The sequence below is a fragment of the Pteropus medius genome, unplaced genomic scaffold, assembly GCF_902729225.1.
Source record: "Pteropus medius unplaced genomic scaffold, Ma_sr-lr_union100, whole genome shotgun sequence".
Classification (NCBI taxonomy): Eukaryota; Metazoa; Chordata; class Mammalia; order Chiroptera; family Pteropodidae; genus Pteropus; species Pteropus medius.
In genome coordinates, this window is record NW_024356336.1 from 930,247 (window position 1) to 1,001,790 (window position 71,544).

Genomic DNA, 71,544 nt, shown 5'->3' on the forward strand with positions numbered 1-71,544 from the left:
GTTTCTTGATGGATTGAAGAGGAAGAGAACAGAGCAGTGAGGAGGACTTGATATTTGTGTAGGTAGTGGTTCTCCAACTAGAGTCCCCAGGACCATTAGCAGCACCTGGGAGTTGTTGCAAATGCAAAATTTCCAGCCTCCCTGAAAATTTAGTGAATCAGAAATTCTGGAAGATGGGGCCTATGAGTCTGTTTTCTCAAGGGAATTCTCAAGCACTAATTTGAGAACCACTGGCCTAAGGTTCTCAACCCTAAAAACCCATACCCTTGTTACAAATAGTTTATAATAAATAGTTGCTTTACTCACTGGAAACAAATTTATAGATAATAAAGCTCACCTAGACATGTCATCTAAAAAACCAAAATCTGTAATGCTCTAACATAAAAGAAAAACAAGTCGTAACAAAACAACATACATTTCAATATGTAAAGGCTTGGCATAGCTCCCCTGGAGGACACAGGGAAGTCTCAGAAGCTTGTGTATGTTTTTAATGAATGTGTTTATATTTGAGAAGTATGATATCACTAGTCAATTGAATACTGTCCATGATTTTGTCTGATACTGGACATTTAAAAATAAGTGCTAAATAAGTATGGCAGTCTGTCCACCAGGAGCGTAGCTGTAAGTACAGGTACTTTGGGTGGACTGCTCTAAGATTAGGAGTCGTTGCCATCTATAAACTCCTTTTCCCAAATGGTGACCAACTCCTGACAAAGCTCCCAAACAGAACAAAGTATATTCTTCCCTTTAAACATAGTTGCATTTCTGAAAATTCAGTAAAAAATACATTGTGCTAATATATAAAACGGAGTTAGATTCTGGCTTCAGGTAATTAGGAATGGGGTTTTCACCCATACAGGTGTCTTGTGGGAATGGAACAATTTTCCTCTGGGGGGACCATCCAGTACATTTAGCATTCCTGGCTCCTGCCCTCTAAATGCCAGTAGTGCCAACAGCTCTATCTTCCCCGCTGGAGAGACAATCAAAAAATTTCCCCAAAAAACTGCTCCATAGGTGCTATAGTGCCCCTCATCGAGAATCACCTTTGAGATAAATGGTGCTGAGGGCCAGACTCCAGGAATATATAGGAGGTCCCAGCTCTTGGACTTGGGAGAGGCTGGGAGAGCCTGGGGGCAGCGGAGATCCAGAAGGCTGCCTGGGTTTCTGGTTAGACAGTAAAAGGGATGGTGGAGACAGTTTGCTATGATAAGGAGCAGGATTGGACCACTACATCAGGGGGTGCTTGTGCAATGTGGGCATGGAGACCGAAGTGAGGGAAGGGATTTGGGATGAAAGAGAAGTTTCTTATTACCAAGTCAAGCCAGTACCACCTTCTTGGTATCTTACTCCCTGTCCCTCTCCATTCCAATACCGGTCACCTCTCTTAAGATGACAACAGCGACCCTCTTGCTAATCTTCCTTCACTCCTTTGTCCCACAGTCCATTCTCCATGCAGCAGCTAGAGCTTTCTACAGTGACCCCTGACTCTTGACACTTTTTTCTCAGGAAAGCCTTCTCTGATATCCCCGCTCCCTGACACCCTCTCCCTGCCAAGAGTTGGCTGGTGAGGAATAGAGTGAAGAAATAAAATGGAGTCACTACCGTCAAGATGCCAAATTACTAAAATCAAGTAGGTTGAGGTATGAGGAAATTGTTCTATTCTTGTTTTAACTAGCCTGGGAACTTAAACTTTTGAACTTTCCAGTCCTGTATAAATGCCTGGTTATACATCAGGTTATACACCAGGTAAACCTCTGATTACCCCCAAAAGACTCATGTTTCCAGACTACCTGGCATCTATTATCCAGACTGCCTCTCATCTGACTGGTAATGGTCCTGGACCAATCCTAGGGCTAAGAATGCAGAACTGGTTATTCTCACGAATGCACTTTATAGTATAAGAACTCATCTTTCTTCTTTGCAATACTTCTGGGTTTTTGCTTAGCTGTGTTTCAAGTTTGCAATCCTGAAGACCCTTGAATAAATCTTTATCATTTACTTCTAGCCAAAGCCACTTGATACATTTATGCTCAGTCAACACTGGGTTTTTGGACACGGAGAAGGAATTAATATAGAAAGATTAGCAAAATAATTTTTAAAACATGCCTAGTACAGTAGCCCCCTGTCCTTTTATCTGCAGAGGATATGTTTCAAGACCCCAGTGGATTGTCTGAAACTGTGGATGGTACCGAACCCAATATGTACTATGTTTTTTCTTATACATATATACCTATGATAAAGTTTAACTTATAAATTAAGCACAGTAAGAGATTAACAATAATAACTAATAAAATAGAACAATTATAACAATTACGTAATAAATGTTATGTGGATGTGTTCTCTATGTCAAAACATCTTATTGTACTGTAATCACCTGTGTTATGTAAGATGATAAAATGTCAAATCTATCCCTGACCTGAATCCGTGTACCCATTTCTTACTTGCAGTAAATGGCTTAGTCATTTGTTTCAGGGCCTCTTGCTGAAGTCTTCCTATAGGCTCAGTGCTTTCTGGCACAACACATTGCTGTTAATTAGAACGTGTTTTCTGTTCCTATTTTTCCCCTCAAATTTAATGCCTTTTCCATCTTAACCAAGCACTTATCACGCACTGTGGCTGTAACTTTTGCAGTTTGACTGCAAAACCAGCACAAATATCTTTTTCCTTCCTCATATTTTCAGTAACACAAGTTCGTTCTTGCTATAGATCTTAGCAACCTCAGCATACAATTTTTTTCAGCATATAACTTTTTTCTTTCCTTACTGAGAACTTTCACCTTGTCACTTAAAGGAAACACTTTACAGCCTCTCCTTGGCATGTCTGAATTGTGATTTTCACTACTCTAGAACTTTGGGGCCATTAATTAGTAAAATAAGTGTTACTTAAACACTAGCATTGTGATCCTGAAAGAGTTGATCACAGTTGATCTGATAACTGATGACTAAGTGACTAACAGGCAGGGAGCCACTCTAGACAATGGGATAATTCAATTATTGGTGGGACCAAGCTGGATGACTTGAGATATCATCACATTAGTCAGACTCACGCACAATTTAAAGCTTACGAGTTGTTCATGTCTGAAATTTTTAGTGTTTTCAGAGCACAGGTAAGTGAAACCAGGAAAAGCGAAATTTCAGGTAAAGGGGGACCATTGTAATGTGTTTCACCTCTGTAAAACTTCCAGAAGGCAGGCCTAACTTATTTGCTCACTGTTCAATATTCCATGCCTGACAGTAGGTGCTGAATAAATATTTCATAAATGAATGAATGAATTTCTACAAAGATCCCGTCGCCAGTGCAGCTGGCCTCCGGAGGCAGGGTGGCGGACGTGCTGGCGACCGCGCGCCGCGGGGTTTGAAGCCGAGGGCCTGGCACGCAGGCGAGGGCGCGTGTGTGGGGCGCGCGGGAAACGTGACTGGTTCGCCGAGGCTTCCAGCGCCGCTGGGGCACCCGCGCCGCGCACGCGCGCCGCTCCACGCTCCGCCCCGGCCCTCGCCCCGGCGCTTCGGGCCCGGCGCGCGCCGGCGCGGGAGGCAGGGGGGGCGGGGGCGGCAGACGGCGAAGAGGAGGGGCGGCCCGGCCCGGCTCTGCCCGGCCCGGCTCTGCCCGGCCGCCCGCTCGCGGCTCCTGCAGCGCCCCGGGCCGGGCCCGGGCGACGGCGGCGGCTCTAGCCCGAGGCTTCGGCGGCACCGGCGCGCCGCGCCACAGTCATGGCCCTGGTGACCCTGCAGCGCTCGCCCACGCCCAGCGCCGCCTCCTCCTCGGCCAGTAACAGCGAGGTGAGCCCCGGGCCCGTGGTCTCGGCGGGGCAGGCCAGCCACCGCGCCAGGCCTGGGCGGCGAGCTCCGGACAGAGGGTGTCAGGGGCGCCGCTCTACGACCCAAACGGACTCGGTGACTGTGCGGGAAACTGACTGTGACCCCCGTCTGGGTGTGACTGTGCAGACACTGTGTGTGTGTGTGTGTGTGCGTGTGTGTGCGTGCGTGTGTGTGACAGTGACCCCCATCTGAGGCTGACTGTGCGGGAGACTGGATGTGCACCTGGGACTCCCGATTGGGTGACTGTGCGAGACTCCGGTTCTGAGATTTGTGACCCTGTGGCTGGTCTAGGCCCTTTTCCTGAGCGCCTGGCTGTGTGTATGTGAGATTGTGTGTGACTCCGGCCTGTGTACTGGGAACTGTGCTTATGATGCTGTGAGAGGCCACCAGGATGCCCCGGTGAATATGAGAGTGTTTCCCTGACTGCTCATCCTTGGAGTTCTAGCTCTTCGTGTCTGTGGCTGTGCCCCTCTGGGCCTGGGTCACTGTGTGACAGCAACTGAGCTCAGGGTGCTATGTGACTGTGTCATGTCTTTGTGTGCAGCTGAGTCTGAGTTTTCCCTTTTCGTAGTATCATTTCAGACTTCATGTTTACCGTGCATCTTGGCTGTGTGGTGGAGGCGGATTCTGGGGTTTCTATGGTTGCATGGGTACGTTTTGGAGCTACATGGCTGCTCTGTGCAGGTTCCTGTGGGTTTGCGTGTGACCAGGCTGCTTCTTGCTCTGAGGTCGATTGAGGTTGGACCTCTTAGTCAACAGTTGGGCTGGACTCTTCTAAGCTGGGGCCTCAGGCCTCTGAGCAGGTCACTCCTGCAGCTGCAGGGCGGACCCTCTCCTCCCCACTCCTGCCCACCTTTTCTTGGAGAACCGGTTAAGGCCTCTGGTCTAAACTCATATCCATAGCAAGGCCTGAATACAGAGCAGCTGGAGGACGAGACTGTGGACTGTTTAGAGAAGGGAGAGAAAGCTGGAGGAGGAGCCCTGCAGGCCCAGGAAGTGGCCCCGCCAGAGTCTGGGTGATTCAGGCCTCTTTGTGGAGGAATTTGACTGATAGCATGGAAAGGTTTCTGTGCGTCTATAGGGACAGAGATGAGGACCTGGATTTGGTTTAGCAGCCCTGTCTGTCCCACTGGCTCCTGGCAGCGTAGCTCTTTAGCCTGTTTTGCTGGGACTGGCAGGAACATTTTCAGAGAGGCTGCCCCCTCCTCTGGAGGAGAGGCCACCAATGAATTATCTTGTCTGCAGACAGAACATTCTGACAGTCCCTCCTCTGCACGCTGAGAAAGAACATTGGTGGCCAGTTGCCTGCAACTGAAAAGTCAGTCTTGCAGTAGCTTGTCTCCTTCCCACAGAGACATCTGTTCTTCTACATCATTCTTATTACTGCTGTCTTGCAGTTGACAAAGTACTTCCATGCACTTAATCTCATGTTCCCTCCTCAGAAACTATGTGAGATGAGTGAAGAGTTCAGCTTCAGAAAGGTTATACAGAGGGTCTCTTGGCTTGGGTCTCTGATTCTAAACTTTTGTGTTACACTTGATCTATTCCTGCCTGCGACACATTAAACATTTTTTATTTTATTTTTTAGCTGAGGTATCATTCACATACCATAAATTCACCATTTTAAAGTATACAATTCAGTGGTTTTTAGTATATTCACAAAGTTGTGCAACCATCACCACTAATTCCAGAACATTTTCCTCACTCCAAACAGAAACCCCACATCCCTTAATCATCATCACCCACAGCTTCTGTTCCACCCACCCCCACCCTACCCCGCTCTCACTAACTCTAGGCAACCACTAATGTACTTTCTGTCTCTATGAATTTGCCTATTTTGGGCATTTCATATGCATGGAATGATATATGTGGTCTTTTGTGTCTGGCTTCTTTCACTTAGCATCATGTTTTCAAGGCTTATCCATGCAGCATATGTCAGTACTGCATTCCTGTTTATTACCAACTAATATTCCCTTGTATGGATAGACCACATTTTGTTGGGCATTTGGTTGTTTCCACCAGACAAATTTTAAATTTTATAGAAAATATTATTTTCACAAGGTGCCAATGACCTGATAAATATAGAGTAAAACTTAGCCAGCTTTTATTTGACTTGAATAGATCGGCAGCATTAGTCACCCAGTGAGTGAGCAGAGACTGGGATGTCCCCTGGAAGGCAAGGCTTTCTTCCAGATGGGCTGGGGCATGAAGAAGCAAGACAGAATGGCAAGTGCACGCACATGGGCACAGAGTCAGGAGACGAGGGGCTGGGCAGCCCTGCCTCTAGCCTGACCTTCCTTGGGTTACTTCCCTTCTCTGGGCCTCATCTGAAAGGGCTGGCTTCCTTCTTGTGTGTGGTTCTTTGACGTATGTAGCTTGCTTCTCTGGAATCACTGACCTTATGTTGCCTTTCATCATGAGAATCACAAAGAGTGACCGAGAGTTAAATAGTCTTGAATTCAAACCCCCAGATCACTTCATCACTTATCAAAATCCTTCACCCAGTTAGAGACACTTAGGGCAGCTGTTTCCTGACCCAGGCTGTCCTGCTGCATGGTGTGGGGACAGAAGGAAATCACAGCCTGGTCAGCAAAACAATGCTCATCTCTTCATCGCCCCCCCCCCCGCTCCGCCCAATCTTAAATTATCTCATTTATGTCATTTTACTGTTAATCTTATCTCATTCCTTTGTGAGAACTGGAGAGAGCACAAGAATAGATAAATCAATAACTTTCAGAAATGGATTGTCACACTGTTATTTTTGACAAATGTTCAAGGTGACTAATTTCCCTGGGCAGATCTTCAGTCTCTCTTTTGTGGTTGGATTAAGGTCTCTCAACCTTTGCATTTCTGACATTGGGTACCCAAAATTTTCAGTTGTGGGGGGCCTTCTTGCGTTTTGTAGGATGTTTAGTAGCACTCTGTTCTTTACCCACTAGATGCCAGTAGCATACTCCAAAAACTGGCTCCAAACATTGCCCAGCGTCCCCTGCTGAGAAAAATTGTCCCAGGGCAAGAATCACTGGGTTAGACCCAACATTCTCTTCTAAGTTTGTGGTGGTTGTTGTGTGAGTGGTTTTGTGTGTGCTTCACTTTCAGGACTGAAGATCATGGCCCTGTGGTCAGCAAAGCACTCCCTGATTTTTTCACTTCTTCAGTGTGGGGTAGGGAGCGTGAGAACTAACTGGCCACCAGTGTATGCCTCTGCTTCATACTATACATACATTATCTTAATAAAATTTAGGGACTCCAGGACTCTCTGGTGTGAGTCTTGCTGCCCAGACCCCTCCTTGCATTAGCTCTGTACCCTTTTCCCATCCCTTTTGGCTTCTGTCTGGTTTCTGTCCTCGATCAGCCTTGCATCTCTCCCAGCCATCACTGCTTTCCAGGTTTCTCTTTCCCATTCAATAGGCTCCTCTGTGTAACATACAAAACATGCCAATTCCCAATGGTATAGTTGTTTGGGGATGTGTGTGTGTTTTCTTCTCATTTCAGTTTTCTCCATGAAAGAAAAAAAAAGAAAAATTGCAATTGGGGCTTAAGTCAAGGTTACTTCTAGAGCCTCCCCTCTTGGCCTTTTAACTTTTAGAAAATATTAAATGTCCTTTTCTTACATTTATATAAATAAACTAATTGCCTACAAAGTTTTATATTCAACATTTAAGCCTTTTTAAGAACCTAAGAGCTTTTGAGACCTACAGACAGATAGCCTGATCCTGGCCACTTTCCATTATGAAAGACTTGCCTGGAATGGTTTTTTTAAATTAAAAAAAAAATTTTTTTTTAAATTTTTTGCCAGTCTTTTGGGGCTTACAGTGGTGTTGATCACCTAGCTATGGCCTAGCTTGAAGAAGGAAATGGATTCTCTGAAAACACAGCCCCCTCCCCTTAAAAAAGAAAAGCAGGATAAGATCCAAAATAACCCTGGAAAGTTGAGAACTGAGGGCTGGACGATTGTGTTAAGCAACAGTGCCAGATAGTAATGTTCACTTACCAGCTATCGATCCATGATACTGTGGAAAAAATGTGGATAAACCTTGGGAAACCTCTAAATTCCTCCGTGGAAATGACTCCAAGGACCAGCAGAATGGGGTTGGTAAGGAAAGGGTGCGGTTGTTTAGAAATACCCAGGTTTCCTGGACATCCGTATCTTTTTCGGACTCCAGAGCAGAAAATGTGAGACTTGTGTCTGAGGCTTGTTGCTCATGGTGTCTATGGTGTGACAGTCTCTTTCTTTCTCTGTAGTTGGAGGTTGGCAGTGATGAAGATCGAAAGTTAAACCTCAGGTAAGCAGACTTTTAATTTTTTGTTCTTAAATCTTCCAAGCAGGTAAGAAATACTCTTGTTTCTTTCTGAAAGGGAGAACCCTCAAAAAAAAAAAAAAACCAACACCACCAATTTTTTAGTAGTTCTTTAAAAATTATGCATATGTTCTGCTATAAACAGCTTTAAAAACATCATATAACATTTAGAAAAGAAAGAAAACAATTGCCATTCTGCCACTCTTGCTTTAACTATTATGAACATCTTTATGTGTTTTTTTTTCCAGATTTTACCCTTTGCTTTAAAAAAATAATTATGTAATATGCTCTCACATTTCTGTCCTGCTTTTGATAAGGTCTTCCTTTTGAGGTAAGCACATTGCTGATTTGAAACAGACATTCAGGCCCCTAAGTTTATTAATTCAAGGTGGTTTTGTGTGTGTGAGCTTGTGAGAAATCTTTAGCTATGCTCATTTTAAAAGTTCCTGAAGCTGTAATCCTTAGTTGCTGTATTCACTAGTAAACACCAAAAGCATTTTTTGTTCTTCCTTGCCAAAAATTAAGGCTTTCCCTTTGGGTATTTTATTGTTTTACAGAAGATTTAGCGCTTCATTATATAACATATTCCTCTGCACCAAAGAGCCATTCTTAAACTCTGACTCTTAAGAGTTTAAAAAAGTAAACAGAGTTTCAGGGATATTGTTCTTTAAAAAAAAAAAAAAAGTCGATTTCATCTTGTGAGGAGGAGGAAAATTAATTAGAAAAGGAAATATGTGTTCAGAAACTAGGGTCAACCATTTGTTACTGAGAGCAGGATGTTCTCCTGGTTAAACTGAGAAGCAGAATGCAGAAGTGGTAGAAATATATTTGGCCTGTTTTCGAAGTTTCTGTGTGTTTGAGGGAGGGAAAATACTCACTTTTATTGTGGCACACATTATTTCCAAAGATTGTATTGAAAAGGAAATAACAGCCTGCAAAAATCAGATGTCTTATTTCAATTGCCAGGTCCTTATTTTAATGTTACATGCAAGGAATGATGAGCAACAGCGGCAAATTTACTCTTTCGCCTAGGATTTTCGGTTGCTCAGGGTCTTGGTCAGGGCTGGAAGGCTGGATTCAGCTGGATTCCCAAGTGGGGGCAGTAGTGGGCTATGCTGTAGATAACACTGGCCTTCAGCTCTCTGCTTGGAGGCAGAGAGGGGAAGAAGTTAAACTATGCTCCTAGGAGGCTATTCAGGGGGCAGACCTGGGAGAAGGGCTTGCTGACCATTGTGTAGGACCCTCAGAGCAGCTTCAGGCATTAGTCTTCCCGTCCCAGCCTCCCTCCAGCCCTTACCCGGAGTCAGAATCTCTTCCACCCTTTGACCCGCATCCCTTTCTTCAGGGCTGTTGCCCAGGAGTTAGATCGCTCACTTAGATTGTCTTTGGGGCAAAGAGCTATTTTTTTTTAATTGCCTTTATTTAGCTGACAGCATAGTGTTTTGAATTGTTTTCAGTTAATAAGAATTTACAAATAGCAGTGATATGAAAATGTGTATGTACCAATAAAAGGTCCCTTTCTCTGCACAGTTTGGAGCTGGAGAGGACTTACAAGGGGAAAGGAAGTAGTGTGTCAGCAGCCCTATGTATTTGCATATTTAATCCCACAACAACCCTAAGGGGATGGGGTGGGTATTTTCCCAGTTCACAGGTGAGGAGCCTCAGGCCCCCAGTTGCCTATGGAACATATTTGAAGTGAGGCCTCTGTGCTTCTAACACTTGAGTTTATTATACTGCTCTGCCTTCTGCGACCAGTTTAGTTGTTTGGTTAAATCAGCTGTCTTGGACGTGTAGGTGAGGGAACTTGCCTAATGTCACCCAGGTGGTTAGAGGCAGCGCCAAGCCCAGAACTGAGGACCACCACTAACTCGTGGCAGTGCCTCCCAGGATGTCAGATCAGTATGATGACCACTGTGAGTCCCTCCTCACTGCTTTCAGCATGTCCCCAATGGCTCTGTCAGCACTGGGAGACCCTACGCTGGAGTTGGGGACCTGGTTCTGAACTTATCCTCTCAGGTTCCCTTTTCAGTCCCTCTTCACTCACCTTGACATTTCAGTCCCCCTTGTTAGGCAGGGGACACCATCCTGCATTCTAACCCTTCTAGCCAAACAAGAATAGTTCTGATGTCCTGGTGTAAGCTTTGGCTGAAACTTATTCACATCTGTGTGTTAATTTGTATTTTCAGGCTTTTTTTTTTTTCAAAAGTCTGTCTTAGAGAAGAAAATGTATGGAAAAGTCAGTGGTTTTTGCTTGTCCGGCAGGAGGAGAGTTAGGGAGAGCAGATTTCTCTTTTCTTCAGATTGAATCTGGTGGTAAACTGACGTGATTTAGTTTCTAAGGGATGCTGGTAAGGGAGAAAAACTGGAGACAGCAGGATAGTCCTCTTCCTCATCTCCCCCCTCTGTCCGCCCTTAGTTGATAGTTTCATCTGTGGAGTCATCCAAGAAGTTGTCTTTGGCTCACTCATAGCTGCTAAATTGCCGAATCACAGGGATTGGATCTTGTCTCACCTGCCCTCTCGTTTCCCAGCCCCCCTGGTGACAGGTTCTTATACCTCCACCGTTCTACCCCGGGCCGCACATCAATCCATCCCTCCATCCAGACTTACATATCAACGCTAATCTCAAAGCATCCCTGCGCTTCTTCCAGTCCCCATAGTCTTTTCTGCATTCCGCTTTCACCCTCTCTTGCTGGCCTTTCCTCCCACCCCCTCTTACATGTGCTGTTTTTCAACCCAACAGGAGGTCGCCCTGCTCCTTGACTGTGCTCTTTCTCTAAGCCAGTTCCCTTTTCAGTGGGCTGCAGTCCTCACAGCCAGGTCAAAGTGCTCTCACCCCAATGTTTACAGCTCCCCTCTCTGCAGAGGATGCAAGTAGCTCTTGGCTCCTCCCTCTGTTTCAGGTACCACACCTGCCTGAGGTGGCAGGTACACATGCTTTTGTATCGTCCTTAACTTTTGGCGCTTCCTTTAGTGATAGCTCCTTAGTTTCCTGCCTGCACATAGCATCTTAACAGCGTAAATATATTAACTTAGTTTTGAGCCTGCAGTAAATTGTGTACATGTATGAGAAAGAGCAAGCTGGAGAGGAAAGACGTGGGGTTCGGGGTCAGGAGTAGTTTGTGTGGGGCTCCTCGCACAGTCAGGTCCATGATGGGTTTGGAGAACAGTTGCTGCCTTTGGTCTATATAAGATTTTGCTCAGATTGGTGTTAGTGCACAACATAGAATTAGAGGGGCTGACTCCCTGCAAATGCTGTGTCCACCGTGTTTCACTGGGCTGGCCCTGAGAGTGCCACCACTGTGGATGCTCTGTGACTCGGAGCTGCCTAAATCCTTTATCCAGCTACATCTCTGTAATATGCAAATAGGAATGCACACTTTGCAGAATCAATGTTGTACTTCAGACAGTTTCCCTGAAGGCCTTCTGGAAAATGTCTCAGGAACTCATCATCTCCTGCCCAGAATAGAACTGACTGACACAGAGCAGCTTAGACCCTGTTCTTTTGCTCCTCTCCCCTGCTCTCTGCGTGTGCAGACTGCTGCTGGCCTCCGGCAATACCCTTTTGGAAGCCGTGCTGTTCAGACTGTGGGAATTGGTGAGCAGATGGCCCTGCTGGCAGCAGCTCCTGGCTCCTTCGCCATCCTGGGAGCTGCCTCAGCCTGGCACGAGATGTGAGTGGTTGTGTGCCAGTCAGGGCCCCAGGAGAGAATATGGTTGTGTTGTCTCCAGAGTGTGGATCAGGAGTGAAGGTTTTTTTTTTTTTTTAAATCCAGTGTTTCTAAGTCAAGTGCATAAAAATGCTCATTAGAGTTTTTTCATTTTTTTCTTGCTTTCCCAAGCAAATGTTTGGGTCAGAGCAGGATTCTGTCTTCTCTGTTTTGTCTGGTTTTAGTGGTAAACTGTAAAGTCCCTTACAACTCTGCCTTTCCCTGTATGTTCCCTTCCCCTTTTGGTCTTGGCCTGGAATTCTCCAGAGGACCCAGTTCTCCTCATAACCTTGTGAAGTGTGGCTGTGCTTTCTTTCCCTCCCCTGTAGTGTCAGGGTAGGGCAGGATTTGGCTTCCTTGTCTCCATTCAGCATCTCTTCTCTTATGCCTGTCCATCCTTTGGGGTTCCTCTCTGCCTTTCTTGGTGATTTCTTAGCCTGGATTTTATTTTCTCTGCTGATAATCTATCTAGTTAAGGCCTGCCAGGTGGTCTTAGGCATCTGCTGCATCCAGGCTCTATGCAGCAGGTTGCTGTATCAGTTAGCTATTGCTATGTAACAAGTTACTACAAACTCTGGGGTCCAAAACAATATCTGGTCATTATCTCACAGTTTCCATTGAATCACAGAATCCTGACACGGTTTAGCTGAGTCCTCTGCTTGAGGTCTTACATGGCTGCAGTCAAGGTGTTGGCCAGGCCTGAAGCCTCATGTGAGGCTTAGGTCCTCTTCCAAGCTCACACTATTCTTGGTAGAATTCATTTTCTTGCTGCCTTAGAAGCCATGGCAGCTTGCTTCTTCAAGGCCGACAGGAGAAACTGCTGCTACAGGAGGGTCCTTTAATGGAATGCCATCACAGGAGTGACCATCACCTTTCCCATGCAGCATAACCCAATTCAGGAGGCAGCTGTGAGACCCTGTCCCCTGGTCCCACCACACTCAGGATAGGGGCTCACCTGGGGCCCCTGTAACATGGTCAGGATCTTGGGCCATCTTAAGAATTCTGCCCACCAGTCTCAGTCCACAGGAGTTCTTGAGATGCCCTCAGCTAAAGTAAACATTCATGTAAACGAGCAGGTTTCCATTCAGTGTTATGGAAGTAGCAGCAGTGTGTTATGTCAAGGTGATGCCAACCAGGAGACGCTCAGCCCTCGTGAGAATAGGCCAGGAGCACCAGGAGCCCACAGGGTTTGACCACCATGCCAGTGACCACGTGTTCTCTCCGCTTGGAACCCACATGCTTGTCCACAGTCAGAGGCATGGCATCTCTTGGATTCCTGCCCACTTTGAATATTTTAGCCTCTGAAATACCATTTTCATTGACCTTTAAACATTTTTTTCCTTGAATTTTGGTCTTACGGAGAAATAGGCCTAGTTTTGGCTCTGACCTCTGTCACCTCAGCTGCCTATTATATGACCTTGGGCAGGCCTCAGTTCCAATGGGCAAAATCATATGCAGCTTGTACCGTTTTGTCGGAATTAAATGTGAGAGTTACACGAATCCCTTTTCCCACAGTGGACACTCAACAAACACTCCTACCTGTGCCTCCTTCAGGGCCCGATTACTGTGGGTGATTCATGACCCTCCCTTTCTTCCCATAGCCTTTTTCTCTCCTTAGTGTTTCTTTAGGACTTGGTCCTCGCTTTGTAGTGTTAAGTACATAAGTGTTCCCCACTAGCAGAACTGGCTGTATGATTTGTGGAGCCCAGTACAACATGGAAATGTAGAGCCTCTTGTTAAAAAATTAAGAATTTCAAGATGGCAACAGCAGAGCATTAATCCCTCTTGGAGCCCTGAGCCTGGGACCTTGAGCGACTGCACAGGGCGCCTGCCCACCAGACCACGTACCCACGCTAAGGGACAGGGCTTTCCTGTCCTCTGCCCTCCTAATGCCCAGTATGCACTGGATGGGCCATCAAGGCCTTGTAAACGGAATCTTCTGTGTTGGTTTCCCGTTGAGGAACTGAAAGTGGTCATGGACGACATACAGGAAACAAAGGACAGACATTTTTCCTGCAATTTCACCCTGTAGTTTGGTACTGTTAGATAAGTCTCAATACCCCTCTGTCCTAATTTGTCTGCTTATGAGCCATTCATTCAACAAATATTTATTGAGCACCTACCATGTGCCAAGCACTGTTCTAGGAGCTGGGAATATAGCAGTGAACAAAACAAACAAAAAACCCTGCGTGTCCTTGTGGCTGACATTCTGTTGGGGCAGACGAGACAGTGAGGTAAACAAGTACATTAGTGTGTGCGTAGCTGTTAAGAACATAATGCAGGGATAGCAGACATGGAAGTGAATACTTCAAACGTGCCCTGCTCTGTGAGTCGCCTTATGTGCATTATTTTATTTCATCGATGCAAAAATCCTGTCTCAGGAAGATGCCATTTTTATTCTTATTCTCTGGATGAGAGGACAGAGCCTCAGAGGTAACTTGGCCTAATTTCATTTAGTAGGAAGTGGTAGTGCTGAGACCTTTCATGCTCCATGTCTCTTTGACTTCAAAACTTGTGCTATCGACCCCCTAATTCAAGAGCCATCTCTACTAACCCTCCTGCCAGTTTCATATCTCTCACCAGAGGGCAGAGTGGCATTCGTGAGTTTTTCTGAAAAAACTGTGGCTTTGCAGACAGTTCTTCCTACTTGAAACCTAGGGGTCCTACTGTGAGCTGTGTGCTTTAGGCAAGTCCTGCCACCTCCCTGAACTCCACTTAGAGCAAGAATTATCATATATTCCCCTTCCTATATGGTCACCTGGGCAGAATACCCGGGGAATAATGATACTAGTTCTGTTCATTGGGTGCCTGTAGGTGCAAACACTGGATTTGGAACTTTGTGCACTTGATCTTGGTTTGTTGTCACCACGAGCCTGCAAAGTGGGTGCCTGCCTCATCTGAAGAAACTGCAATTCAGAAAGGCCAGTGAGAGGCCAGAGCCAGAGTTTGAACATAGGTTGCTGTGTCTCAAAAATACATGTCCTTTCATTTCTTTTCTGGTCCCTCACAGGAGATATGCAAATTTGTATTCAGCGTGTCCCTTCCTGTCCCCAACCCCATGGCTTTATAGGCAGCAGCCTCCCATTGGCTCTCAATTTTAATTATTGGAATATACAAACTTTAAATTCTGAGGCCATTACACTATTTTGCTGTTTCAGTTTATCTCAGATATTATTCCAGGCAGTTTGTTGGAAAATTTGATTGTGAAATCAGAGTTTGCCTTCAGTATGTGTTAAATATTTTTGTTGTTAGAAAACTTATCCTAGAGTGGGGTCGAATGAGAATGGAGGCAGAGAATTAATTTGATTCTGTTAGAACTTAATTAAACTTATTATTAAGGTTAACTTAAAATGACTTTTGCTCAGTGTCTAGTAGGTTTTATTAAACTTTCCAAACACCAGTACTTAGACTTCAAAAGAATGCCGCGGGGCCCCTGTCTCATTCTTCCCGAGCACTTAGCGCTCCACGGAAGCATGTGCACACACTAGTAATGCCCGTAGGTGACGATGTTACCAGAGATCACCCTCTTTGTAAATGGAACAAAGCTGTGAGAGGGAGTCCCAAGATGTGTCACCTGCTGTGCAATCTTAGGCAAGTCACTAAATGTCTCTGGGCCCCCATTTCCCCCTTTGTAAAGTGAAGAGACAGATTAGGCGAGGGCTTCCAAATCCAAGAATGAGAGCCAGACCCGCCAGTCTGGTACTGTGCTGCACTGGGCTTCTAACCGTTTTTGGTAGATTTGTAACAGACTGTCAAGAGTTTCTACTTGATTGTCACAGTGAGAGCAAGGTCAGACATTTGTGGGGTGTCTAGCTGAGTTAGGGTTATGGTCTGCCCCTGAGGCAGAGAAAACTAGTGTGACCACTGAGAGGAAGTGGACCCTTTGCTTGGACCCACCTCCTCCTAAGCCACGCCTCGCCCTCAGCAGGACCACGTGCACAGCAGCAGCCATTCAAAAAGAGGGAACTCTCGTCTTTTGAGCTGGTCTTTGGCATTTGTTGTGCGTGGTTAGATCTCTGGATTTGGACTGCTTATTAGAAAATTCCTAAGGCTAGGAGAACATCCAAATGAGTCGTTCTGCTTCAAGGAAGGCTGCGATAAGAAAACAGGATTAATCAAAATAGGATTAATCAAAGTAAGGAGAAGCCATCTTCAAGGTGTGCTGAATGATTGGGCCAGGGTAGGGGCAAGACCATGAGCCTGGCCCGTGGGGCTCCCACTTTGAGGATGAGGGAAGTGTTTGCAGCAGTTACCACGGCAGAGGTGATAGGCTCGCTGCCTCGCTGGCAAGTATCTCAGTGAGATGCACGAGACTGCCGTGTAAATTACAGAGGTCACACAAGCAGGCCTGTGCCTGGACAGAGCAGGGCCTCTGGATGGGTACAGGCCCTACTACCTAACTACCTGCGTGACTGTGACCTTGGGCCAGCCACCTGCTCTCCCTGAAACTGAGGGCATTTGTGAGGCTGAGAGTCTTGTACCACGTGTAGTGCCTAGTCTGTGCCTGATACCACCTGACACAAAGTACCATGTGTTACTTTCATTGATGGTGGTAAATGAGGGCCCCTCCTTCCATCCTTCCTGACCATCTGCCCTTCCACTGATGAACTCAAGGCAGTTTCACTGCAAAGACCAAAAGGTCAACCAGGTAGAAGCTAAGAGAAAAAGCAACTGATGCTTGTCCTATTTTCCTCCAAGTTTTGTTGAACCTTGTACCAGACTTTCATCATGTCTTGTACACCTTTATTTTTACAGAATTCTTTCTCTCTTTCTCTCTTTCTCTTTCTCTCTTTCTCTTTCTCTCTTTCTCTTTCTTTCTTTCTTTCTTTCTTTCTTTCTTTCTTTCTTTCTTTCTTTCTTTCTTTCTTTCTTTTTCTTTTCTCTCTCTCTGTCTCTCTTTCTTTCTTCCTCTCTCTTTCTCTCTCTTTTCTTGAATGACTACTTTTGAAGCTATTTTTAAAAAGATTGTTTCAGAGAAGGCAGTTGAAGGTCCCGTGTTAGGAAATGTCTGGTACTCCCTCCTGGGGGCCACCCTGTGTTGGCAGAAGGAATTCCCAGTCAGGACTTGGCGCAGACTTGCCAAGAGTTCTCAAGGCGTTTCCCCAAATCTGGGCCCAGTCAGAAGGGAGGGGACCATCGGTGTGGTTTGGAGAGAGCCAGGCCAGCTGCCGCCTCTGGAAATCACTTGTTACTTCCCAGATGTCCAGACCCACCTACCTGTTCTTTGCTGGGCCTGTTGCAGGTGAAGTTTAGGAGTGGCTCTTTAGGGTTGAGGTTGAGGCCACTGAGGCAAGAGGGCTCCTTAGGAAATCTGCTTTCCCAGCCCTGGGCACCCCTGTACAGGCTCCACCACGTGCCGTAGGAGGGAGAAGTGTCTCTTGTGAAGCAACCTGGTATTGGAGGCAGTTTTCATTTAGTTATTTGCTTTATTTATCAATTCAGCCAATGTACATTTGGTTCCTGTATATGTAATGGGTTCTGTGCTGAATGCTGAGGATTCCATGTTAATTTAAAAACCTCCGGAGGTAGCATGTGTGTGTGCTGTGTCTACCATAGCTCTGTCCAGAGAGATTTGAAACAACTTTTAAAATTCTTAGAAAACAATATAATTTAAAATGAGAAAAGTGGGACGTGGAGAAAGTTGGGGAAAATAAGATGAAGACATGGGAAGGTTTGTATATGAATACATGGAATAATGTTAGTATAGTTAACAGATTTTGGCCCCAAATCTGACTTTGAGCTTCCTAGGAGTCAAAGTAAAGAGAGAAACAAGATCAGTTGCTTGATTTCTGGTGTCCTTAAAATACCTCAGGTCAGTTCCTCTGAAGAACTCTTCCTGATAGAAACCCTGATAGATAATCTTGATAAATAGTGGGTGTTCATAAGGAAACACAGTGTGATGGGCCGACACTCAGGTTGTGGGCTGAGGCCCAAAAGAGAGCTGATGCTGTGTGCCCATCCCACCAATTAGCCTGGGTATTTGTGGTCTTGAGAGGTGAAGTCAGCAGCAATGCTTGGTGCCAAAGCTGCTGGCTGCCCCAAATATTGAAAACAGGATGCTGAGTCACATCCTGCAGGCCTGCAGCATCCTGACTTTGCGTGCCCTTCACAATGGGAGGCTCACACAGGCAGGTTGGCCCCCTGCTGTTCCAAAGCATGGTCTCAGAACAGGAAAATGTTAAAATTAGGTCTTACATGAGCCAGGGCTATGTGTGTGTGTGTGTCCAGATTTTGGACACATACACTTCACATATATAAAGTTGCATTCCCTTTGTATTTCATGTGTAATTTTCCAATTGAGTGCATTTTTTTTATTAAAAATGGATTATGGAAAAAAAAAACTGGGAGAACAAAGCTTCCCATCATTTTTCATCATTTTCCATCATTTTCCACTGCCTAGTAAATGAAATAAGATGGCTTCCATTCTGAAAAGCGCAGAGGGAAAATGGTCCTAAGGCAGGGAGAGCTTGGTTGGTGAGGGTCAAACTATCCAAGGGATGGACGGGGAAAGCCAGGAAGTATGCCAGTTGCAATAACCAGTAATGGTCTTAAGCTTTTATCACCTGCCAATAAAAAATAAGTTGTATTTAGCAAAATCCAAGTAAGTGGAGTTTAAAAAAATAATTAAAAAATTTTTTGAAACAGTAAAAACTTACAGAAAAGTTACAAATACAGTACAAAGAATTTTTTTCTGAGCTGTTTTGAGAGTAAATTGCCAGCCTAATGCTTTTTGAATACAGATAAGGACATTCTAAAGAGCAGACCCTCGACCAGTGACCAGTGTCCAGTGGCCATTGGCCCTGATACATTACTACCAGATGATCCTCAGACCCCATTCAGCGTCCACCATTTAATTCAGTAATGTCCTTTGTAGTAGAGGGATCCAATTCAGGATTGCCCGTTGCATGTAATTGTTCTCTCTCTCAAGTCTCTTTCGGTCTGGGACATTCCTCAGACTTTCTTTGACTCTTGTGACCTGGACACCTTTGAAGAAGACAGGCCCATCATTTTGTAGAATGTCCCTCAGTTTAGGTTTGTCTGACGTTCCCTCGTAATTAGATTCGGGTCGTGCATCTTTGGCAGGAATAGCACTGGAGCGATGCTGTGTCCTCATAGAATCCCCACCAGATTGCACGTGGTTTCATTTTGTCCCATTACTGGTGATATTCACTTTGCTTGGCTTCTCTACTGAACCGTTATTCTTTTTCCCTTTATTATTAAGAAGTATTTCTTAGGGGGATACTTTGAAATTATGTTAATATCCTGTCTCCTGCCAACTTATTTGTTTATTTATATCTTATGGACTCATTGTCTGTTTTATTCATTGGTTAATAATTGGTTAATTGTATTATCAACTTCGAAGTTCAAATTGTTCCTGATTTGGCCAGTGGGGTCTTATTCAAGCTGGTTTCCGTGTCTTTTGAAATGTCTACATTATCTTTTAAGCACTTTCTTGCTTTCTGATACCAGATATTCCAGGCCTTATCTTGTACTTTCTGTAACCCATCCCTGGGATCGATCATTGGTTTCTTTTAGTGGAAAATGGAATTTAGCAGCTGAGGTAGGTATGCTTTATTACTACTGGAGTGGTGCTATCCTCAGGCTTTCTCAGTGGGCAGAATGAGGGAATATGTATATGTGTGTGCATACACACACACGTCTACGTTTATTTCTATATCTGTTTAAATATGTTGAAACGTACACATTCAGACTGATTGATACCTTCAATTCTGATCCAACACCTTTGAGTTCATTCTAGTTTTCTCTCCATATTTGTAATTACCTTCTCTTAACATGGTTCCTAGTTGTCCCTAAAATATTTACCTGTTTAATCAACCCTCCTGTCAGCAGCCAACCTCCAATCTCTGTAGCCACCTCTCCCCTGCGTGGATGGCTTCCTCACCCTGCTCACCATCAAGTACCCTAATTTGAAGTACCATGACCCCTCCCTAACTCAGATGCCCACCTTTCTCTGCCCACAAAATAGTTTTAGGTCTGAATTGTTGGAGAAGAAAAATGGACTTTTTTGATGCTGTGTTTTCCCGAGGTGTTAATTTAGCAGATGTACAATGCTTCAGAGTCAGACTCCTGGCTCCCTCTCCTGGCTTCTCTGCTTCTTGGCTGTGTGAACTTGGCAAGCGACATAACCTCTCTGAGCCTCAGTTTCCCTATGTAAAAAACACAGATGGAGGCTGAGGATTAGGTTAGGTTCTATGTGTAATGTGTCTAGCATGGCACTCCAGCATGATGTTTATTATAAGTGTTACGTTCACTGAGTGCACACTATCCTGTGAGCACTGAGAAGGGTCTGCAGATGGCCCCAGCACCAAAGACACTCAAGGTGATGTGGGGAACTTAGCTATTGTGTTGTTTGAAGTAGTTGGTTGCCAAGAGGACCTGACCACCAGGTGACTATAACTCCACTTTGAGCATTTATGTGGTAAGCCATTTTTGTCCAGGTCATCCTATGTGTGGTGAGCGCCCAGTGTTCCAGCAGCTCAGAGATTACCAAGATGAGTTAGTCATGAAATGCTCTTAAGACTGGAGAGGAAACAGCTCGGTCAGTTAATTTATGAATATTTACTTAGAATCTACTATGTGTCAGGCAGGGAAGGAGATTTTGAAAATTATGTGTCCTGGCCCTCGAGTCCCATTGCGAAGTTAAAATCTACTGACATGAAGATAACTTCATCAGCAGTTAGTAGGTCTAGGAACACAGTCTAGGAATCAGGGGCTTGGGTTCCTGTGACTTAACCTCTTAACCTGTTTCCTTACCTGAAGAATGAGGGAAGGTGCTATAAAATGCTGGAAGGGAAGAGCCAATGGCTTGTAGCTAGGGTGGGGAGGGAGAAAGCATGAAGTTGGAAGATTGGCATGATGTGGGGAGGCAGATGAGAGAGAGAGAAGGCTGTGAGTAGAGACCCAGAATAGAAGAGTTTAAAAGGACAATGATGTAGGTAGGAATAGAGCAGAGAATATGTAGAGTATGGGAGAAATAGTGTGAGAAGTAATACAAGAAAGGTTTTTACTATAAATTACTTTTCTAATTGTGTTATAAGCTTCTTAAAGTCAGGGGTTGTCAGGTGAATGAAATTTAGGTTAGTGACATATAAGGGCTAATTGTGGCTATCATAGAAAGCTGGCACATGAAGCTTGGACTCTGACCTATAGATAAGGTCACGTCATTGAAAGTCCTGCAGCTGGAAAATAATGTAACAAGGGCTGTGGTTAGGGACTGCGTGGGGTGGGTTACAGGCCAGAGGTCCCTGCCCTGATTCTCAGTAGGCCGAAAGCTCCCAGAGCTGCGCTGTCCTACTTCAGAGCTGCTAGCCACATGTGGCTATTTAAAAATTTAATTTAGTTAAAATGAAATAAAATGACAAATTCAGTTCATCAGCCATACTCACCACATTTTAAATATTCAGTAGGCACCTATGGCTAGTGGCTACCATATTGGACAGCACAGGTAGAGAACATGTCCATTCTCTTGGACAGCACGGCCCTGCAGGGACATTGAGTACCCAGCAGAGAGCCAGGCACACAGTGGGGCCCAGTGGTTATTGCATGGCTCTCGGGGGTGAGGAGGGCCAGGACGGAAGTGGAGGTGGAGGTACTGGGAAGGAAGGGGCCCCTGGAAAGATTGGGACTTGGCGACCAACGAATATGGAATGGAGCTACATACCAAAGAAAGGGCTACGAACCTGGGACAGTTGAGACAGTCCATTCTTAGAATTTTTGAGTTGTTTCATAAACATTTTCTTCATGTGCCTGTTATTTCTGGCCGGCTAGGTTGTCTTTGCTGCCATTGCATTTCCTGCATTGTGCAGCTTTTATACCTTCTGCTTTAAGGGGGCTTAGATCCTGGTATACCAGATGTACAGAGGAGGATGGAACTAGCTGTAGCTTCCACAGATGCGGTCTGAGGGCTCTTGAGGGGCCATCAAAGAACTATCCTAAGGTTTATCAAGCCAACTCAGGGCACATCATTTACTCTCTTATTTATGCAGGAGAAAAATCCTGCTATTGCAAACTTGCCTAGAATATTCAGCTGCTTGCTCCTACCCATTGGTATGAAGGAAAGTTGTGTAGCTGGCTTCAGAGAATGTCTTTTACTGTCTGAAATACTTCTGGACATTCCTTCTCTCTGAGAGAGGCCTACGCCTCTAGCCAAACAATACATGCCCCAGCAGCAAAGACATTTGTAATGAGCCCTGCCAGCATTTCTTGCCTGTGACCCCATTCCCGAAGTTCTCAACATATTGTGTTTAGGGGAACAATTTGGGAGTTCTAGCTGATAGGTGTGTCAGGTGAGTTACTTGTTTTCTTATGTGTTTGGAACAAGACCTTGCCAAATAGCACTGTGAAGCACAAAAAAAAAAAAAAAGAGCAAGGCCTTGGTACAACTCAGGGGCTTTGTGACTTTGAGCATGAGTTTGAAATGAAGGAAGAACTGGCGAAAGAGCAATGAAAGTGATTTTCTGTCTCCGCCTTCAGTCTTAGCTTACTCCACATAGTAAGTCTTTGATCTTCTTTACATCTTCATAAACTTCGCTTTGCTAGGAATGGGGTTCTGAATCCGTCTAAACCATCACCAGGAGTGGTTCTGAGGTAGATCTGTATCCATCCAGCTTTACCTACTGCTACTTTTGCTGTAGGTCAGACTGTCCTGCCCTTTGACCTACGGATTCTGCAGGAAGAGGCCTGAACTTGGAGCCTCTCAGTCCAGTTCTGCCCCTTATTAGCCATATGATCAGAGATAAGTCATTTATCTTCTGTCTTAGTTCTTTTACCAGAAGAATGAAACTGTGTGAATTAAGAGCAAAAATATAGGAGCAAGCCCTCTGTAAACTATAAAACACCGTTCAGATCGAAGGTATCATTTACGTAAAACAGCACTCATTGAGCGCTTGTGGTGTACCAGGCATTTAGGTGCTGAGAACTTGTTAGGTTGACAGATTGGTGGCTCAATCATAAGCCCAAAGTTTGGTTCTCAGCTTTGCGCATTCTGAAACTTGAGTTTATTAAGGATTGATCACGTTCTGAGAAACCAACTTATGCTAACCAGATTTATAAAAAACTGATTTATAAACCAGAATAGACATTTATGAATTCACAGTGGGGCCTTTTACAAGAGAGACCAAGTCTTTCTCTGTTCACTGACTGTAGTACACTATAGTGTAACGTAATCTTCTGACTCTCCTGCTCCCTGTACCCCTCTTTGTTTATTGATCCTTCAAGGCCCAAATTGGTGGTGTTTCTAACAGGGAAATGTCCCTGAACCCCCAGGCGGGGCTGGGCATCTCCCCGACGTGTGTATGCATCTGTAGCACCTTATACATTTCTCTACTGTGCAAACTGCTACATTACGTTGTGGTTACTGTCCTTTGTTTGGCCCACTAGAATGTAATGTTGCTCCAGGACAGGAACTGGATCCATTTTATTTCTGAATTCCCAGGGCTTAGCACAGACCAGGCATGGAAAATATTTGTTAATCTAATGGAATTAACGGAACTTCCCCTTGGGAGTGTTAAGTGGTATCCACCTTTTCTGTGGTGACAACTTTACATTCATTCTCTCTTTTCTAGAATTGTCAAGTCTGCTGGATGAACTATAGTCCATTCAGTAATCATTGTGTAGAGCTGAGTGCAATCGAGGGTTAGTTCTGTCCCTGTAAAATTAGTTTGGTTCATTTCAAGCAGTCCGGCCAATTTGAGGCTTTTTTCAGAGCCTGAACTTTAGGCACATATTCTTTGATTTTGTGTGAGATGTCGTGTCAGAAATTATACCATTTAAGTAACTTTGTGTTTCCTCATTTGTAAAACAAGTACAATAATGCCTGCTCAGTCCATCTGGAAGAGTGTCTAGAAGATCAAATGAGTTGACATTAGCTAGAGTGCTTTGTCAACAGCAGAACTTATCAAAGGTCTGATCTGTCATTGTTGTTGTTATTGTCATTTCATATCATTGTAACGCAGGGCTGCCTTTCAAAGGCAAGAACACTTGTGACTGTGAAGGTATTTGGTAGAAGATGGGCATGGGCCCTTATCTGCTAACCTGTTTTGCTGCTTCCAAGAGGGTATTATTTTGTTTTTTGACCTGGCATGACCCCGCTTCATTGTGCCTAATTGTGTTACTCTCCTTCTGAGAGGACTGTGTGTTTTCATTGGTGTTATCTTTCTCCAGCAGAAAACATTTATAATGTACCTACTATGTGTAAGGTATTTTTATGAAGCCCATGGGAGAAGCCAGTTTTCTCGGTATCATCCGTTACCTGTGAAGTTCAAAGGTTCTTAACTCTGGCTATGTGTCAGAAGCACTTGAACTTTTTAAAAAAGCAGATGCCAGGACTTACTGCAGACTTTTTGAATTAGAATCAGTTAAAGTTAGACCTCAGCGTGAATATATTTTAGAAGTTTCCTAGGTTCTTCAGATGAATAGCCAGAGGTGGAAATCAGGGGCATTAGCATAATATTCTATAGTATCATGTTTCTATCCCTAATGTTTTTGTTGTTCAAGGAATTAAGTGTCTTAAGTGGCATGGCACGCACCCAAACCACCCAAACATATGTCCATCCCTTAAAGGATTGCTACCTTTGCCCTTTGGACACTTGGGCAGCCTTGGCTTAGCACTGCACTCCTTAGTGTGCAAATATTTGGCTATTCGAATGAATGAACAGAACCCTGTAAGTGAATATCAGAACATACATATAGTAGAACATAAATTAGAACACAGAAATGTGGATTCCCAGACCAGTACATTTTATTTTCTTAAACTTTGATGTGTACCAGAATCACTAAGGAAGTTGATTAAAAATGAGATTGCTCCCTCTATCCCTGGAGACTGTTTCAGGAGCTTGACTGGCTTCTTGCATTTGTCTACTGAAGAAAATCATGTCTGCCCTGCAGAGCTCTGGGAACTCTAGGTGCCATGGCATAGCTAGGTGCCTGGTACAGTCGGTGCCATGTGGCAGGTGCCCTGTAAATGACAGTACTGTTGATGAGAAGTGGCTTCTTGACCAGCACGGCTATGCTACCCACAGACCTCTTCAAGATCCTCATTCAGTCCAGAAGGATTGCATGATGTGTCCTGTCCCATAACTGTGAAGGCGACTGTGGGCAGGGTGGTCACAGTGGTTCTTCTAAGCTTGTCCCCAGGGCCGGTGGAAGAATTCTGATGCCAAGGCTTCTCTTCCTAGGACTCTGTTTCCTTGAATGATTCCTTCTCTTCGTTTTCTGCACATGATGCTTTTACATGCTGGGGACAAGCATTGAAGATGAGTCTGTATTCTGACTTCTCAGTGATGTGTGCTTTAGCGCAGCGGTCCCCAATATTTTTGGCACCAGGGATCGGTGCTCCTCTGAGACTTTAATGCCTCATGGTCTGAGGTGGAGCTGAGGCGGTGATGCTAGCACTGGGGAGCAGATGCAATACAAGTGAAGCTTCGCTTGCTTGCTCACTGCTCACCTGCTGAGTGGCCCTGTTCCTAACAGACCGTGCGCCAGTACTGGTCTGTGTTTTAGTGGAACCAAAGCAGCCACACTGCATTTAGCCATCTGGGCAGAGGCGAGGGCAGAGTAACGGCTCTGATTTTGCTCTGGGTGGGTAGGGATGACGGGCATTCCACGGTTTAAGGAGGTGGGCGTGGTAGAGACAGATTTGAGTCTAGTCTCATCTCATAAAGACCTATGCTCCTGGGAAAGCTGTAGTTTCCTCAAAATAAGAATAATTGTAGTATATTTCACTTAATCCTCTTATGAGAATTAATTCATTATTTCGGAGTTAAAGGAAACTTCCAGATAAGATCTTCCCTTAAGTCTCTACTCAGTGCTGCCTCTTTCCCAAAAAGTTCCAAAATCCACCAGTTAGATGCTCTCTCTTCCCTCTTCTAAACACGAGCAGGGTTTGTTTCTTAAGGTACTTATCCCGTTCTGCCCTGCATTATGGTTATTCATATCCTTAATTTATTTCATCAACTGAAAGTATATTACAACATACATAAATAGAACATAAATTAGTGCTAAAAACAGACAGCTCCTGGCTGGCCCCTGCCAGGTGGGATTTAGGGTCCCGTACCTGGCCCTCCAGGACCTGGGCCTGCTTTACCTTTGCAGACTGTCCTGAGCACTTTGGTGCAGGTCTCAGAGCTCCTCATATGTGTGCGCATGCAGTTCCCTCTACCTGGAATGGCACCCCCCTCTCCAACATCCCTTATCTGCCTCCTCAAGTAGTGATTAGCATGACTGAAGAATTTCCAGAATGTAAAAGTGCTTTTGAAAGTACCAAATAACTGTGGCAGCTGCCCACAGTCACTGTTGGGTGAATGGATGGTGATTTGAAAGAAATAGAAATCCTTCAATATGTCGATTGCAACAAGAATGGGGTCCTCCTTGCTTGGGATCTGCGTCTCGGCAGCCAGCTGTTTTCCCTCACAATTTCTAATACACACCCTATTGCTTGTTCCCGAGGCCTGCAGAACAGCCGTGGGAGGAAAGTGATTAGAGGAACTTCAGCTGTTTTGCTCCCTCTGAATGGCCCTCTTTCATCAAGATGTGCAGGGACAAGGGCCTTTTTTAACCCAAATATCAGGGGAAGACGAGAGTTCCACAAGAGCCGGGTGCCTTCAGAGTGGGAACGTCAGCTGAGGACGATGACTCCTCGCTGAAGGATTGTAGCTTCTTCCTCACCTTTCTGCTTTCTCCAGAGGGGTGGAAGGCAGGAGCTCCGGGCGGTTCGAGATGCGACTATGACAGTCATGAACCTTTTTTATTTTACTGACTTCTGCATCTCCCTTCAGCCACCTCCCTACTTCTGCTCTTCAGAGGTTTCCAGACCAAATTAGTATGTATCACCACCTCTGGTTCCCTTTTTTTTTTTTCTTAACCACGTATCTGTGTCTGGGTGATTCTGGCTGTTTATTCTCTGAGGGCTGGTTTTTTTTTTTTTTTTTTTTTTTTTGAGAAGCCTCAATTGAGGTTTTCATCTCTTTTCAGTGCCTTGTAGAAACTTTAATCTCATGTCATCTTCTAAAAGGGCAGTAACCATGTGAGAACACGTTTGTACTGTGGTTATAACAGTGTTGAGGATGGGGGCTGGGAGGGCAAGGGCCGAATTCGTTTTAAATCCCCCATCAAGATTTTTCTTAAAGCGATGGAGGAAAACAGTTACATTTTGTTTGTCTGAGTCTGGCCTTCTGGAATTTAGTCGCCCTCTTTTAGGACACCAGCATCTTTTGGGAGAAGGCTTGTTTTTCTGTAGCTGGGAAGAGTAGTTTGTGGATTTGTGCTTCCTAGCCCTGAGTACCTAGGATAGTGCATGTGTCACCACCAAAATGGATTTGTTAAAGGACTTCCTTCCCCAAAAGGGCACCTTGAAACTCATGAATCAGGGTACAGTGCCTCTCGGTATTAGAAGCCTGACAAAGAAAGCCCCATGGAGCGCTGGCAGCAGGAAATAGTGTTCGCATCAGCCACCCAGAGGGTGCGTGAGGCTCTGGGCCCTGAGTTCAGAAGACGGGAAACAGGGTCATGAAGAATATCTGCATCTTGTTTTCATAAATCCTGTGACTGCTCATGCTCTGCGGCCTCTTGACCTCGCGAGTCAGTTTGTGTGGTCATCCTCGTGCTGTATCCTCTCACAGTCTCCCCAGACGCAGGACAATGGCACAGACTTGGGATAATGTGTTCTCTGGGTGTCCCCGCAACGTCTAGTCTCACTCTTTCCAGTAAATGCCTCTGACCAGGAAGACAGAGGCAAAGCGATCTTGGGCCTCCTGCATATCGCTCCGCTCCCCGCAACTTCATGTGTAGATGGAAGGCTCTGAGTTTTCATCAGTCTCAAGAACACTGAGGAACAACTGGCCTTGTCAGTGATCACGGGACAAAACCAGCCTATTCTTTTGCATTGTTCTCCTTTTTTTCCAAAGGAAGTGTAAGGGAAACCAAGGGAATTTTTGCCCATGATTTTCAAGGCAAAGGTCACCGATAATGGCTGGCTGTTTCCAGAGTGCTCTGGTTTCTGGTCAGTATGGATATTTTTTTCCCTTTTTTTTTTTTTTTTTAAATTTATGAACAAAAGAAGCTGATGTCTTCGCCTGCTTTGATAAAGTGATTGTTGTTTTAAATTTCCTGGATTTTGGAGTCCCTTGGGCAGCTCTTTCAAATTTTGACGCAAATAAGTGGTTAAGTGATCTGTGTCTAAAACAGAATAGTTCTGAAAACAAACTTGATTGTAAAATTTTAAAGGAGAGGGTGACAAGTTTTAAGGGTAGAAAAGTGTTGGGTGATTCTGCAGCCTGCTAAAATAAGATAACCTGGATTTTAAGTTGGCCAGATGAGTACTAAAGAGCTTCTTGCCTTCCATGGGTGAGAGTGAGACCGCAAAGAAAGGGTGCTCTCATTTCTTTCATTATTTATAATCCTGGGCTTCTCAGCACTTGAAACTTGCAGCACAAACACGTGACTAATAGATGGGAAAGGATAACTTGGCAGTACATTTGCGATAATACGTGAAGAAGTGTTGTACGGATGTAAAGTATTTGTGAAATCTGTAATGCCAGTTATCAATAATTCAAAGGCCCGGATAAGAAAGGCAGAACTAACTAAGCCTTATTTGATATTTGAGCAATCACTATTTTTAGCATGGGAATTCAATTAGGAAAATAATAGATTTTACTGTGGACTTAATATTCTAGAAGATAACCATTTTTCTGATTCCAGGAGCAGCTGACTTAAATGCTAGTTTGCTTGCTGCATTTTCTTAGTACCTAGAGTTATATATTAGACTTAGCAGAGTTTTTTATTCTAGAATTAGAACTTTAACCATTATCATTAGATATCTGGGGCAAAGGTGATCTTGCTTTATTATATTGTAGAAAATGTTCTTGTATTTGTATCAGGAATTGATTTGCTTTCTGTTAAAACAAAAAAAGTACTGCTTTTTCTTGGAGAGTTTCCCTTTGAATCATTTATATGTTAATTGGTTGTTCAAGAGAGAATTAATGATTTTTACAGTTCCCTAAAACTTAAATTGAGATCTTTTCCCACAAAATTAATAAAAATAAGATGTTTTTCATTATAACATCTAGTATATGATTTGTATTACTTTGAAAATCAAAAAAAAAAATCATTTAACAAAGTTAATATTTGCTCAATATAGAAGATTGGGAAGATACTAGGAGGTAGAAAGATGATCATAGGTAGTCCAACTCCCAAAAAAACACTGTTAATAATTTTGGTATATTTTATGGGTAACTTTCAGAGTTGGTGGTATTTTTGAATAATTAGCAACAATAGCTAATTATAGTTTTTCAATGGATAGTCTTAATTTCTGCATAAAGATTTTTTTTTGATGGCCTAATCATGAAAGTGAAAAAAATTTTAATTGCAGTTTTTAAAGTCGCGGGTTTAATATAAATGTTATTGATAGCTAAAATAAAAAAAGGCCAAAGATTCATTTTGCTGAGAAATTCATTGGGTCGACTTAAGGTTTTCTATAAACAGTAGTGGGCACAGTAACCTTGACTAAGTTAAATCACAAGTCAACAGCTATCCACTTTTCTTAAGATGCAAATAAATAGTGAAAGTATAATTTCTTCTTCTTTGTATTCCATCAAAGGCAGGCACCAGGAAGCAATGAGGTTGTTAAAAGTCAGGGGGTTAGAAACAGATCAACAGCAAGAGTAAGAAAAATTCACAAAGTGAATCACCCCCATTCTAATCAGAGTGTCGGCCTCTCTGATTAGATTTAGAAGCTGTGGTACAACAGTGAGATCCCTTTACAGTATCCTGCAGGGAGGAACTCTTGGCCCTGGAGGAGCCCACATAGAACCTTGGGTGTTTTAGCAGAAGCATTATTTCAACACGCTAACTCTCCTTAGCAAGCTTGTATCAAAGGTTTGGGAAGAATACTATGTGAAATTGTTCTAAAAGCTGTTTTATCCCATTTGAATTTTACATGCCATTTGTCCACACTCGAGCTTTTCCTCTGCAGCATGTCTTTGCCCATTTTCCTCTCACAATTGCAGCCTAACCATGTTCTGGTTTTATTCTTTCTAGCTTAAGTGAGAGCTTTTTCATGGTGAAAGGAGCAGCCCTCTTCTTACAACAGGGAAACAGCCCTCAAGGCCAGCGAAGTCTTCAGCATCCCCATAAGCATGCAGGTAAATTGATGTTCTTACATTGGAACTTATTTCCTGTGCAACTAGAGGAATCTTCCATTACTGGTGGCGAGCTAGATGTTGGTTTTCAAGTCCAGAGAAATAGCAAAACCAGGTTTGTAACGACGTACAGGTCGAAACTCTTTTCTTGAGCAGGCAGGCCATGCATGTTTTCCAGGTAGCGCGGGGAGCAAGTGACCCTTTTGATCATATGTGTCTGCATAAGAAGTAAGGCTGTCAGCAGCAGTGTTCTGTTTGGATGTGAAAATTCCCTACTCACAATTTATCCGTTACCGGCAGATTTTGAGTTATAGCATGACTTTTTAACAAGTGTACCACAACACATTATAGCCAGAAGTTGTCTGCTTGAAAACAGCCACCTTGCAGTGCTATATGTACCAAACCTGGGGACACTGTCATTTCTCCAAGCATTTGGAAAACTCTTCGTTTGGAGATTTTCTTCATGAGCCTTTAGCATGCACTGAGATGAGAAGTCTTTTTTATTTTAATGGTGGATTTGGTTTTGAGAAGTAGACAGAAGTGATAAAGTGAGGATCAGACCTCACGTTAATTTAGGTCCAAAAGCAAACAAATAGGAAATGCCTATAAACTAATAAGACTGGTTTTCCTAGGCGACTTGACTCTGAAAATTTGAAAAGGGGAAATCAGAAAACATTTGCTCATAGGTTCATCTTTGTAATACATGGGTAGCCTCGCCAGGCACTTCTTGGATGGGTGGCATATGTTTGACTGTGAGCTGGAAAGGCCTCTGACTCTCAGAACAACAGGTGAAAGCACCTAGCAATTGGGGCCAGTTTTCTTGTCACCTTGATCATTTCGTTTGTCCCACCTCAAGTCATCCAGCCTCATTTTGAAGCCAGGTGCCTAGGTTAGAATTTCATATCTTACAATTTATAGCAAACACCAAGACTCAATCAATATTTTCACATAGTGATATTTATAATCAAGGTTTAAGTCTGTTTTAAGCTAAGAAAATAATTGTCCTGCACAAGAAAGGAGTGTGGTTTAGGGAAAGAATATGTGCTTTGGAGCCAGACAGACCTGGCTTCTGGTTCCAGTTCTGTAACTTCCTGTGCCGTCGTAGTCAACCTCTGAGCCTCATAATCTTTGCAATGGGCACCACATACTGGTATCTCAGATGATATGGAACTTAAAATTTAGGCAGAGTAGCATATTTACTTCCTTGTAGGTACTCCATGAATGATAGCTATAATTATTACTACAGTGATGTCTAGTACAAAACTATAAAGAGAACCTTATTCTTGAATCTGCTAACATTTTTATTCTGTTAGGAATTTAACCATTGTTTATGTTTTACCCATAACATGTACAACAAAGCAAATGCTCAAGCTTTGTTCACTAAGTGTAAAATGTCTCCATCCTCTAAATCAAACAATATTTTCATACTGTGTGAGAGCTTGGAGAAGTAAGTGCAAAACCATTTTGTAAAAACCCTAAGCCAGACTGGTTCATGCATCTCTCGAATGTACATGAGAGTAGGAAGAAAGCCACTGGCTTTGTTGGCTCTTCCGCCTCCACAGTCTGGACTGCCAGTGAGCGCACAGAGGCAGAGGGACTGCTAACCATCCCAGGACTCTCAGTAAATGACCTTGGGGCAGGCACAGACTAGACTTTATGTCAGTTCCTTTTTTTCTAGAGTTATCATCCCGTGGACAACCCACAGTCCCTTCAGTAATCACCATGCAGAGCTGAGTACAGCTGAGGATTAATTCTGTCTGTATAAAAGTAATTCCGTTCCTCTCAGCCAGTCCAGTCAGTCTGTGACTCTTGCTGGGGCCTCTACTTTCGGCTTATGTTCTCTGATTTTTTTTTTTTTGCAAGTGCTTAGTGAACACTTGAATATGTAGAGACTGTGTGTGGACGCAAGGCCAGGGGCAGGATTTCTGTCTGTCAGCAATTCCACATCTCCACAGGCAATCCCCCTGACAGGAGTTGATCTTTGTGGAAAATAGCCCTTTCATTTAGGCACTCTTCAGACAGGCAGCTGTTTTTCGCTTTATCTGTATGTTTCTGTGACTCGGAGTGGATGGTGGTGGAGCCCAGGCAAGCCAAGAACCAGTTGTGGTGGTTGTATAGCATTAGTGGACACTACAGGGTTTTGTTAGGTAGAGGAAGGGGACGGAGAACTTTGTGTCCTTCTTTAACATGAATCCTGACCTCCAAGTCATTCCTTATAGAAAGTGGTGCCAATGTCAGGTGTTGTATGCACACTGTGGAATCCTGTGATAGATAGAACAGACAAGAGGGACAACTTTGTAACGACCTGATTCCTCTCTGAGGCAGGAAGTACTATTTGGACATCATACGTCAGTCTGCCCTAAAATTTAAAAGATACTTTTGCAAAAGGAATGAATACAATGTATTGATCCTTCTGGGTTTCTAATTATGATCTATAGGATAATTTTTTTCAAAAAAGATAATTCTATTTCTATTAGAATGTTGCACAAATTGAAATTTATACAGATTTTCTATGAGTCATTCCTTGTACTTTCCTAGACCAGCATCTTTACAGATGAACCTTTTCTTCAGAAAGAAACTCATGCAAACAATTAAAAATTTTTTTTTGATTGCCGTTGACATACAATATTATATTAGTTTCAGATGTACAATATAGTAGTTAGATATTTATATAACTTACAAAGTCATCCCCCTTATAAGTCTAGTGTCGCCTGATACCATACATAGTTATTACAATATTATTGACTATACTCCCTGTGCTGTACTTTACATCCCCACAACTGTTTTTATAACTGGCAATTTGTACATCTTGATCCCTTCCCGTTTTTCACTCAGCACCCAACCCCCCTCCTATCTGGCAGCCATCAATTTGTTCTCTATCTATGAGTTCGTTTCTGTAAACATTTTTTCAAATGTATAAACGAGGGAAAAAGCAGTGTTAGTCACACTTGCAACTTACTAATTATAAAGCTCAGTTATGGGGGCCTGGAGGGCACAGCTCTTCTTCAGTTAGGTTGAACCTGCATGGCCATGACTCACCTGCATGACTCACCACCTGGGAGAAACTTGCCTCCCCTCACTGCAGTCCAGAGGCACCCCCTGGACAGTGGGGCCGCTCAGAGAAGTTTGAAGCCTGGCTCTAGATTACTGCCTCTTAAAAAACCAGGGTGGGAGGTGGGGTGTAATTTTTAGAAAGAAAAGAGAAAATAACATTGCCGTGTTATCCAAATTATTTCTCTGGGCACTCAGCATGTACTTGCTATCTATAGAGTCGCATAAGCATTTCTCCTCCTGGTTGTGGAAGTAACATCTATCTCTTACAGAAAATGCGGAAGTCACCCCCAGTGCTTTCTCTTTCAGACTGACTCCTAGCAAATCCCGTTTCAGAAGACATGTCTGTAGTTGCTGCTGTCCCACCCTGCAAAGTGATATTTCCTTGAATTTAATAATATTTCTTCTCTAGGATTGCCTGTATTTGCCAGAGTTTGTATTTAAAACCCCACCTTGCAAATATTTCAGAAAATAAAAGTGACTTTTGAAAACGTGGCAATATCCTCTGCCTCACTCATCCTCATTATACATTTCAGGAGTGGAATAAGACAAGTCAAGACTTCAAGTAGTTCTGATGTTTCTCCCGTGGTATAGGTAGAGGAATTTTAACATTTAGGTCTTCTCTCAGGCTCTTAAAATCAGCCTCATAGGTTTCTGCTTAGAAAGTAAGTGGGTGACCTTTTAAAACTTTCTTCATTCATCCAATAGGTGACTTGCCCCAACATCTTCAAGTAATGATCAACCTTCTGCGTTGTGAAGATAGAATCAAGCTGGTAAGAAGAGATGAGAGTGGCAAGTTTTAATTTTTAATTGTGAAATTTGGTAGGGAATTATTCATGAGAAATGGGTACATACAGTGGTAGGGGGTGTGAGTTTTTACTGCTAGCAAAATTTCCCAAATTGTTCACAAAAGCCGAAGCCAGGTTTGCCCCTTAGTACCCCAAAGCTCCAGGGAAGGGATGTTTCAGGACTCAATGTCTGTCTGTGCTAGGTCAGAATCTTCATTCTCTGGATTTTATTTACCCATTTAACAAAATTTAGGGGGCGGGGGTGGCAGTTCTTTGAGCCAGGCAGTGCCCTTCCAGTTGGGGATATAAATGAGACATGGCCCCTGTGCCTTAGGATCTCATGTTAATTGTTAAACTCACAGAGGGAAAGGTAGAAAACAGAAGTCCTTAATTTGGTTCGGTGAAGCAGGTGGGGTATGGCCCGGGAAGGCAGCCCAGTGAAAGCATCTGTTTGTCCAGGCCGTGCGCTTGGAGAGTGCCTGGGCGGAGCGCGTCCGGTACATGGTGGTGGTGGACAGCAGTGGTCGCCAGGACACAGAGGAGAGTATCTTGCTGGGAGTCGACTTCTCCAGTAAGGAAAGGTGAGTCTAAGGGGACAGTGGTTCCCTTCTGTGACAGGGACAGGGGTTGCGCAGGCAAAAGATTTCCATGGCGCCGTGTCCGTGGGAGATGACGGTGCGGTGTGTGGCGGCTGGTAGGCAGCCGGGGTGATCCGGTGCTGAGGACAGTAGAAGTTGCCATTTTAGCTCTTGTGTACTGAACGCCGTGCTCGATCCAGTCTCTGCTCTCAGAGAGCTCAGGGTCTACTGACAGAATAGAAAAGTTATGCTGTGCTTAGAGCTTTAACATTAGGTGTTATTGGGGGTGCTCTACCAGAAGGCACCTTAGCCAGGAGGGCTTCCCAGAGGAGGCAATGGCTGTGGTGAACAGCCAAGTGAAAGTAGAAGCCAGTTCAGTGAAGCAAGGGGACGCCTTCCAGGCACACGGGCCCATGTAAGAAATATGGGATTGATTGGCATTGTATCAAATACCTTATCCAGTATTGCTATCCCATGGATTCCCAAATACTTATTGACAGGTCCTGGGTCAGAGGCTAGAAGAGAGGTTTGGAATTTCCTAATAACTGTTGGCCAAGTCAGTTATATCATAGACCCTATTATGTGTGTGAAGTGAGGGTGAACGGCTCTCCTTACCTACGATAAGTTAATGCGTGTGAGATCACTGCAAAGGCTGGATTTGTTAAAACCGGATTAAATGGACTCCCTTTAGTCATCATTCATTAATGTACTAATTCATTAAGCAAACACTTTATTTGCATTCTCCTGTGTATGATGCAATAGGCTAGGCCCAGGTAAACAAAGAAGCCACAGTATACACAGTTCTCGACATCAGAGAGCCTATAAGCTTAGTGAGGAAGAGAGCCATAACCGGATGCTGGGGTGATGGGCTCAGTGATAGATGCACAGGGGTGTCGTGGGAATACAGGAGAGGGCTGGGCGTTGAGGGCCCATCCCGAAGGCCTCTGGAGCGTGTAGTGGCTAAGCCAAGGACAAGTGGGCACTTGGGCAAGTTCAAGAGTACGGGTATGTTGGCTATGGTCTCTGAGGGGTCCCCTCCTTGCCTTGTCCTAGTACTGACACAGCCAGGAGCTCTGAGTCTCATCATAAATTGTCTTTTGTAGCTCTGCAGAAGAAACGTAATTAGCCTATCAAGGATGGGTAGGACTGCAGGTTTGTACCTGAGAATTGACCTCACATGAAAGGCTTAGTTTAATTTTACCTAAGGGGCTTGAAGCTACCTGCCCCACAGCTACAGAAGCAGAGGGTGGAAGAGCTTAGCCTGGTCACAGAAGCTCTGGAGGAAGAGCTGTCGTGTGGGTCCAGAGCTCCCTGTTTGCAGAGTCACAGGCTCGTAACATTACTCCCTGGGGGAACTGTTAAGTGGTAGCAGAGATGTTAGCTCGAGATCCCTGGAGGTTGTCGAGCTGGCCTTGGCACAGTTACAGCGGCTTCACCGACTCTTTTTAAACGCCTGAAGAATTTTCATAATAATCTGAGGAGCCTCTCTGATAAAGCCCTTTCTTTCCCTCTGTGTGTTTCAGCCACTCTAGTCTCTAAAATATCGTTTTACTGTTACGATGGGCAAAATAAAAGTAGATTAAGCTAGTTTTTAAAATGGCAGCTGCATAAAAGGTACAGAAACAGATACCCAGACATGAACTTCAGTAATGGTGTTGGCATGCTCCCCTCCCCATCACCTCAGGACAGGAGGCTGGGGTTGGCTTCCAGTATGCGCCTGTTGTGTCCCCCAGAGTGCATGTGGCCTTGTTCCAGGAGTGCGCCAGCCATTGGCGGCTTCGCCCCTGCTGCAGCGAGGGCGTTTGGTCAGCTGGTTACTCCTTGTCCCCTGAGAGCTGCAGCTGAGACCTGGCGTTTATGGAGCTGCAGCCGTACCAAATAGTGGGGTCATGTCTCCAAGCAGGGTCACTGGTGACTCTCTCTAGCAGGGCCATCCCAGACCCCTGGCTTGTAGATTTCAGTGGTGAACAGTCCCTAAAGACAGCCTCGGAGTTTCTTCCAGATACACACCCAGCAGTCAGACCCAGGTCAGGCTGGATGGGCTGGGTGAGCTGGATGGGCTGGGTGAAGACACAGAGAGGGAAGATTGTGTGTAGGAGGGTGGATTCTAACTCTAGATGTCTTCTCTTTCCTCACATGTAGTAAAAGCTGTACCATTGGGATGGTTCTCAGACTGTGGAGCGACACGAAGATCCACCTTGATGGTGACGGGTAAGGAGATCTTTTTAAAGGATTCTTTTAATCACTGTAGACCCTGAAACACAAGTTGGTTGGGGCATCATTGCGTAATCATTTGCAATAGAATTATGTGTGCAACATGTTTATTAATCAGGGGAAATAATATAGCCCCCCAGTGAGCCATATAAGGAAGGGCACATTCCAGACATTATGTAAGGGAGTTTGGGTCATGAAGTATCAATGGAAGCATATTACAGAAGATCCACTGTTGAATAAAGTTCAAGAACAGCGGTAAACTGACATTCATTTATTTACTTTGACTTATCGAATGAATACTCCCTATGTGCCCTCCATTTGGGGCTGGTCCCTGAAAGTTTACAGATAAATGTGACACAGCAGGAGCTCTCAGTCTTTGGGGGTGCAGGAAAAGACATACAACTGATAGGTACAACCAACTGTGTTTCGAGTGCCTCTTTGGGGGCTGCAGGGGAGGAATCATTTAGTTTGTCCTGGGCAGGTACATTAAGAGATGAAGGGCCATCTGAGTTTTGCATATGTTTGCTCCTAAGGGGAAATCTGCGTGTTCTGTAATGAGTGGAAGGAAGCAGAATAGGAAATTGTCCCTACACTAGGATTCTAACAGTAAAAGTTACGTTGCCTCATAGATAGAGCTGGGAGAGAAAAATAAAAATTTGATTTTTTGATGAGGTAGGATTATAGTTTTCTTTTTTCTTTTTAAAATTTTATTTCCTATTAATATATTATCTATGCAGGAACGTAAACATCGTGTCAAATGCTGTCATTTCCTCAAACCCTTTGCTGGGTTCAGTTTTTGGTAGACCTTGCATTGCTGGCTTAGAAACAAGCCTTCCACATTTGAGAGCCTATTTATTTGTTTGTTGGTTGGTTTTTGCGTCTGCCCATATCTCTGATGCAGTGGGCCTATTGTCCCTCATCAGACAGCATGTGACACAGTTGTCCTGAGGGTGTCCACAGTTGGCCTGCCCCCATCATCTTGCAGTGATGTGATTAGAGGGTCTGATTTCCTTCCACGGTATCTTTCTTCCTTGTTTTTCATTCCCAGTGGATTCAGCGTCAGCACAGCAGGAAGGATGCACGTCTTCAAGCCCGTATCTGTCCAGGCCATGTGGTAAGTGTGGTTTTAGGGACTTTTAACTCCTTAGAAATATTTTCCTAGCTGACAGCGTGACTATAAAAACCCCTTCTGCTTAGAAGCCTATTTAGGTGCATTTATTTTGTGTGTATGGAAAAATATACAAAACAAAATTTACCATTTTACCATTTTATGTACAAGTCAATGACATTAAGCACATTAACAGTATTGTGCAGCCATCACCACCATCCATCTCTAGAACTTTTCCATCAGCCCAAACAGAAACTCTGTACCCATTTAAACACCTACTCCCTATTCCCTACACCCCAGCTGTGGCAATCATCATTCTACTTCCCATCTCTATGCCTATTCTAGATCCTTCACGTACGTGGACTCATACTTGTCCTCTTGTATCTGGCATCATTCCCTTAGCATAATGCTTTCAGGGTTCATCCATGCTGTAGCATATGTCAGAATTTCATTCCTTTTTAAGACTGAGTAATATTTCATTCTATGGATATACCACTTTTTGTTTATCCATTCATTTGCTGATAGACTTTTGAGTTGTTACCACCATTTGGCTATTGTGAATAGAGCTGCTGTGAACATTGCTGAACAAAGTATCTGTTTAAGTCCCTGCTTTCATTTCTTTTGGGAGTGGAATTTCTAGATCATATGGTAATTCTATGTTTAACTTTTTGAGGACCCACCAAACTGTTTTCCACAGCAACTGTACCATTTTACACTCCCACCAGCAGTGCACAAAGATTCCAATTTCTCCACATCCTAGTCTTTTTTTTTTTTTTCATATAGCCACCCTAATGGATATGAAGTGGTATCTCATTATGGTTTTGATTTGCGTTTCCCTAATTAATTAATGTTGAGCATCATTTTTCATGTGCTTGTTGGCCATTCGTATATCTTCTTTGGAGAAATGTCTAGTTTGTCCTTCGGTCACTTTTTATTTTGATTGATTTTTGTTGTTTTTAAAGCGTGGTGTTTTACATATGTGCAGTTCCTCCCGACAAATGTCATTCTAGCATAAATTCAATTACTCATTGTACCTGGTACACAATAGGCATTCACTTTGCTCTATGAAGGGAAGGGTACTGTGGTAGGCACTGTGCATCTGGGAGGCATAAAACAGACATAATTCTTATCCTTGTGGAGTTTAAAGTCTGTAGAGGGAGGTGGCCAAAAACACAAAACAAAGTCATATTGTACCGAAGGGTGCTGGGAAGGCATTCTTACAGGGCACCAGGCTTTGGGATACTGACTGTAGCATGCAAGGGCCTGGGTAGGGGTAGGGCCTCCTTGGATGCTCTGTTTTGGGAATGAGGTCACTGTGGGTCAAGGCTGTGTCAAGTTAACTAGGTCATGTCTGGAGCTTCTCTGAACCCTGCACACCCATCTTAGAGCCTTCCTTGTCCTTGTCCTTGTCCTTGTCCTTGGAGGGTTGCACAAACCGCTCACGCATCAAACTCAGAAGTGTCTCTTCAGTAATCTTGAAAAGACTTGGGAGAAAGCTGCTGGTATCAAATGAGAAGAGTTATGTCCAGTGTTTTGAAATAATTACTCTTTTCTCTGGGACATAGAGAGTTATGCAGAATTCTCCCATGGACCACAAATTAATATTGTGCTTCATTTTTACACTCCAGTCAATTCAGGATCATATCTAGATGTCTCAGATATTTCTGTGTGTCCTTGGATGATTTTTTTAAATCCCTTTCTCTATAGGCAAGTAAAAAATAGGCCCACGTGTTTTTATAAAACTTCAGAACTAGAACTAAATTTAGTAAGTATTCAGCTCAAGTTTGTTCCTTCAGTCAGCCTGGAGATAGGACAAATATGTACCATCGGGAAAAGTGACGCGGATTGCAGTGGTTTTTATTCCATTGCTGAGCACTTCTCTGATAACTCTCCCTCCATCTAAGGCTTCACTCTTCCTCCCTTCATTGATACCTCATTCACTCTGTATTTTCAGTCTATATTTTTGTAGAAAGAAGTAAAACAGGAACGGAATTGACCATTACGATATACATTTTTAATGTTGTTTCTTCTACCCCACTCTGCCTTCCCAAACCTATTCAGTTAGTTTCTATATTAAAATGAGTTTTTAGAATTCATTTCCTTGGGAAATCTAAGCATCTGAGTTATTATAACATTGTTGGGGGGGGGTTAGAAATGAAGTCATTTAGAATGCAGTCAAATGTCTCTGCTGCATGGTAATAACTCTTACCTTCCAATTGTTAGGCTTCATTGTGGTTCCTTTGTTCAAGGTGACCACAACCTCAGAAGTAAATCTTAATTCTTGTGAGTTAATCAGTGGACTGTAAAATAACATGTGAACCAGCCTGATTGGGAGAGTTATGAAGTCTTTTTGTTTCCTTGTTGGGAATGGTGAAAGATGTTCCGTCTGTTCTTAGGTCAATACATATGACATGGAGGCTAGAGCTGTGTTACCTGGCAGGCTGGGAGTCCCCAGTAGCGAGTCCTTGATAAACAGCCCTTTCCCCACCTTATTTTAAGCCTTTTGTCAAGAGAAAAACCCAGCACTCCTTGTGCCTGCCTGCCCTGACCTTCTCCCCCTCCTCACCCCAGGTCTGCCCTGCAGGTCCTTCACAAGGCCTGCGAAGTGGCTCGAAGGCACAACTACTTCCCCGGGGGCGTGGCTCTCATCTGGGCCACCTACTATGAAAGTTGTATCAGCTCTGAGCAGAGCTGCATCAACGAGTGGAATGCCATGCAGGACCTGGAGTCCACTCGGCCTGACTCCCCGGCACTGTTTGTTGACAAGTAAGTTCCATACTTCCTCGCCCACCCCCACTTCCACCCCCTCACCCACCCCAGGCCCGGCCCTGTGTCTGCACAGCATCACACTTTGTCTGTCTTTCTTTGATTGAGGGCCACCTCTCCCTGAACCAGCATTTCAAGCAGGGGTTCCTAACCTGCTGTCCATGGGCAATCTTTGGCTGGGGAAAGGGTCTGTGACCACCATCCCCCTTTTAAAATTAAGACAAATTTAGGTTCGTGTGCATTTCTGGGGAACCGCATCGTAACTTCCATCAGATTCCCAAAGGAGCTTGGGGCCCACATACTTCACAAGCTCTCAGGCAGTAACTTGACGTCCAAAGTGTCTTCCTCCACCCTTAGGAGTATTATTAATGTGAGTCGGGCTCCTTGGGTCCCAAAACAACAGCACCAACACAGACCAAGGAAAGCCTGCCTTCAAGGCAGCAACAGTAATTGTGTAGCCTGTGTCCCATGGCCTGAGGCCACACTAAATTAAAGTGTAGTTCTAGAAGAAGGAAGCGCTCTCCCCTTCCTTTGGTTAAGACCCTACTACCTCAGAGTGTTGCGTTCCTCTGGGACACTGCATTTAAAAGGGCTGTGGACAGAGGGGAGCAGCCTGAATGAGGACAAGACCGAAGCCCTGCCATACGAAGTCTCACAGAAATTATGAGAGGGTTGGGGAGAAATGATAGCTGCCTTTGAACATATCAGGGGACAGTATCATGTGGAAGAAGGATTAGCCTGGTTCATGTGGCCCCTAAAGTGAGAACCACAGTTGACGTGTAGAAGTTAATGGGAAATACAGATTTTGGTTCTGTTTAAGAAGGCCATAATGGGGGCTGGACGTAGCTGGGACTGTAGGCTGGATCAGCACACAGCAGCGTCCTCAGCAGAGACTGAAGGACCCAGTGGCGTGGCGATGTTACACTGGCAGTTCATCCTGCCCTGAGAGCCTGGTACTTGGCAGGACCTGAACAAGGAGCGTGTGTCCCAGCCACTGTGCCCTCTTGATCTGCTGCACTCCGTTGACTCCTGTGGGAGTTCTGGACGACAGAGCAGGACTTCTCTGTCCCTCCCCACACCTACTGAGGATGCGCACACCAAGAAGTTAGCTCTGTGAGCCCAAGCCACGTTCTGTTTAGTCCAGGAGCATCAGGTGTTTCTGTAAACTCTGCCCTCAGGCCTCCTATAGTTCTGCACTTTCCTACATTTCTTTCCAGGCCAACTGAAGGAGAGAGGACTGAGCGCCTCATCAAAGCCAAACTCCGGAGCATCATGATGAGCCAGGACCTAGAAAATGTGACCTCCAAAGAAGTAAGAAAACTCTTCCCTTCTTAGCAGAGGTCATGCGGCATTTTTTTGTCCAGAGCATGGCAGAGGCAGGCCCTGTACCTGATCTTTACTGATCGGTGCACCAGCTCTCAGGGGCTTTTTCCTGTAAGACTTACTGTAGTAGGAAGAGCCCAGGCCTTAGAGTCATACCCTAGTTCGAATCCAGCCCTGCTACATAGCAGCTATGAGGTTTGTGGCAAATTTCCTTACCTCTCTGAGCCTATAAGACCTTTGGTGAGAATTGCATGAGACCCGTAGATTGCACTGAGAGGCATTTATCTGTTAGCACCCTCTCCTCTGCCCTCCATTGCCTTGTGTTTTACTTGAAATAGAGCAAACTCTTATTTCTCCACAAGATCACAACTTAAATCAGCAAGTTTCTAACCTTGGGCCACCTTCTATCTGCCTTGTGATGTTTCTCTGGATCACTTTTTTCTTTATTCAGATGCATTTTCCTTCAAAGGATGCAGTGAATTATAATAGCAGCTTAAACTGGATAGATCTAAGAGGTTGAAATGGCCGTTTTAAAAAGTCATATATCTTTTTTTTATTAATACATGTAAAACATCATATTGTGATACCTTTCAAAGCAAGGTGAAACTGATTTAGGTTTTCATTACAATGAATTGTAAAGGTAGGAGTGCTTTAAGCTCAGAGAAAAGATCCCATAGGAATCAGATTCCTTGTTTGAAATAAACTCCCGCCCCCACCACCACCACCAGATTTGCTTTGAGGCTGAGTAGCCTGCATTCCTGCCACCCATGCATGTGCACCCCATGTGTCTAAATGCAAAAAACACCTTTTTTGAAAACAGCCGTGGTTTGTGTTGTGACTTTACTTCTTTGGAGGGAGACAACTGTGTTCTTTAACAAGTCACTTTTCTTAATATTTTCCATTCCATAGATCCGTAATGAATTGGAGAAACAGATGAACTGTAACTTGAAAGAATTCAAGGAATTCATAGACAACGAGATGCTACTTATTTTGGGACAGATGGACAAGCCCTCCCTCATCTTCGATCATCTTTATCTGGTAAGAGGCTCAGCACATGGCAGGATCTGGTTTGGGGAACATAAATCAGACTTTGATTGTTTGGAGCAAGTCAGAGAGGGAGAAACTCGAGTTCCTGGAGCCTCGATCCTGACTTTTACGGGAACTCCCCTCTCTGACCCCCTCCTCTGGCCTGCATCCTAGTGGTTTGCTCTCCAGCCAGATGCTTGCAATGTGGCTCCCGGCTGGGCTGACGGGAGTTATTTGAAAGTTCTTTGGCCTAGTCAGCTGGCATCCCTTTTCAGACTCTTGCCACCTTTTGCCACCTTCAGTCACCAACACACAGGCCCCATCCAGTTATCTCCAAATGGTTTGCGGGCTAAAAACCCCCAGCTACAAAATGGAGCATGCTTGCCAAAACCTAGGATTATGCCTTGGCATCCTGAGACATAAGAAACAGGAGGGAAGGCAAAGCAGACACTCTAGCACAGCTTCCCTTCTGCTTGTCCAGGCAGCCACTCTGTGCACTGCTCCTAAAGATCATTCATTGAAGGGACAGGCCCTGGTGATGCAGCTGTGGTGGGTGGTGCGCGTTCTCACCTCCATCTCTTGCGCACATTTTCTTAAAGCTGTAAATCTCCATAGAAGGCAACTGGCAAGTTTTCAAAGTCAGAGAGACTGTAGAGGAAGGCACGTTACTAAAATTAGAGAGGCAGCACAGTGTAGTAATGAAAATCAGCCCCACCAGGCCAAGTTCTTATTCCCCAGCCTGAACAGCGATGTGACTGGGAGCAAGTCTGTCTGCTTTCTTCCTTCATCATATATGTTGTGGTTTATAAGGATTCAATAAAATACGGGTTTAAAGAACCAAGTGCAGTTTCTGTAGGTGCTAATAAATGGTAACTATCGTTAGATCATACATCACTTCTTGGAAAAATTGAGAAAGTATAAGTTGCTGTGAAAGGCATGAACGATTTTGTTCTTGGCCTGTAGGAAGTAATTAATAGTTCTCCAAATACATTCTATATATATTTAATATATTGAATATATTTAACATGTATCACAATATATATATAAAATGTGTTTATATATATTTAATATATTAAATATATATAGAATGTATATTTAATATATATAGAATGTATTTATAGATATATATATTTAATGTATATGTTAAAATGTATATAAATGTGTGGGTTCGAAGTCTGTATCTTGAAAGCTATGGGGCAGCACTGGGCTCTTGTCTCCTCCCTGGGAAGTTAATGGTTTTCCCTGGTGGGGACAGACGGAGGGCACCTTTAGTCCATCTCTCCACTAGGTGGCAATCCCAGCAAGAGGACACACAGCCTTAGTGAGTGTTTGTTATTTATCGGTGTGGTTGGTGCTTTTTGTCACTTTTTCCATGAGAGATACTAAAGGAATTTTTATGTTTGAGCCTCTTCCTCCAATATGGAAACCCAGCAAGCACCCACACGTGGCCAGCCCCATCAGGGTCCCTGCCTCTTGAGGGGTCTGCCTGCTTGGGGAAGGAAGTTTATAGGGAGACTAAGCCTGTTCTTTTACTCTGTGACTCTTGTTTGCATTTCCTAAGAGCAAAGTGATGGTTTTCTCTTTTGTTTTTCCCCCACCCCCTTCCGCATTCTTTCTTTGCATGCTCAGAAATGGTTTGTTTTTTAAATGATATTTTAGAAGTTTGAAATTAAAACATGTTATAGAAAATTAGGAAATATAAATAAGTCCAAAGAATAAAATTAAAAGTATTCCCAATTTCACAAATCTAGAGATAATCACTGTTAACATTTTGTTATATTTATTTTTCTATCTTCTGGTTTTTTTTAATGCATATATAGCTTTTTTTAAAAAGAGAAAGAAAAGGAAAGAACCATACTGTTTATGTATACATAGTTTTGTATCACACTTAAAAAAATTTTTTTCATTATATGGTGTTCCCTGTATCTTTAAATATTCTCCAAAAGTATAAGTTATTTTAATGGCTCCATCATATGGATCTATCATTGTTTATTTTACTAATTTCTTCTTGTTGGACCTTTGGGTTCTTTCCACTGTTTTGTTATTGTAAATAACTGTAAATGTCCTTATACATAATTCTTTGTGCAAATTCTGGGTATTTCCTCAGGGTAGCTTTTTGTAAGTGTAATTTCCGGGTCAGAGGGTAGGAACTTTTTTAATATTACCAAAACATTTCCCAGAAAAGGTAGGTTGATTCCTGCTTTAATTAGTGGTATGTGAAAGTGCCCTTTCCTGAGTAGGAGGTCAGAGGTCATTGCCTCTGGTGAGAGGACCCTGCTGGAGTCTCAGGAAAGGAAGTGGTGAGAGGGGAGCAGGTTTTCCTGAACTTGCCCTTCCCCCATTGTGCTGACTATGTTGTGAATGCCTCTGGAACTTGCTTTGATACTGGCCTCTGTCAGTTCTCTGTTCTCTGAGGCCACGGTCCCATGAAATCACCATCACCATCAGGCCTAGCGCTCACACCCTGCATCCCGTAAGCAGCTCTGAGGCAGACATGTGACACTCATAGGGGTTTGTGTGATCTGTCCCCCAGGGCTCTGAATGGAATGCATCCAATCTGGAGGAACTGCAGGGCTCAGGGTGAGTCTGCTCCCCTTGTCTTCCCTTGTCCTTTTAGGCAGCATATATAAACCCTCTGCTCTGCCACCGAGGTCGAGCCCTTGTGCTGCCCGCCTTTAATTGCCTGTACCCCAGCAGCCAGGCCTGTTTGCATTGCTAAACAGATGTGCTTCAGAGTGCCACCTCCTGAATAATTCATGGATTTTAGATTTTCTGGGGGTTTGTGTGATGGTGTGTGTCTGGGAGAATGATCCTAAATCACAGTCCAGTAGTATAGACAGCCTGGATGCTGGTAGGGCCATGAGCCCCCTCTCACTGCCCCACTGTCCGGCAGAGCTCCTGAGAGTCCTTGTATGGACACACCTCTCTGATGGGCCAGTCAGCAGCTCTGATCCCTTGACCACTCCTGGTTCTATCTGAGCTTATACTTTTGGGCCGGGTGGGAATCTTGCAGCTAAATACTCTGTGTCGACCAGAAACACATGCCTGTCTTAGTTTTCTCTAAGAAATGCTCAGCAGCAAGAATAAAAAATATTTAAATCTAGACCTTCAAGAACAGATGTCTGGACATTTTTTTTTTTTTAAACACAGCCACAAAATCACCATTCTGTGGGTCTGACATGACATCTTTGAATTACTACATTTAAAAGTCAAGACTAAACAAACCTTAAAATATATCTTTAGAACTACTGATTAAGATGTGTTCTTTCAACAGAAAGTATTCTTAAAATGTAGGGTGATACTGTCTATGCTTTCTATCTTGCTGGGAATAAGTAAGTTATTTTAAAGGTATTTTTAAAAGTATTTATAAGGAATCACTTATGAAATCTATTCGAGGTATTTTAAAATTTCTGAAATTATTTTAGTCTTCCAGGAATATAAGTATTAAGTTTAGAGACCTATGAAACCTGGGTTAGTAGACCCTCTCAACTATTTATTTATTTATAGCCTGCCTTGTTTCAAAAAAGATTCAAGGCAGTTCCCAAGGACAAATAATGGACAGATATATTCTGCTTTTTAACAATTTAAAAGTGGACTTAGTTTTTTTTTTTAAAAGCCTTCATATGCTAATAATATCTACGAATTTTGAAACTTTAAGAGGGTTTAAAAATATATTTAAGTAATGCATATATCTACTTTCCAGAATTAACATTGCTTAGCAATGCTTTGAACTGAGTTTTCTTTTGTTTTCTATTACAGATACAATACATTCTCATCATAGAGAAGGCATTTAGAAAATACCAAAAAAAAAAATTACTATTTAGGAAAAACAGAAGTCTTACCATAAAAATATATACCTTTTATTAATATATATTTGTTTTTTTCCTCTGGCAGTTTTTTGTTAGTTTTTTCTAGTTCCTCATTCTGATTCTCCAAATTTGTTCTTTATTTTTTCTCATTGCAGTGTTGACTACATTTTAAATGTCACTAGAGAAATAGATAATTTTTTCCCTGGCTTATTTGCATATCATAACATCCGAGTCTATGATGAAGAGACAACAGATCTTCTTGCCCACTGGAACGAAGCATACCATTTTATAAACAAAGCGAAGTAAGTGGGTGGAGAAGCCAAAGAAACTGGTCTGAGGAAGAAACTACAGATGTCGGGTGGGCAGAAATTAATGACAATTCCCAGACACAGATGTCTGCTAGCTTAGGGAGCCCTGGACGTCTGATGGCCCTCTCCGATTTTAGCCCACAGCACCAAAGGGGCAAAGTTGCTGACCTCCAGGTGGGGGCCCAAATGAGTTTGTTTTCTCCTACCTGTCACTGATTATGACGTTTGACCCCACTTTTGTCATCAACCCTGGTTCTGGGTAAGGATCTAATAGCAAGTGGACATTATTGGAAGCTCTGCCTGTGGAGAGTCACTGAGCCGAAGGCGAAAGGTGGGTGGGCCAGGTTGTAGAGCGCATTTGGTACTGCTTCCCCAAGGAATTCTACTCAGGCAGATGCCTGGAGCTATAGCTTGCCTTCTCCACCTGAGTTAGTGCAATTTTCCTGTTTGAGCAGAATGGGACAGACCATGAGAGGTCCCTACTGCCTTGAGCCTGTCAGTGATTTCACCTAACTTTTGTTCTTACCTCATTCTGTTCTCTGAGGCCAGGGTCCCATGAAACAGAATAACTCTGTCTTACTGAAGTCAGAAAGAACTTTGAAATCCCATCTTCTGTTTTGTACCCCTCCAGGTCAAAGTTACAAAATGTGTCCTTACCAGTGTGGCCTCATAGTTCACTTGCATTTGCATTCCTGGGGTACAGACTTCAGACCAGTAGTCCAAAACAAGACAGAAAGATTGGGTGATGGATTTTAAGCCTGAGGTTGAGGAAATGAGTCTACTCACACCTGACAGGCTGGCTCCTTCTAACGTAAACAGGCAGGCCGGTGGGCTCGCCTCCTGTACAAATAAAACGTCCCAGGTGCTGCTCTTTCCAGCCCGGTGTTCTCTCACATTCCTGAGCAAGCGATACCTAGAGAAACACTGTGCCTGGCCTTGTCGTAAGTGAAATCAGCCAGCACTGTCTAACCTGTGGCCCCATCCTCCCCTGGCTGCTTTCTGTCTTTGCTGAGTTAGGGTGCTGCCACCCTCGCTCTGGCTCCTTGACCCTCCTGTGTCCCAAGGGCCTGGCAGCTTTCTGTTCACTGACCCCATTTTTCTACAGTAATCCATTCCCTGTCTTCATCTGCTCTAGCAGCTGAATAGCTTTTGCTTATCTCCCTTTCGCTGCCTGCAAAAGGGTTTCTTAGTCTGCGAAATGCTTAGCAGCAGGAATACTTCCTAGCCTGTCCCAGCAATGTGGGAAGATCCCCACTTTGTCCCTAAGTACAGCCGATTTTGGAGGTCTCCCTGTAAAACTTGCCCAGGCAAGGACAGATTTATCTAGATTTCCCATTGTGTGCTAATTGATTTCTCAGTGAAGTTATTTCCTTTTGAGAGTGTGTGGACATATGCTGTGTAAACATCAGGACATAGGAGGATTTGGGCAATGAGTTAACTTCATGGTTTAAAACAGTCCATTGAGTAAAACCTGAGAGAATGAAGTTGTTTAAGCTTTTTAAAAACTTTCTCCCCTACCAACCACCCCGGCCCCTGCAGGAGGAACCATTCCAAGTGCTTGGTACATTGCAAAATGGGTGTCAGTCGATCTGCTTCCACAGTCATAGCGTATGCGATGAAGGAATTTGGCTGGCCCCTGGAGAAAGCGTACAACTATGTGAAGCAAAAGCGCAGTATAACGCGCCCTAACGCGGGCTTTATGAGGCAGCTGTCTGAGTACGAGGGCATCTTGGACGCGAGGTGAGTGACTGTCTGCAGAGGACTGGCAGGACTGAGCTTGAGCCACTGTCCGTATCTGAGCAGTGGCTTACACAGCCAAAATCCTGCCTCTCGGGAAGCCGGTTTGAGAAAAACAACTATTGTTTGAGATTTGATTAGTAGTTTCCAGGAGGGATCTGTTGTGATTTTGTTGGCACATTCAGCTATTTTGCTGCAGGAGAGAATGGTGCTTAACTTCCAGTCTAAGGCACGGCTTCTTGTGCAGCACGGGCACGTGGATGGATGCCCGTCTCCTGAGCATCGGCTTTGGGCCAAGCGCTGTGCCAGGCTTCGCCACAGGGCAATTCCAAGGACTGCAGAAGCAGACTGGGTCACCCCCACTGACGAGCTGGGCAACTTAGGGCAAGCTTGTCAATCTCCCCCAGCCTCAGTTTCCTCTTTCTGAGCTAAGAATTAACGCCCACCTGATAGGGTTGTTATGAGATTTAAATGAGTACCATATAGGTTTACCTTTACAGAGGCTTTGATAGACCTGGCTCGTGGTAAATAATGATGTAGCTTCTTTTTAAATCTCTAACTCCTACCTGAAAAAGGTCTGCAAACTATAGGTTATTCCCCATTTATGAAGGAATAAGGAACTGATTGATGCTGGAGGTTTTATCCCACATTCCACAGCCAGTGGACAGTGGACAGCAGAAGGGAGCACATGCCCGGGTCTGTCAGCCTTTAAGGCAGAGAAGCCTCGAGGTTCTCCTGCCCCCACAGTCACCCCAGGAGGACCCCTGCTGGACTCTGGGGTTCACTTTTTCCCTGTTCTCTTTTAATTCAACCTGTAGGAGGCCTCCCTGGGTTATTTCTGACTGATATTGTGAGGGAGCCGCAGGCTAAGTCTTGGCCTCCTGACCACGTTTGGGGAAGCCGGAGCGCCCTGGCAGGGTTGAACAGGGTCCGGGGCTGCTCCAGACATCTCCACTATCACCCAGAGAGAGAGTGGCTGGACAGATCCCCAGGCAGGGCCGAGGAGGAGTGGGAGTGGGGGGGGGCGTGTGCATCCTGCTCTCCTCTGCCTTAGCCCCCAGTCACGCTCTCCCATCAGTGAGTGCCCTTTGCAGCCTGACCAGGTCAGGTTCGTGGCAGCACAGCACTGGCCTTGAGTTGCAGCCTTCTCTTGGGCCCCTTGGCCTGCCTGGAATGTGCACACAGAGCAGTCATGAATGATCGTGACACTCTCTTGCATTGAATGACAACAGCAAACCCTTAGTTTATATTTACTTCTTTCTCATCTTAACCCTCACAACCCCATGCTGTTGGTATTGCTCTATCTAAGAGTCATTCGCGGAGGTGACCTCTTTCTTACTTTATTTCTCTATAAGCCTTTCTTTTTTTTTGACCTTTATATTTTAAAAATGTAAAAATAACACCATGGTATTAGAAAACATATTTTAAAAACTGATATATAACTTCTCTGACCTAAACAAATATTTCCAATTTTCCATTGTCTTCCCAACTTTATTCTAGTGCATTTTGTGTTTACATAGCTATATTAGCATAAATACATATAAATATAAATACATATATTTGTATAAATCTTTACATACTTTCTGCTTTGAGCCCCATTATTTCCCTGCTATATAGGTAGGCGAGGATTATTATTCTTATTTGACAGATGGAGAAACTGAGAAATGGAACATTAAGTGGCATCCCTATGTTCACCAAATGAGAAGGGACACTGGGATCGAGATAACATTTCAGGTCTAAACTCCTTCACATGTCTGCCACATTTTTATCATATGACAGAAAGTCATTTAAGGCTTCTCATGCAAGCCACGCTGATTTAGGGTCCTAATGCTGTTTCTCTCATCCTTGCATTTCTTGGGGACAGATGAACAGAGAGAAGCTTTACCTAAGTGAACCCCCTACATCCACCTGAGCCTGGTGCTGTCCCTTGCCGGCTCACCCCCACCCCTCTGCTGATCTTCCTCTGCCCTTCCTCCCTCAGCAAACAAAGGCACAACAAGCTGTGGCGCCAGCAGACCAAGAGCTGCCTCCAGCCGCCTGTGGATGACCCTGCGGAGCCTGGGGACTTCCTGCCAGAGACCCTGGATGGTACCCTGGAGGCCCAGCCACCTTGCTTGGATGATGCTGCCCAGCCTGGGCTCCCAGGCAGCAGAGCCCTAGGAGAACCCGCTCTCCCGTGCTGTTTCCGACGACTCTCAGACCCCCTCCTGCATTCCCCCAGTGATGAAACTGGCAGTTTAGTCCAGCTGGAGGATCTGGAGAAGGACTTGCTGTTGGATGAAGCAGCTCAGCCAGCAGAGGCACACAAGCCAGTCAGACCTCCCCAGGAAGGCCCTGGACTCTGTGAGAAGGAAGTGAGAAAGAAACCTGAGTTCGGGAGCCTGAAAACCCGGAGTGGCCCCTTGCCACAGGTGGAGGAGATGCAAAGGGAGGAGGCTCCAGGAGCTGGGAAGTGGGGGAGGCCCCCAACTCAGCTGGATAAAAACCTGCTCAACCGGGAAAACCTAAATAATAACAACAGCAAGAGGAGCTGTCCAGACGACTTTGAGGTAGGGGTGGGGCCAGCATGTGGGGGCAGCAGACCGCATCACTTACTTCCTGCCCTGCAGAGCAGCCCCCTCACAGCCACCTTTGCTACTCTGTCAGTTTGGCAGTTCTCACCCCTTATGGCCTGTGGGTTTATTTCAGTGATTCTGCAGGCCGATTGGGAATGTAGACATAGAGGGGATCGGGGATCTACAGGGGACAACACCAATCCCTGGGTGCCCCTTTCACCCCACGCGCCTCATTCACATCATGGGCAGGGCTTCCAACTCTTTCTATTTCCTTATGTAAAACGTAAAACATACCTTATCACTCAGCTTCAACATTTCTCAATATGCAGCTATTCTTAGTTCATCACACCCCCACTCACTCTCCCACATATATTATTTATTCACAAATGCTTCAGCATGTAACAACCGCAGTACCATCACCACCCTTAAAGCAATTGATATAGTAATTCCCCACCATCATCACATACCTGGATTTTAACTCCCATCCGTCCCCTTTAGGAGTCATATTCAGTAGGTCGTGTGCAGTAAGGTTTTAGCCTCCACCTGGCATGTACTTAGAAAACCATAAATTCCTCCAGCCTTTTTCCTCCTCCAAGTGGCGCAGGAATGGCGGCTGGTCTCCTGGAGGAGTGCGCCGTGCCGTCAGGGCTTGTGTTCCTCCCTTGCTTTGTGCTGGCTCACCCCAGGCAAGAGGAGGAGCTCCATTTCCCCTAGCCTCACCCCGTCTCCCAGGACATCTGTGATTCTCAAGTAAGAGCACTTGGAAAGCTGATAGACGCATTCTAATCTACAGAGGGTCTGTCGTCATGTTATAATGCAAACAAAACTGGGATGTTAGACCCTACCGATCTCCAAATCATAAAACATATTGCAAACCAAGTATTAATTACTCATGAATTCCCTCCACTGTCCACCCTTCCCTCGAAGATCAAATACCTGTAAAGATAGATGACACACAACCTCTTGGCCCAGGATAGTGGTACCATGGTTGGTCCTAAATGGCATAGCTGTGAGTTGTAGAATGGTGAACACAGGAGTAGCTTGGACACAGCCCTCCTTTCCTGGCCAGAATTGGATTAAACGGGTGATGTTATCTAGGGAGTAGGACCTAGAGAAATTCACTCATTTGTTTAACTCATGTTTATTACTTATGGTGCCCGGTTAGTGAAGGATACAGCTGTGAGTAAGACAGCTGAGTACACGTAGTCTCATGTAGAGATGGATGGCAAAGCCGTAAGGAGGTGACAAAACAAATGCGGGTGGTACTCAGCGTGATGACACACATAAACTATGGCATGGTGGAGGATAACTTGAGAGGGGAGGGGATGACAAGGAGCTGGCCACGCAAAGAGCCAGGAGCACAGTCTTTGGGCCCAAGGAGCGGCAGGTCCCAAGGTGCTCCCTGAGGGCAGGGCACTTGGCGTGCTTGAGGAGCAGTGGTCTGAGTTGAGGTCGAACAGGTGGCCAGGGCCTGCAAAGCCTCCAGATGCGAGGGCAGGTCTCAGCAAATTGTTTCAGGGGCACTGGGAAGCCATGGGAGGGCTTTAAGCAGGGAAGTGTCAAGGTTCCTCTGGTTTGATCTGTAGGCAGGCCAGTGGGGTGAGAGTGGAAGCAGGAACCTGAGATGATGGTGGCTCAGAGGACAGGGCGAGGACAGACATGCACAGCTTGGGAGGCATTTTAAAGGCAGAGCCTTCATTCCCTCTGGAAAACCCTTCCTCTCGGAAAGACTTTGAGCTCATCCCTCTTTGTGCTGGCACTTTTCACATAGTTTCTGGTCCATTCCACCAATAGACAGTAGGCCCTCTGAGGGCAAGGACTGTGTCTTGTTTGCAGCCCCTGCACCTAATACAACTTCTGGCACAGGAGAGGTGCTCCCTAAATGTGAGCTGGATAAATGGGTTCTCTCCCACCCTAGGGACCCACGGACTCTGAAAGGTGCTCTCAAATCTCCCACCATAGTAGATTTTTACCACATTTTAGAATGTTAGGTTCTAAAGGTTTTAGAAGAGATAAATAGGGAGACACTTTGGTTAGAGCTTCAGAAAAATTCCTGGGTCAGGAGTTCAGGCCTTCCTGTGAGCCAGCTAAGATAGAATTCTCTGGGAGACCCGGCCTCCCATCTCCCCCACCACACACTCTCCTGTAGCTTCCAGGAATCATGCCTGAGTTTCTGTTTGACTCCTCCAGTATTGGACCTGCCTGTGACTTCTTACCTTGGGGGACCGTGGTCTGCCACACAGGATAGTATTAATCTCTGACAGTAAGAGTGGTGGGGGAACAAGCCTCACTTGGCAGGAGAAGCCTACAACATCCACTCTTTGCCAGGAAGTCTTCATTTTAGACAAGCTTAGGAATCTCACAGCTAAACAACTCTCAAGGAGAGAGTGTTGGCTTTCGCTACCTCTACATTAGCTGCTTTCAACTCAGTCTTAGCCTTGAGGCGCAGCCCTGGTGCCTTCAGTGAGCACAAGAGGGAGGCAAACAGGGACGTAGAGGCACATGTCATGTTCACTTAGCCCCCCTGATGACAGAAGCAGGTGATTTTCTTTGGGAAACAGTTCCAATGTGTTTTCCATTGGTATTTAAAACCCACCTCAGCCTGGCTCCTTCATCGGGGCTGTGAGCACCTGTGTCTGAGTCTACATTAGAGTCCTTCTAAAACTGTTTTTTGCCACTTGCCACCTCTCTGAGAAGAGCACAGCTGGGTGATGGTTCTTTCGAGCCATTGCTGTGTTCATGCTAAAAGGGAAAAGTTTCATTGTCAGGCTGTAGACTCCTCAAATGCAGATTTTTTTCTGAAAGAGGAAGAAAGGGAGAGGTACTTACTGTGTCTAAAATATTATTCCATGTAATTATCACAATGCCATGAGGTCGGAATGTTCAGATGAGACCAAGCCTCAGAAAAGCATCATTTGGTGCAGGTAGCAGAGGTGGGTGTGAGAGGGAGGCCCTGAGGCCCTGCTGACCGTGTGGCCGAAGGTTTGTCCAGGATCATGTGCACTCAGCTTCTGGAAAGTTTGGTTCAGCATCTAACCTACATCAGTCGTGGTCAAGTGGGTTCTGAGGTCTCTGTTCCTGCACTTGCTGAAGTGAGAGTGCTGCCTCTCCAGGGCTCATCCCCCAACCCCTCCCCCTCCATGCCCTCCTGGTACTTGGTGGTCCTTGCCTCATATTACTATCACTATGTTCTTATCCCCTTCCAGCACGATGCTATATTTGGGATCCTCAACAAAGTGAAGCCTTCCTACAAATCCTGTGCCGACTGCATGTATCCTCCAGCCAGCGAGGCTCCTGAGGCCTTCAGGGAGCGACTCGAGAACCCGGGTGCTCCCGCCATCTGCACCCAGCCATCCTTCCTGCCCCACCTCACGTCTTCCCCTACAACCCATACATCGGGCAGGTCACGAACTTTGGAGAAGCTGGCCGCCGGCCCAACTGAAACTCCCCCGTTTCTACTACCAGCAGGCCCAAGGAGGCTGGACACTGATGGCTCTGGGGCCGGGGCTGCCCTGGAACTACCAGCTAGCCTTTTGGAACCTTCCAGAGAAACCCAAAAAGTCCTGCCAAAGGCCCTTCTTTTGAAGAATTCTCACTGTGATAAGAATCCTCCCAGCATGGAAGTAGTGAAAGAAGAATCACAACCCAAGAAAGACGTGAAGCCGGCCAAGGACCTGCGGCTTCTGTTCAGTAAAGAAGCCGAGAAACCAACAACGCACAGCTACCTGATGCAGCACCAGGAATCCATCATTCAGTTGCAGAAGGCTGGCTTGGTCCGCAAGCACACCAAAGAACTAGAGAGGTTGAAGGGTATGCCCGCCGACCCAGTGTCTCCCCTCAGGGACAGTGCCACCAGCAGGCTGGAGGCCAGCATACCTGAGGAGAACCAGGACCTGGCTCCTGCCCCTCTGCCAGGGGCCCTGGCTCTGCCAGACCAAGCTGGGAGTGATGAGAAGCCAGAGGCCACCCCACCTGCAGCAGAAGGTGCCTCGCTGAAAAGCCCCACTCCCTTCCTCTGCCGCCTGGATCACACCAGTCATTTTTCGAAAGATTTTCTGAAGACCATCTGCTACACTCCCACCTCATCTTCCATGAGTTCCAACCTGACCCGGAGCTCTAGCAGTGACAGCATCCACAGTGTCCGCGGAAAGCCGGGGCTGGTGAAACAGCGGACGCAGGAGATTGAGACTCGGCTCCGGCTGGCGGGCCTCACCGTCTCGTCCCCACTCAAACGCTCACACTCTCTTGCCAAGCTTGGAAGTCTCAACTTCTCAACAGAAGACCTGACCAGTGAGGCTGACGCATCCACCACTGCTGACTCCCAGGATGCCAAGTTGAGTGAGGCTTCCCTCTTACATGAGCCCCAGGCAACCCCGAGGAACCCAACCACCACCTCTAAACTGTCAGGGAAATCTGCCCCAGAAAACTTGAAAAGCCCCTCATGGATGTGCAAAAGCTGACCCGTCTTTAGCTGATCACGTGATCCTCCCCGAATTTCACTGTGGATTTTGGTCAGCCCCTCATGTCTCGATTGTTTTTAAACAACTAGCATCCTCTGAACTTTCCCCCTCTCGCCACAGAGATGAGGAGAAGCAGACATGCAGCCCAAGAAGGAAGAGGAGTGTCGGTCGTGTGGCTGGGAGAACTGGAAGCTGTCGGCCAGCAGACGCTGAGCCCAAGTCATGTGTTTGCAAGAAGAATCGTGTCTTAAGAAGGGGATATACAGATATGCACACACATCAAAAATATTCCATTTGCAACATATGAAAGTTGCAGTTACGGCATCTTCACCATAGCACATGTTCCTAGCTCATTCAGGCCCTTATGGGAAAACTCTTGGATGGCAATATAAGTCCTACCTCTGTTCTTGCTGTGCTTTTTATTTTTAAAATACAATAGTGACGAAGGCTTGTTCCAGGGAGTAATGCTGTGTCAGAAAAAGGTTTTCCAAAAAGAATTTTTTTTTTTTGGTTGTGACCCCCAAAAGTGTTAAGATTTCTAACTCTTCTTGCACCATGCGCTGCTGTGTAAATTTACACGAAGGAGTTGACGCTGTTGTTGGACCAGCTCTGGTGCGTGGAGATCATCCGTGTGGTTGACGTCTCTGTGCTGGTGTGGTATTGACAGCTGAGTGGGGTGTGTCCGGCTAGCACTGGGGTCTGGCGAGGGAAAATGTGTGATGTCCTCAGTTGCTAACGGTGGCGTTTAAATGGCTCCCACTCTGAGGAGAAGGACCCCGCAAGCATGTTGCGTCTCCTGTGCTGTTGAGCCCCAGTAGTTGTGCTGAGGTTTTGAAAGCACTCAAGTGTCCGGTGGAGGCAGTGGTTCTGAGATGTGGATCGTCTTGCCAGCAGCCCCAGCACTCAGGTTCATTTGGTCATATCTACTCGTATTGGGGGAGGAAAGGAGATTCCAGCTAAGAGAAATGTGGCTGTTGAAAAGCTTCATAGATGTTTACAGTTGCCCCTTCCTGTGGGGAGAATTCTGCCTGTTTCTCTTCGGCTCTTCCTTGCAGCAAGGATGGGGTATAGGAGGGGTCTGCGGTCCCAGCCTGGGCTCCATGAGGAGCCCCTTTAGGATCAGGTGAGCGTAGTGTGTCATGCTGCTGTGGGGCTGTGGGCTTAAGTGGAGGGTCATCTGGTGTCAGTCAGCAAGACGGGGTATTAAAATATTTGAAGAGAGAAGCGGCTTGATTAGAAAGGTTTAATTCAGGGGTCAGCAGACTCTCGTGTGTGGCTCCGTGAGCTAAAAATGGTTTTTAAGAAAATTATAAGAAAATAATAGGCAACGAAGATCGGTAGCCTGTAAAGCCTGAGATATTTGCTATCAGGCACTGCGTAAAAAAGTGCTGACCTCTGGTTTTATTTGACAACATAGAGCTGCCCAGGGCCCTCTGGGAAGAAAGTGGGAAAATGCGAAGGCCTCCCTGCTCCTTCAACACCTCAGGCCAAATCCTCCCAACCCAGACCTTGCCAGCCCACCCCCACGGTGACAGGGTGGCGTGGCTGTGTCAGTGGAGGAATGCTGCTGGCTGAAGCTTTCCCACAGTTGCAGCTTACACTCAGCTGGGTCAGCCAGATTAATTCAGTAAAACTAGAAAGCCTTCAAGGACCAGCCAGATTCTAAAGGTGGGTGAATGAGTCACCATCTTATATTGGTCAGAACTGGGACCCCAAGAGCAGCCATTGTAGAGAGCACCCAGGGTCTTCAAGAACAAGGCCAGTCCATATTTCAACTGGTAGGTAGTTTTTGCAAAATCCCTCTCTCTGAGAACTTTTTCTCGCTGACTTTATTATTTTTTTTTCAAGTATACATTATTTTACTTTAGACAAATTTATTTTCCCACCACTGTCCATTGAAATTACCTTAATAGTGATTATCTACTTATTCCTGAAAGCCCTGTTATGTTTTTCTTCCTCTCTCTCAGCCAACAAAAGTATATTCTCAAAAGAAAAAAAAAAAAATCAAGTTCAATATGTTTTGCCAAATTAAATTTCATGTGGTAGATCAATTTTTGTGTCAAAATAATCCTTTAGATTTGGTGATGACAGGCTTATGGTTTTTTTCACCATGCCCATGTATTAGAGTGATATATTTTTGAAAACTTTAATTTTGAAAGCCATAATTTTGCTAATCTAGTTAAAGGGTGGGAGGAGGACTACAAATATGAGTGAGATTTTGGCTTTGTCAAAAATAATCCATTTGTTCTCAGAAGCACAGCTCGGACGTTTACATCGAAACAGACCACGGTGTAGGGCCCTATCAGAGCAAAATGAAGCATTCTTGATTTGATGGATAATATTCTGGCCTGAAGGAAAGGTTAAAGATATCTCTCCTAGACCCAGGTCAGTTACACGTTAACATATGGCAAATTGCTATTTGAAATATACTAGCAAGACGAGCATTTGTCAGACTTGGGAGCATCTTGGCAAAGACAGATTCATACCAGTCTCCGAAAAGAAATTTTGCTCAATAAGATATGCCATATCCTGACCGATGCTATGCCTGTAATCATAGCTGATGGGGAACATTCTGAAAATGAGTGGCATAAGTGAGAGGCAGGGGTGTATGCCATAAAAGTCACTGATTTTGGTGACTTCCATTTTCATGGAATGCCTTTGTCAAATTAGGAGAGAACAAAAATTTTGTAAATCAGCTCGATTTCATGTATTCAGCTGCATTTCATCATCCACCTCACCTTTCCCTCACTTTCATACAGCATGCCATAAGTTAGACTGAAGTAGATCTTCATGTTGCATTGATACAGGGAGGCCGTCTTGTCAAGTTTTGTTAAGTGTAAAGGGGAAACTGGCCCTGGGAGAGGAGAAATTATGCTGCCCTCTGATCTTGCTTTGACAATGCCAATTTGCATTTCTTTGCCTTGGAGCAATGTCTGTCATTGCATGAGCTTCTTAAGAACAAGGTTCTTTTTCTTGGTATTCCCTGCCTCCTTTGTCTCAGTGTGGGGACCCATACCAACCTCCTGGGGGGTGGAGATGGTGAACAGTCTCTGCCAGGTAGTAGTACCCTGTCCATCTGGTATGCAGATCACTCACCAGGTGCTCACAGATGGCTGTACTGTTCAGCCTCCTTCAGTTCCACCCCGCCCTCCCAGCATAAAAGCATTCCAGTCCATTCTAAAGTCTTCTCCCTCATGGGTAAGCCCAGAGGATGCCACAGGATGGAGCCGAGTTTGCAATAGAATTAACACCTTCAGGACAACCCTGTACTTCAGTACTCTTGTCTCACCACACAGGCCTGATCCCAGAAGGCTGATGAATCCCGCTGGTCCCCTGGAGCCATTTCTCCCCATTAGGAACAAATGTGGTATCATTTAGCCAAGCTCTTATAAGTAACTTCGCCCAAGGTGTCCAAAGGGAGACTTTGCTCTCTGTTGGCTGGAAATGCTTGGTGCCAGAATACATTTCACCCAGCTCTACTCTGGCTTGCCACCTAGCAGGGTTTCCCCAGACACACACAATGCAGTGAGGGCAACCGCTCCACCTCTGGCAGGAAGACGGTGGGCCGGGAAATTTGTGACATCTGGTCAGCATAGCGTAGGGTCACCTGCTGTGTTCTCTCTCACCCTACAGATTCTTGCCAGTTCTTCATGCCAATCCAAGGTAGTTGATTGACCTCCATGCTTGGCTACTTGGTTTTTTAATTGTCTGCTCTGCAACTGAATACCTGTGTGTATGAGTTCATGCCACATGTGTATGTATGTGTGTGTGGTGTGTATATTTGAATATATATATAGTTTGAATCAAATCGTCATGTGCATCACTTCTCTCATTCACACACATGCTGTCACCCGAGCTGTGAAGCGGATCACCTGGAACAATCTGGAGTGACACTGCTTAGTGTTACTCTCGGTAGATCTGGACACGACTGCCTTGTTCTGGTCTTGGGTTAGGTGCCACAGCTGTGGCTTCAGTCAGTCTCTTAAACAGGAGTGTTTATAACCAGACCGCCGGGCCTCTTCTGTTCTTTCTGTTGGCCATACTGCACAAGAAGGTGGCTACTTCCTCCCTCTTTTCCAACACTGTAATTATTGTTTTACAATTGAGTGCCTTAATAATAGTTTACAAATACTATGTATTTATGGGAAACTGTTAAGCTCTCACCTTCTGTGATTGGATACTTTGCCTTGTTTGTGGTTGGCATTAGGGCTGGAGCTTGGCCTGCCCCGTACCGTGCTCATCTGCTGTGCAGTCATACGCGTGTGCCCACAACTGTCTAAGGAGCATTGCTGGAAATGCACTGGTAGTTCCTACAGATGAGGCAGGCACTGGCTCATGCAGCATCCCGTAGTAGTGAGGAAAGAATTAGAATTTTGTGTGCGAGCCAGCCGGGGGCGGTGTAGTCCAGGTGCCCTCTGGACCGCAGCCCAGCCCCTCACCATCCCGCCATCACACAGTTAGTTATACTCTTCTTTAATAGAGATTTTTATTACCACCTAGACCACCCTATTTTCCTCTCTGTTGGTATCCTGAGCTCTTTGCAACAAAATGCAGGTACTGACCCCCACCCCCAAATCAGGAGCTCCACCAGATGGGTTGCCCTTTGGTTTTCAGAAGCTGCCAGTGGGTTCCAGTATGTTGCATAATGATATCAATTATTTTTTTATTATATTGGTTTTTCTCTTTTTTTTATATATTATATATTTAAAAGGCAGTATCTTTTGTACTGTGAATTTGCAGTAGAAGATGCATAATGCACTTTTTTTACTTCTGTTGTGTACTGTATATAGTCTGTGTGCTTCTTGTGATGAAAATAAACTTTTTGTTTATAAATGCCTGATGACCTATGAACTTGTGCAAAAGGAAACTGCCTTTTCAACCCCTGCCAAAATAGTCGGATGCATCTTCATCACCATGATGGCCAGTCTTTACCGAGCACCTACTATGTGCTGGGCCCCATGCTGAAAACCTGGGCAAGTTAGACCAAAGAAAGACCCAAGGAAAGAATTGTTGGCTCTTCCAGAAATTGTCTTTTTTTCCCTGATTTTGTCAGTGAAGAGCAGGCCCACTTGTGGGTGGTCATTTGTATAACAAAGAACGCTGCCTCCACCACAGTGGGACTTGGACTTTGGGTAGTGTGTCTTCCTGCACAGAAACAAAATATAAAGCTAGGAGTGTACTCAAGAGAAGCACCTAAGCTACGGCTACCATACCTCGTGGGAGAGGAGGCTGTAGAGGCGATTATTGCTAACGGCCAGGGCAGGACTCCCAGGGAGTCTCAGTTGCTGAACATGGCTTATCTTGCACTTAGGACACAATCCACTGCAGGTCAGGGCCTTTTGGTGGCTCTCCTCCCTAGGTGACTAGCAAAGCCGGCTGTTTCTATTTAAAACCCTGCCATCTTTGAGTTCCTTGCTTCTAGCTATGCAGTCAGGGGAACTCATGTTGACTCTTACCTGTCTTTATCTGGCTGCAATATGTGAAATCTCATGTTCTAATGGGAGAAACCTGTGACATAGCCCCACCCCACCTGCCGGGGGCTGGGAGATGTAAGGTGCATATATACCTGGTGAGCACTCACTGTTACCACAAGTACCTTAGCACTCACTGTCTACCACAAGTACCTTAGCGTGACCACTAAATTTCACTGCCTGTGGGTTCAGAAAATACTAGGTGTCATTCACCTAGACTTGCTCTGTCTCACTTGGACTCAGAGGAGAGTGATGGATAAACCAGAATACAAGTTTATTACTTTATAAGAATTATAGCTTTGAAGCAGGCCAGATATTCTCACTTGCCATGAAGCACGTTGAGTCCTAGATAAATCTTCATGTAAAGTCAAATGATGGTTAGGAATTGCTTACTTGAATATAAAAGGAAATGGTCAGTGGAATGATTCTAATAGTTAACGTTGACAATCAGTAACACAACACAGCCTTCTTTGTAAGATGTTTTTGAAACAACCTTTGAGGGTCATAGTACAGGACACTCTTCCTTGGCCAGGCTGGAGGCACCTAAAAATTCTCTTCAGGCTCCAACCAATCAGAGCCTGGCAATGGGGCCCAGCACTATGTTTCTGATGGATTCCCCGACAGCCAAGTTTAGAAGCCGTCGAAATAAGAATGTGACGCAATCGAGCAGGCTTCCACTTGGCTAGTTACAATCACATTCCACACATGCTTTCTGGAGACAACACCCACATCACCCTAACAGAATGTGGGTGTTCCCAAAACTTGTCAGATACTCATTTACCCAGGGCCCTCAGAGAATGTTTCTAGAATAGCTGCATTTACCCTGATTTCATCCTCAGAGTAGCAATCCCAAGGTTGAGTGTGATTCCAGATCACACCTCCAGAGAGGGTGGTTTCTCAGGGAGGGCCCAAGTGCTTGCATGTGTTTATACCTGGGGAAGCCCCTCTTGGCAAGATGCATGGAAGAAGCTCCAGCAGGAAGAGCTTGGAGGATGATGGGCATTACAGGAGGATTCACTTCATGGTAGGAAAACCCTTTCCAAAGGAGATATCCACCAAGTGTACAAAGTGAGGCCTGCCCAGAAAACACCACCCACCTATCTTGCACTCAACACGAGCAAGGAGAGTGTATTTCTCCTGTGCCTTTGTGTGCCCAGCACTTGACATAAGGAATCCCTTTACACTGAGTCCTCTAAGTGGCCCTGTTGACATTATCCTCAGTTTACAGATGAAGAAACAGACAGGCAGTGTCAGTCATTTGCCCAAGATTACATCTAAAAATGGTGAAGCCAAATACAGAGAAAGAAAGGAAAAAATGGTGAAGCCAGACAGTAGTGCTCCACCTGAAACCCTGTTCCCCACCTCAAGTAGAAAAAAGCAAGCTGACACTGCATCTGACTCTCCCTTTAGATGTCAGTAAGGAAACTCAAGAGTCCGAAATGAAGCCTCCAGCCCTGGGAAATCTGACCCGTGTCCCTGCCCCAAAGGCTGTCTAGGCAACACAAGATGTTTCCCTTCCCCAAATCGTAGTCACCATGCTTTGCCTTTAAAGAAGAATTGCTCACGCATTCTGAAATATACTTGCAGAAGGTCCCATTTCAGTCTGAAATTTTTTTTTTTTGTAAACTGCTTCGGCATATAAAATGATGTTTGCATGAGCAGCTTCCCAGCATAGCAGAGGATGCTGGGGACGGGGGAGAGAGGGGTCCGACATTAAGAGACAAATTGTCCCAAAAGTGGTTTGTTGGAGGTGGTGAGCTCCCTCTGGTTTTGAAATTGGAGATCAAGCAGTTAAGTGACAAGGCTACCTGCCTCATGGCTGATAATTTGAGATTTAGCTGATAATATATGCAAACCCCCTTTTGCCTGAAACACCATTCATGTTGAATCGTGGTGGCTGTTATTGTTGGTACTGGTGGGAGGGATGATGGGAAAGGAGGTTGGAAGGAAATAACCTATGCTGAGCATCTACCAGTTGCAAATGTTTCACATATATTACCAAGTTGATCCTCATAGCAGCTGTGACCTGTTTTTAAAAAAGACAGAACCTCAGAGAGGTTAGGTAACATGAGTCAGTGTCACACAGCTAGGAAGAGACAGAGACCCATGATGCCTTACTCCAAATTCATCTACTTTCTGCTTCACCATCTTCTCCTCAAAGAAAATAGCCCTTAATGTACTTAGTGCAACGATTAGCACATAGTAGGTGCTCGAAAAATATATGATGAAATTGAATGAGTGAATGAATGAAATATGCTGTGAAAATGAGTCCCAGTTTCATTCACCAAAGCTTGGAAAGTGGAGACACCCACGACTGCCTAAACCAAGATCCTCTAGGGTAGGGACAGTGTTTCAATCATCTCTGAGATCCCAGCAAGGGCTTGGCATGTAGGACTGAACCCCAGGTCAACACCAGGCATTTACTATGAATCAAAGAATCCTGAGTTTCTCAGAGTCCAGAAGAATCCAAAAGGTCATCCAAGCCAATTCCCTTTATAATATACATCCATTCCCGCATTCCTCCCCCATTCATTCATGGTGCCTCTGCCATGTGCCAGGCCCTGGGGACAAAAAAGAGGCCGTCCATTTCATCCCTGGGGTCCTGATGGAAAGCCCTTCTGTAAAAGAAAGAAAATACACACCACCTGCTAAACAGCAAAGTGGTTACATGGGTAGGACTCAAGGTTTATGTGTTTTCCTCCTTTTATTTCCCAAAATATCTGCAACAGGATTATGTTACTTTTATAATAAAAAAAGGAAAATGTAAAGATTTAATAAAAAGAAGCTTTTGTATTGAGCTTAACTTTGCACTTCAAGCTCCCATGCCTGTGATTCTAGGAAATTCAGCACAGCATTGTGGGGAGAAAGTCTTTCTCCTCTGCTGAGGTAGTATGGGTGCCCTCCAACAGAGAGATCACTCTCAGATTTCTGTGGCTCAGGGGTGCCAGGCAGGCTCACTATTCTGGGCTGTAAGCTTTTCCAGGCTGCTTGCACCCACCACCCTCTGAGCATCTGAGGGTTGGCAGTGGAACCGAGTGGCGTGTTGAAAGTACAGTGTCCGGGGCTGGCTTCATGGGAAGTTGCACAGGACTCCGCACTTACAAGTCCCTGCCATTGATCTAATGCTTTGCTGTTGCCATCTTGAAATTCTTAATAATCCTTTAGCAAGGGTCAGGCCTTTTCTTTTTGCACTGAGCCCTGCAAATTAGGTAGCTGGTCTTGGCAGTGTCACCGTGCTGATCAAGGGCTTTGGAGCAAGACAGTCTTGCTCCCTAACTTACCCACTCTGTGTCCTGGAACAAGAGACTTAACCTCTCTGTGCCTCAGTCTCCTCATTTGAGAAATAAGAATAACCTCAGAGTGGTGTTGTAAAGATTAGCATTGTGTAATCAGCACAAAGTAAACACCCCTGAAATTATATATTCTTTGCTATATAAAGTACTTAGCACTTTATAGCACTTCTTTGCTATATAAGGTCCTGCCACAGAAAATCCCTCAGTGAGTAGCTGGAGAAGACATTGGTCGCTGCCCACAAACCAACTGCTGCCGGCTGGCCCCTCTTCCCACCCTGCTTCCTTAGCATGGCACTGAAGGGCAGAGGAGAGCAAACAAGCTCCCTGGACTAGGAGGGACTCAGCTGGGATGTACACATCTATAATCCTCCTCCCCTGCCACTGACCCCGAGGAGGACACTGGCTCTGCCTCTCTCCCATACAAACACCATTTGTCCCCGACCTGGACCCCAGTGCTTCTTCCCAGCAAGACTGTGGGGAGGCAAACAGTGAGGGCGGCCTGGGAGTGTGGGCTTGTCCCTGCTGTGATCCAGAGGTACATCCTGTTCTGGCGTTGCCATGGCACAGTCAAACATCTGCCACAACAGACGTCTGGGGCTGGTGCTGCAGTGGGGCTGTGGATGGGTGAGGGGATGCAAGACTCAGCAAGACTTGAGCCTGGGAAGGAAACCCCCCAAAGCGTGCGTGCACACACATACACACAAACACACATACATGGCACACACACACATGCCTACATGTGACTTGGCTTCTTGGACAGGCAGATGTCCCATGGGGAAGAGTTCCTAATTTTCAGCTTTCTTCCTGGAGGTCCTGGGAGATTTCACATGCATAGTCCTGGCAGGGCTGGGCCCTCCTGAATTCTTGTCCTGGTCCAGCTCACAGCCAGGCTCCCGGAACTGCCTGAGGTTGCATCCTGCTCCCAAGATGAAATTTGCTTTCCTGGTTATGATTGTTGTTTTTCCTGATTAGAAAGTAAAACAGTCACTGAAACAAAATCACGTCATATAGAGGAGTGACAATAGCTGCACTCCTGGTGTATGAGCCAGCTGCTGTAACTCATAACTCATTAAAAATACACATGCATAAGGCGCTTAGAAGGGCGGCCCCCAAGCCCATCTAACTTCAAAGTTTGTGATATTGCCACTGAAAATGCTACCTCCTCAGATCATCAACTTGAACCCCACAAGAGCTGGATCCTCAGTAAATGACCAGGGGTCCTCACTCTTGTTGCCAGTCGCCATCCCTCAGCTCCCTAAAGCCACCTTCCCAGGTTATCCTTGGGAATCCCTGGGGAACATCCTGTGGGGTGGGGCAGCCGATGTGGATATTGCATCACTGGCCCAGCCTAGCAGCATGATCCAAAGCTTCCACGCAAAATGAAGACGTCTAACAGGGACCCTGATTTGGGAGTCAGAGTGAGGTGAAGAAGTAGGGGTTGCATAGGGAACTTGAGGTGGAAAGAGTGCTCCAGGCAGAGGGAATTATTGGTGCAAAGGCCCAGAGGCGAAGTCTGGGGCTCCTCCTTCCACAAACTCCGAGAAGTCAGTATAACAGAGCAAGGCCTGCGGTGGGTGGGGTGCAGACCCTGCAAGACCTTGTAGGTCATTGTCAGGAGTCTGGAATTAATCCCGAGGGCACAGGAGAGCCATGGCAAGGCTGCAGACCGTGGAGGGACATGATAAGCTTTCCCTCTAGAGCCACATTGTCTAACATGGTAGCCACTAGCCACACTGTTAGGGACTGAATGTTTATACCCGCCTCCCCAGGTTGAAGCCCTAACCCATATGATTGTGTTTGGAAATAGGGACTGAGGGGAGGTAATAAAGGTTAAATGAGGACATATGAGTGGGGCCCCAATTCTACAGGGCTGGTGCCCTTATAAAAGAACAGGAAGAAACACCAGAACTCAACAGCTCACTCGCTCTCTCTCTCTATCTCTTCCTGCCATGTGAGGACACTGCAAGCTAGGAAGAGAGCTTGCACCAGGAAGTGAATCGGCTGGTACCTTGATCTTGGACTTTCCAGCCTCTGGAACTGTGAGAAAATAAATTTCTTTTGTTTAAGCCATCCAGTATGGTATTATTATTTTTTTTTATGGCAACTCAATCTGATTAATTAAAATTAAATTAAAAATTCAGTTTCTCGGTTGTACTACCCACATTTTAAGTGTTCAGTACCTAAATGTGGCTACCATATTGGACAATGAGAATACAGAACATTTTTATCATTGTGGTAAGTTCTATGGACAGCACTGTGCTAGAAGGATCACTTAGGTTTCCGGGTGAAAAATGTTTTTAGAGGAGAACAGTGAAGATAGGGTGTCCAGAATCCAATGAGAGATGCTACTGGCCAGTGCCTAGCACAGTGCCTGGAACACAGTAGATGCTCAGTAAATGTCCATCGAACAAATGAATGGCCTGAATTAGGATGAGGCGATGGGGATGGAGATGGGAGGGTGATCTCAAGTACACTTCAGGAGGCCAAATTGATAGGCTGTGCTGACTGGTCGAAGAGTCAAGGTTCTGGCATAAGTTCTGGCATAAGTTCTGGCATGGGCAGCTGAGTGGATGGTGGGGCTGTTGCCTAAGATGGGAACCTGGGAGGGAGGCAGTGGGTGTGGAGGATGAGGCTGAGCTTATATCTGAGGTACATGTGGAGTGGCCACATGGAGAAGTCGAGAAGGCCATTGGATCTTTGGGCCTGGAGACTAGTAATGAGTTATGGGCCAGGCAGTTTAGGAATGTATGAACGTGTCCGGGAGAGAATGCAGATACAAGGAGAAGGGTTATGGGGAAGGGCCCTTGGGACACTGACACTGGAGAGGTGACCAGAGGAGGAGGAGCAAAGCCAGGAATGAGCAATGCCAGAAGTGCTGGGATCAATGGGCATGTCTGTCAACCAGGAGTGGAAGGCCGTGGGTGCAATCCTAGCAGGTTGTCACTGACCTTGGAAAGAGCAGATTCAGGGTGAGGAGGGAGAAGAAGTCAGATGGCAGCTGGCCAGGCAGACAGGAAGTGAAGAAGAGACAGCAAATGGCCGCAACTTTTGAAGCTTGGTGGAGAAAGGGTTAAGGCTGCTGCCCGAAGGGCAGTGCAGGGTAGGAGAAGGTAATTTCTTCCCTGAGATGGCCAAGACCTGACCCTGCTCACAGGTTAATGAGAAATGGGGTGGAGGGAGGCAACTGAAGACCAAGGAAAAGAGCAGGTAGAGTTAATATATTGAGGTCCAACAAGTGAGTTTTGCAATCTGCTTGACCATCTTCACCAGATCTGACAGTTGATCAGAATATCCCAGTGAGTGGGTGTGTCTTATTTATCCCTATTTCAGAAATGAGGCAGCTGAGGTCAGGATGGTTTCCACGATTTGCCTGTGGTCACTCTGGGCACCGTCTCCCAATTTTGCAAAGGCTCTGTCTAGGCTGGCAGGGTCTGATCTGGAATCTAGATCTGGCTCAGACTCCAAGGTGCATCCCTCACACTTTTTCTCCTTGGGGATAAATAACTACAAAGTGATCAACAAACAAACAAACAAATAAAAACATGCCACAATTCCCAAGTGGGAATAATTTAGCCAGTGAGAAGAAGTAAGGGATATCTCTCACATTACTGCTGGTATTTCCAAATTTACAACTATATATCCTGTCATCTCCCCCTGAATACGGTGTCTTGTGATTCTGCAGTAGTGTAATTCTGATAGCCATTTACTATGTTTTGCTTGTGTGCCATACGCTTTGCTGAGCGTTTAAATGTGATCTCCTTAAACCTCACAGCAACCATGAGAGACAGGCCCTATTATTCTCCCCTCTTTAAGGTGTGGAAATGGAGGCACAGAGAGGCAAGTGACTTGCCTGAGGCCACAAAGCATGTCTCTGGGAGAGATGGAAATCAAAATAGAGTCTCTTCATAGCCGAAGTCGTCTGCCAAACTGCGTCATTGATGTTAAAATGATAACAGAGAGGCTCGTTCTTTTCCTCTGTCATGTGTGGTTTGCTGACTGAGGAAGGGGGAAGAATTAGCATCCAGGTCTATCACCATATCAGCCTCTTCTCCCTTAGGGATGTGATTGTCCCTGGCCCTGGGAAAGACCCGGTTTGATCTGTAGAGAGGCTACAGCAGATTGGCTGGAAGAAAACTGTATTTGCATCCACTAAAAGCTTTTTGAGACCTGGGAGCCTTAGGGAAATAGGGACAGATGGGGTCATAGATTTCTTCCAGAAATGGTCTCATTTTCTTTGCAATCCTTGGATAATTAATGAATTGAGGTCAAGAAAATGGTTGGTCATTTCCCACTGAACTGGTGGTGGAGGGGAAGGGGGCAGGGGATGAATGTCTGTTTCTAATTAACAGAAGGAGGATCCCTGTGGTCCTTCCTTACCCTGGGTTCTAGAGAGAACTCTCAGTGTCCTCCTAATCGGTGGAAGGGACAAAGAGGACCAGGGAGGTGGATCAGAACTGATCCCTGACATCTCGCTGGGCTGTCTACTACTAGGAATGAAGCCCTATGGGTGGCTGGTAAAACTCTCGTTTGAAAAGATACAGTGTGGATAAAGGAGTGTTTCAGCCACATAGTACTCAGAAACCAAAATGCTCAGCTCTTGAGGAGAAAGAGTCCAGCAGGATGGATTTATAATGAAGAGCCAACTTCCTTCCTTCCTTCCTTCCTTCCTTGGTCCCACACTGAGGCTCCTTGAGCCTCAGTTTTCTACCCGTGCTACTCAATGACATGCCTACCCACAGAAACAGCCATTGCTCCCAGTGTAACGATTTCTTCCCAGCTCTTTTATGAGCATCTACATATATATGTAATCGTTATCCCATTATGTGGCTGTGCTGGTGATGACTCAGCCAACCTCATACAGAAGGATGCAAGGTTATTTCTAATTATTTACTATTGTAAACAATGCTGTGATGAACATCTCCGTGCCTAAAACATTTGTATCCCCTGCTGTCTTTCCTTAGGTTAGATTCTCAGAAATAGTAGCCTACCTCCAAGGGCCCTCCCAATGATCCACACCTCTTAATATTCATGTCCTTATGTATTTGCCTTTCACACTGAATCAGGACTAGCCTTAATGGACAATAAGATATGACAGAAATGACAGTCTGTGGCTTTCAAGGCTAAGTCATAAAAGGCATTTCAGCTTTTGTGTTGGTTTCTTGAATCTCTTGATTTGGAGAAGCCAGCTGCCATGAAATGAGGACACTCAAACAGCCTGGGAAGACATCTACCTAAATGAGGAACTTAGGCCTCTCGCCAACAGCTACATCAGCTTGTCAGCCATGTTGGTGAGCCAACTTGGAAAGGGGAATGGGGCTCAGTCAAGCCTTCCCTGACTACAGCCGCATGAGAAGCCCTGAGCCAGAACCATACAGCTAGCCTATGCTCCCAAATTGCTGTTCTACAAGAGATGATAAATGATTTTGCTGTTTTAAGCCAATATGTTTTGGGTGATTTGTTTCACAGTCGTCGATAACTAATATACTGGATCACAGACAAGAGCACTCTGAAGACTTATGATGGAGAACGTCATTTTTTCTTTCTTTTTCATATCTCCAGATTGTCAGTGTGTACTTTGACATGTAAGTGGCCTGCATGATCTAAGGTGACCTCCTGATAGGGGTTCCTATCAGCTCTGGGATATGGAATATATTTGGAAAGCCCCATGCGTGACCAACAGCCCTTTCTATGCTATTACCACACAAAGATTGGATTTTAAAAAATATATTGATTATTAATTTATAAAGCATAACCGTTAAATATAGGAAATATTTAAAGATGAGTATAACATTTTTCACCACCACCTCTCCTAACGTTCAAACTACCATGTTAACTTTTTTAAAATTTTATTTTATTATTAGTTTCAAGTATACAGTACATCGATTAGCCATTTACATGGTTTATAAAATGAACTCCTTAATTGCTTTCTCTCCTCTGGCTCTCCACCTAGTCATTACATTAATGCTAACTGCATTCCCTATGCCGTGCTCCCCATCCCCGTGACCATCTATCAACTTCTAATTTGTACTTCTTTAACCCTTTATCCCTTTCTCTCAGCCTCACAACCCCCTCACCTCTGGCCATCACCAGATTGTCCTCTATATTTGTAAATCTGTTTTTAATTAGTTTTTTCTTTTTGTTCCTTAGATTCCACATATAAGTAAAATCATATGATATCTATCTTTGTCTGTCTGACTTAGCATTATAACCTCTAGGTCCATCCCTGTCATTGAAAATAGTAGGATTTCATTTTTTTTAATGGCTGAGTAATAGTCCATTGTATATATGAACCATAACTTCTTTATCCAATCATTTGTTGATGGGCATTTAGATTGCTTCCATATCTTGGCTATTGTAAATTGTGCTGCCATGAACATAAGGGTAGAGAGATCTTTACAAATTATTATTTTGGTTTTCTTTGGATAAATATCCAAAAGTGTAATTTTTGGGTCAAAAGTTATATCCATTTTTAATTTTTTGAGAAATCTCCAGACTGTTTTTCATAGTGGCTGTACCATTTGCAATCCCATCAACAGTGTATGAGGGTTCCCTTTTCTCTGCATACAAAGGTTGGTTTTTTGATTTGTGGCTGTGAGCACTTCCAGAGAGAGGTGTTCACAGCTTGTTTCTGGTACCCAGCTAACCATCTAATAGCCTAAGTAGGGCAGCAGAGTAAGCCCAGCCTGTTGTAAGTTAACTGCTCCTTTCTTTCTATGAATTCTCAGGCTTTTTAAGGAGTATAAGCAAAAACATCTGGCTCATTAAGAAATATTTGATCAGAAGCTGTACAACCAGGATAAAGGTTATGGTGAGGAAGTTGGTTTCTATTTCTCTGGCTCATGTACTCAAAATATCCCCGACATGATACACAGACCCAAGGACCCTGCTTGGACACTTGGAGAACTATCTAAGGCCCCATTCATTTAATCATCAATATGTTCAGTAAATATATTTTTAGCATCCCAGACACTGTTGAGAACATGCAAAGGAGGGTAAATTATGGTCTTTGTGCTTGAGGTTGTTCACAAATGGAGTAAAAAGTCCACAGATGTTATAGTTTGTATTAGGTTCAAA

At 44.9% G+C, this 71,544-nt stretch overlaps 1 protein-coding gene across 2 annotated transcripts; it reads left to right on the forward strand.

Moving 5' to 3' along the window:
* The first annotated feature begins 3,710 nt into the window (after positions 1–3,710).
* SSH1 (slingshot protein phosphatase 1) lies at positions 3,711–60,546 on the forward strand. 2 transcript variants are annotated; one of them, XM_039861959.1, is made up of 15 exons: positions 3,711–3,779; positions 8,064–8,104; positions 29,883–29,986; positions 33,743–33,807; positions 34,282–34,403; positions 36,543–36,611; positions 37,663–37,728; positions 40,294–40,488; positions 41,706–41,799; positions 42,721–42,849; positions 45,371–45,417; positions 46,802–46,948; positions 48,494–48,694; positions 50,673–51,240; positions 54,453–60,546. In XM_039861959.1, exons 1-15 carry the CDS (start codon positions 3,711–3,713, stop codon positions 55,704–55,706), a joined length of 3,171 nt encoding a protein of 1,056 aa, XP_039717893.1. In that variant the 3' UTR covers positions 55,707–60,546. The 2 variants fall into 2 exon arrangements, with proteins under 2 accessions (XP_039717893.1, XP_039717894.1); XM_039861960.1 differs by lacking the exons at positions 3,711–3,779; positions 8,064–8,104; positions 29,883–29,986 and having other exon boundaries at positions 33,743–33,826.
* Positions 60,547–71,544: the final 10,998 nt, after the last annotated feature.

Excerpts from the sequence above, each read along its gene's own strand:
- SSH1 (XM_039861959.1), top strand. The coding sequence starts at position 3,711 with ATGGCCCTGGTGACCCTGCAGCGCTCGCCCACGCCCAGCGCCGCCTCC. Across the intron at positions 3,780-8,063 it reads CCTCGGCCAGTAACAGCGAG|TTGGAGGTTGGCAGTGATGA; the intron begins GTGAGCCCCGGG and ends CTTTCTCTGTAG. Across the intron at positions 48,695-50,672 it reads GAGGGCATCTTGGACGCGAG|CAAACAAAGGCACAACAAGC; the intron begins GTGAGTGACTGT and ends TTCCTCCCTCAG.